This window comes from Lactuca virosa, chromosome 3 (assembly GCF_052849685.1).
Source record: "Lactuca virosa cultivar CGN04683 chromosome 3, Lactuca_virosa_CGN04683_v6, whole genome shotgun sequence".
NCBI classification, from domain to species: domain Eukaryota; kingdom Viridiplantae; phylum Streptophyta; class Magnoliopsida; order Asterales; family Asteraceae; genus Lactuca; species Lactuca virosa.
In genome coordinates this window covers 288963853-289035941 of record NC_136428.1, presented here as the reverse complement: position 1 = coordinate 289035941, position 72089 = coordinate 288963853, and the positions used below count along the sequence as shown (strand labels likewise).

General features: G+C 39.6%; 1 protein-coding gene and 2 long non-coding RNA genes across 4 annotated transcripts; 2 read left to right on the top strand and 1 right to left on the bottom strand.

Annotated features, from left to right (window-relative positions):
- The first annotated feature begins 28341 nt into the window (after positions 1-28341).
- LOC145167251 (uncharacterized) lies at positions 28342-31551 on the top strand. Of its 2 annotated transcripts, none has more exons than XR_013741026.1 (8): positions 28342-28733; positions 28855-28977; positions 29069-29151; positions 29246-29406; positions 29563-29615; positions 30027-30140; positions 30261-30346; positions 31386-31551. It is a non-coding gene; the product is annotated as an uncharacterized LOC145167251 (long non-coding RNA). The 2 variants fall into 2 exon arrangements; XR_013741025.1 differs by having other exon boundaries at positions 28382-28733; positions 30038-30140.
- A 2878-nt stretch (positions 31552-34429) lies between these two features.
- Positions 34430-37170, top strand: LOC145163000 (uncharacterized). The gene is made up of 4 exons (XR_013739498.1): positions 34430-34890; positions 35524-35604; positions 36186-36280; positions 36386-37170. It is a non-coding gene; the product is annotated as an uncharacterized LOC145163000 (long non-coding RNA).
- Positions 37171-53298: 16128 nt separating this feature from the next.
- On the bottom strand, positions 53299-54470 carry LOC145162999 (multiple organellar RNA editing factor 2, chloroplastic-like). Its single transcript, XM_079081940.1, has 4 exons — positions 53996-54470; positions 53770-53867; positions 53614-53679; positions 53299-53540 (listed from the first exon to the last, which is right to left on the bottom strand). Exons 1-4 carry the CDS (start codon positions 54400-54402, stop codon positions 53371-53373), a joined length of 741 nt encoding a protein of 246 aa, XP_078938066.1. The 5' UTR covers positions 54403-54470; the 3' UTR covers positions 53299-53370.
- Between the last annotated feature and the right edge of the window lie 17619 nt (positions 54471-72089).

Genomic DNA, 72089 nt, shown 5'->3' with positions numbered 1-72089 from the left:
TTTGAATCGACTAAATTCCCAAAGCACATGAGAATTGAAGGATTCCCAATCCTTCTAACCTTACAACGATTGACCCGATGACAACTAGCGCTTAACAACTAGTGCTCCATCACTGGCCAATCCCCCAAGGACCACACAACTACAAAAGACAAAATGAACACTTCCCAAATCCCAGCGAAACCGATAGCCCTTAGCAATTAGCCACTTCTCTTGGCGCTTCCATTAGCCAATCAATAGCGGTTACTAAAACCACCGAATCCTAACGATGTTGAATAACCATCCTACGGACATGAAAATGACCTTTTGTTAACCACTAATATTTCACGACATGAAAATGGCATATGACATCACTTGAAGATATAACCCAAACAGAAGCAGGGAACAAACCCAGAGGTACACTTACCCAAACCGTTGGAACGAAAACTCCATCGTGTAGTTTCCCGCAAGTGATGCACTGAATCCGGCCCTGCTGACCTGTTAAAAGCTGATCCGAACTCTTGGGTCTTCTTCCGGGACCTTCCAATGTATGCACCTGATCTGGTCCCCTCTTCCCAATGTGCTCCAAATAAATCTCCCGCTCTCGGGCTCTAGAAATCATATCATTCAGGGTCTCGCACCCTGACGCACTCACCAGCTCAATCGTCTACGGCTGAACTGCAATAGCTGGAGCAGCCTCTGCCCTAAACCGGGCTACAAACTATTCCCAAGAGATAGTCTCCAATCCCAAAAGTGCAAAAGATCTCACAATCTATTCTTGTCGCCCGATACAAGAGATCCAAGGCGAACCGAACCTTAGCTCCTAAGGTGTAGGAACTAGTGTGGAAAACACTTTCCATCTCCTTTATCCAACGTGAAATCAAATCCCTAGCAGTCCTTCCACTAACTGGCTCACCACCGGAGCCGGGACCTAACCCTGGTCCTTCCCCATGTGTGCTCGTCCTCATCTGGCAAAAAAGTTTTCCCCACGATCAGAGCATAACCAAGAATTCTCCTTCCTATAAGCTTCTTAGATTCTCCAAGACTCTCACCGATTCGACTATGGATCCTGTGCTTTCTGTAGTACGGGCCCAATACTACCTTCCACACCTATCCACACTTTCCTCGACAATCCTCACGAATCCTCTAAATCACCTACTCCACCGTTGCACCAAATATTTGCTAAAAACCAGCACGATACCTACCGAAGCAACTCTTAGGTTCCCAGCCTCACCGAACCGCCCCACTAAGTCACTGGAGCATATCCTAGGCTTTCCTAGGTTCCCAACCTCACCCTGTCATTAACTGCTGAAGAAATCCCCATGATGCTAGCCATCCACTTCCTGAATATTGTCATATTTATTTAGTAGCTGACTCCCATCATTCAAGAGTTCCATGAAGCACAAAGCAAGCAGAATTCGTGCAGTAACTCTCCAACCCATGAACTATCATAGAACATCCAGCCCATATACCATGACTCATGCTACCCACATCCATCCTCACTGCTGGCTGCCTTATGCATGAAAATTATACACATAACAGGATCTAATAGACTCTCGAATAATAGACCCTACCCTACGACCACAACCAGACAAGGAACATGAAATAAGGCCAAATCAATTATTCTAAGGCTATAAGATCCTAACCGTATATAATTTTTAAAACACACATTTTGCAATTTCGATACGGATTAGGATTGAACTCACAACGTGAGAAGCCTTTTGTAACACCGGGTTCATGGTATGATTTTATTTAAGTTTTATTCTTATTTTTGCCATGAACTCGGCGAGTCTATGTCTCGACTCGCCGAGTAGCAGCAGGGTGGACACGGGATTTGAGCGGTGAACTCGGCGAGTCGATGCATGGACTCGGCGAGTCCACCTGTCTGAATGAAACTCTATTTCCAGACATTGCACCCGAATTTACCCATTCAAAAACACCCATTTCGTCCCATTTTCCTCCCAGAGAGCAGTAGAGAACAACCCTAGCTCCTTTAGTGTTCTTGGGAGATTTTGATCTTCCAAAGAAGGTTTTGGAGCTTAGAAAAAGAAGGAGGAAGTTGGAGTGTTCCAGAAGTGAAGGTAGACCCGGAATCTTCTCTGGGGAAGGCATCAAACCAGGTAATAAAACCCTCACTTTGCTCATTAGCTCTTAGGTTCGTTTTTGTCCCCAATGGTTGATCTTCAAGCCTTAAAACCCCCCCAGATTTCGTGTGTATATGTGATAACCAGACCCTAGGAACTGAGACTCATGAGTTGGATCAGTTGCATGTCTCAAAATTGGCCAAAATGGGTGAAGAGTCGAAGGGTACTCGGCGAGTGCCAAAGTGCACTCGGCGAGTTTCATGAAGATGGCCTTAGACTCGGCGAGTTGGATAAACAACCCGGCGAGTCCTATGAAGATTGTCTGGTACTCGGCGAGTCGTTCCTCAAGCTCGGAGAGTCCCTTGAATATAGCCTTGAACTCGACGAGTTGTTCTTCCAACTCGGCGAGTCATATGATCAGTCACTAGGATAAGAAGGGTTTAAGTGTAGGAGGTCCAACCCTCCGTAGTCGCACGTGGAATTAGCAATTTAACGTGTAGCTATAGTCCCAAAATCTCCAAATCTCCAGGGTTGATGTTCCGATGGAAGATTGGAGCGAATTGTGAGATCTGTTCGTCGGACTCGGCGAGTCACCCCCTTGGACTCGGCGAGTCCAGTCGCGGGTTTGTTAGTTGACCCCGTCTAGCGAGTCAGGCTGACTCAGTGAGTGGGAACAGGGACCCGATGAGTCAGAGTCGGGCTAGAAAAGAAGGACTCGGTGAGTCGCCATATGGACTCGGCGAGTCCAGTCAATCAGAAGGTTGACTTTGACCAAGGAGTTGACTTTGGCCAGTCATTTGACCTTAGGGGTATTTATGAGTACCTAATCCATGTTTACAGATTTATAGCCGGAGGGATTACCGGTGCGGCAGCCAGGCGTAGTCTGAGCAGGTTTTCGGCAGCTACTCTCGAGGTGAGTTTCCTTCCAGTAGGGACGGGTCTAAGGCACCAAGGTCGGCCCGTATAGACGATATGTTAGTATCGGAGTGTGGGCGGAGCCCGTATCTCATAGTTGCGTTTGATTGTTTTATATTCCAGTATGATAGAGTTGCTTATACTTGTTGTCTGTGTGATACTTGTATGTTATGGTTTAGTAGTAGAGTATGGGCGAGGCCCGTATCTCCATGGATAGCAGAGTGTGGGCGAGGCCCGTACCTCTCAGAAAGTAAAGTGTGGGTGAGGCCCGTATCTCTATGGGTGTGGGCGAGGCCCGTATCCCTTAGTTACTCGTTATATGATTGCATGGTATGTGGCATTATGGGGGAACTCACTAAGCTTCGTGCTTACGTTTTATAGTTTTGTTTTCAGGTACCTCTTCAGCTAGGGGAAAGGAGCCGGCGCGGTAGTGGCATATCACACACTCTCATATTTTCCGCACTATGGATTTTCTGGGATGTACTCTGAATATTTAACTATGATGTTACCGGTTTTCAGTCATAAATTAATATTATGAAAGTTTAGTAACGATGTTTTTATGTATTAACCTAATTTAAAAATGAAATTTTTAGCTGGTATTTTTCGGGATGTTACAAGTTGGTATCAGAGCCCTGGTTTGAGGGATTCGGACACACCTTCGGGGGTGTCTGGACTCAAATCGAGGGATTAAAAGATTTTTATAAAGAAATGATTTTCTAAAGACTAAGTAAAAGGGGTTTCTAAAAAGAAAAAGGTGTGTGATGTGCGCGACCGGCCGAGCTCAAGTAAGTTTTCCCCAAAGTGCCCATACAAGTTTACGTTATGATTATCAGTTCAGTTTCAGTAGAACAGCACGCTAGAATAGGACTAAGGATCTAGGAATGATGCCTTATGTGCCTGCTTTATGTGTTTCGGCTTTTTGAGAATTGCATGCTAGTACAGATCAGTCAGTATGATAGCCAGGGTAGTATGTACTTGATTATGTGTACTCAATGCCCGAATGCAGCTTGCTTTGTGCTATTAGGAGTTCTAGTCGTCTTTCACTAACTAGTGAACGAATATGCTAAATTACATATTGCAAGGATTAAATAATTTCAGAAGGTTGGGTCTAGCCCTATTTCGCAGCTCTCGTTTGAGTCCAACCGTTGTAGGGTAGGACCTCTCATTCGAATAATTATCTAGTCTGAGTAATATGTAATAGTATTCGCGAGCTAGTTAGGGAAAGAAAGCAGGGACCTCTTGTGCAGCTGATGGCGGAGAGTGGGATGGCGATTACTTAGGACGAGAGTAGCATGAGATTTCTCGTTATGAGGATAGATTTGCTTGAGTATTTTACTGTGTCTGAATGTTGCTTGCTTCGTACTTGTAGGGCTCGGAGTGATGGGAGTTAGCCACTAGGTGAATACGTCACGTCACATGCGATCAGGGTTGAATAATCTAAGAGTGCTGGATTTGGACCTATTGCGCAGCTCTCGTTTGAGTCTAACCGTTATAGGGACGAGTCTCTTACTCGAAGGATTATCTGAGCCTCGTCACATGTGATGGTATTCAGGTGATGGCTAATTGGCATTACAAGGAGGCCTTCAGCAGCTGAGGACTGGTTTGGGTAGAGTCAGAGATTTCCCTAGAGCAAGCCTAGGGCGAGAGTAGCACGAGAACCGCAGTATTAGTAGAGAGGACTTGGTTGAGTTGAGGCAATTCTTGAGGAAAGTACGGATAGACGTGGAAGGTAGTATGGGCCCGTACTACTGAAAGCGGAGGATCCGTACCCGACTCAAGAGGGGCCAAGACGAAACCAAGGAAATTGTGGAGTATGTGTGAGAACCCTCAACGGCAATGAGTATTCTGACAGTTATTGTGATATGTTTTCAGCATGGTGACGTTGCGCGAGATATCAGTTGGCAGTTCAGGTGCCGGGGAGGGATCTGGCTCTGACTCTGGAGCCGGGCAGCTTGATGGTCGGATGAGAGAGTTTATTTCAACAGAAATTATGCGCAACATCATCGATCAGACTCCTGTGATCTTCAGTTCGATCAAGGAGGCCGTCGTGGAGCTTTTGGACAGTCGTCTTAAGGCCTTTAGGACCGGATTAGTTTCAGGGCAGTTTGGGGCTCGTCAAGAGCCCAATTCTTGTGGATCCCAAGGATCCATCAGGGAGGGGGATCCCATTCTTAGCTCTTTCCATTAGGGGTCGGGAGTGAGTGGGGCACCCTGTCCCCAGGAGAGTCAATTACAGGATTGGATTGCTGCAGAGGTTTCATGGGCCCTCCGCGAAGAGCTACCAGACACCATTGGGCGTGTCACTGATAGAGTGGTCATCGGGATGGAAAGGCGGGCCTCAGCTATCCAGGCGATAGGTGAAAGGGTCACTGTGACACGGGAACAGGAGATTGGTTCAGATAGCCAGCTGAGGAAGAGGAGGCGGTCTTCCGGCCTAGTTCAGCAAGATGGGCAGATAGACACTGCCGTAGCTGGTGTCAGGGACCCACAGGGTCGAGATGGTTGCACGAGGAAGGAAGGAGCACGGGATGACGTGCGCAACAAGTCTAAGTGCGGCAGATGCGGATGGAGGGGTCATAGACGCCAAGAATGCACAATAGAAGTAGAGTTATGCCATCGTTGCCATCAGCCTGGTCATGTCAGGGCAAATTGCCCCGCTCAGCGGATGGGACAGCCTCAGTATCATCATAGGCCTCGGAAGGAAGGAGGATTCGGGGGTTCTTTAGAGAAGGTTGCGGGTATGAATCTTCCTCTCCCTATCAGCTTATGTTATGATTTTATTGTTATAGTTCTGCATCCGTAAGGATAATAATATTTCAGAATTTTATGGCCTGCTTATGATTGAGTTATATGCCATCTGCATACCTTGGATACTAGAACAATAGTTGAGGACATTCCCTGTAGAGTAGGTTACTTCAGATGCAGTATTAGTAGCAAGTATGAATAGGACTCGGTAGTGTCTCACTATTTTTAGGAAGGTGTTATTTGTATTTAGATCGGTTATATTCTCAGCAGTGGTAAGCTTGAGTTCCCAGTAGGGTAACCAGAGGACGATAGGATAGTAGTTCGAAGATGTTTCCCCTTAAGCGCAGGTTCTCAGGATGTAGTCAATGAAGCAGGAACAATCGGGGATTGAAAGGTGCTCGACTAGTTGACAAGGCTGGTTTAGGTCTGATGATGGGTTATTTAAAGAGCCAGCAGAGATAAATGTTGATTGTCAGCGGATCAAGCCTTTAAATGATAGGAGGGATGGGGAATCCTTTCCAAGACTGAGGAGCATCACGAGAAGCACCTGAGGGAGGTGCTAGAGACTTTGAGGAGGGAGAGAATTTTTGCAAGGTTCTTCAATTGTGAGTTCTGGTTGCGCGGGGTGCAATTTCTTGGGCACCTTGTCAATCAGAAGGATATTCAAGTCGATCCGGCCAAGTTAGAGGCCGTAATGCAGTGGGAGATTCCGAGGTCTCCAATTGAGATTCGGAACTTCCTGGGTCTAGCGGGTTATTACCGGAGATTTATTCGGAATTTTAGAAGTTGTGTGATCTTTTGGATTAGCTGGTATTGCAACCCTAGCAATGGTAAGCTTGGGTTCTAGGAGATTGGTCATGGGGGATCGGAAGGATTGAGAATCCTTCCAGTATTGTGTGTTGTGGAACGTTAGTTGAATCAAAGTGGGGGAGAATCATCCAAAGATTCAGAAGTAGGAACAGTCTTGAAACTGGGATGAGTTTCGCGTGCTTGTGTGGAAGGAAGACAGCCCAAGCGGCTGTATGGTTAGAGGATAGTGCAAGAAGGAAGTTCGGAAAAACTTGCCAAAAAGGAGATCGTTTTCCCGTAATATTTGCTAGCAGCCAGATAGTGTTAGAGTGTTGTAAGTCTGTGGGTGTAGCCGTAGCATTCACTAACAGCCAGATAATGTTAGAGTGTTGTAAGTCTGCGGGTGTAGCCGTAGCATTCGCTGGCAGCAGATAGTGCTTGAGTGATGTAAGTTTGTGGGTGTAGCCGCAGCCTTTACTTGGTTGGTAGATAGCGTGAGCGCATTGTTAGGACGCGGAAGGAACATTAGTACCCACCAGTTCGGGTGTAGCAGTAAGTATATGGAAATCCACGGATTGGATTTCGGAATTACCCCGAAGGATTAGATCGAGTTGAGTCAGTGATACGACTGCAGGAATGCCACTGCAGTTGTGGCGTCAGGGAAGCAATGGACTATATAAGATTGCTTGTGATATAGGGCTACCATCGGTTAGGAGGCAATCACTTTTAGCCTGTATTTGGTGACGTCAGGATTCGACGTACGAACCCGATCGGTTGGATCGGGAGGTTGTTAGAGTCTCAGTGGCATGGAAACTAGTGGCAACTAGTTCTAGAGAAGGAATTTGTTCAGAAGTCGTGTGAGGCGACTAAGTGGGAGTCCTTTGGGTCCGCAACCGGGCCGGAACCCGGTATTTCAGATAATTGGTGAACGAACTGAGACCAGGGAGGTCTCGTTAGATTTTGGAAAGCAACCATGTGGCAGCATACTACTTCAGGCAGTTCAGTGTTCGGGCAGTTTCAGCGTTTAGGCGATGTTAGTAATTGTGCCCTAAGTGCAAGTTCGGGCAGGATAGCTGGTTTATTAGAAAGTAACAAGTCACTCACAGCGGAACTAGCTGAGCATTGGCCAAGTATAAGTGATCTATAGGGATGTTCGGTTCACTTCCAGGTTTTGGAAGAAATTCCATGACGAGCTGGGTACTCGTCTGCATTTTAGTACAGCCTTTCACCCGCAGACGGATGGCCAGAGCGAGCGGACCATCCAGACTCTGGAGGACATGCTGCGGGCGTGTGTTTTAGACTTCGGTGGTAGCTGGGATACCTATCTTCCTTTAGCCGAGTTTTCATATAACAACAGCTATCACGCGAGTATTGACCGTTCTCCCTTCGAGATGTTGTACGGGAGGAAGTGCAGGACCCCGATATGTTGGGGCGAGGTTGGACAGAGGGTCATGGGGAGCACTGAAGTAGTGCTCAAGACGACAGAGAAGATTCAGCAGGTCCGGAGCAGGCTTCAGACTGCTCAGAGTCGGCAGAAGAGTTATGCGGATAGGCGCCGATCAGACCTGGAGTTCCAGGTCGGGGATATGGTTCTCCTGAAAGTGTCGCCGTGGAAGGGCGTCATCCGATTCAGGAAACGGGGCAAGTTGGGTCCTAGGTATATTGGACCGTTTAGGGTTGCAGCCCGAGTGGGCAAGGTGGCATATCGGCTGGATCTGCCAGCCGAACTCAGTCAGATCCACAGCACTTTCCACGTCTCCCAGCTGCGGAAGTGCCTGGTGGACGATTCAGCAGTGGTACCTTTGGAGGACATCCAGATTGATGACAGCCTGAATTATATCGAGCGGCCTGTGGCTATCCTAGACCGGAAGACGAAGGAACTGAGGAACAAAAGGGTGGAGCTGGTGAAGGTGCAATGGCAGCATCGGAAGGGCTCGGAATGGACTTGGGAGCCCGCGGACGAGATGACGGAGCATTATCCGGAGATGTTCTGAAAGGGAGCGGCAGACTTCGAGGACGAAGTCTAAAATAAGTGGGGGAGAATTGTAACACCGGGTTCATGGTATGATTTTATTTAAGTTTTATTCTTATTTTTGCCACGAACTCGGCGAGTCTACGTCCCGACTCGCCGAGTAGCAGCAGGGTGGACACGGGATTTGAGCGGTGAACTCGGCGAGTCGATGCATGGACTCGGCGAGTCCACCTGTCTGAATGAAACTCTATTTCCAGACATTGCACCCGAATTTACCCATTCAAAAACACCCATTTCGTCCCATTTTCCTCCCAGAGAGCAGTAGAGAACAACCCTAGCTCCTTTAGTGTTCTTGAGAGATTTTGATCTTCTAAAGAAGGTTTTGGAGCTTAGAAGAAGAAGGAGGAAGTTGGAGTGTTCCAGAAGTGAAGGTAGAACCGGAATCTTCTCTGGGGAAGGCATCAAACCAGGTAATAAAACCCTCACTTTGCTCATTAGCTCTTAGGTTCGTTTTTGTCTCCAATGGTTGATCTTCAAGCCTTAAAACCCCCCAGATTTCGTGTGTATATGTGATAACTAGACCCTAGGAACTGAGACTCATGAGTTGGATCAGTTGCATGTCTCAAAATTGGCCAAAATGGGTGAAGAGTCGAAGGGTACTCGGCGAGTGCCAAAGTGCACTCGGCGAGTTTCATGAAGATGGCCTTAGACTCGGCGAGTTGGATAAACAACTCGGCGAGTCCTATGAAGATTGTCTGGTACTCGGCGAGTCGTTCCTCAAGCTCGGCGAGTCCCTTGAATATAGCCTTGAACTCGACGAGTTGTTCTTCCAACTCGGCGAGTCATATGATCAGTCACTAGGATAAGAAGGTTTTAAGTGTAGGAGGTCCAACCCTCCGTAGTCGCACGTGGAATTAGCAATTTAACATGTAGCTATAGTCCCAGAATCTCCAAATCTCCAGGGTTGATGATCCGATGGAAGATTGGAGCGAATTGTGAGATCTGTTCGTCGGACTCGGCGAGTCACCCCCTTGGACTCGGCGAGTCCAGTCGCGGGTTTGTTAGTTGACCCCGTCTAGCGAGTCAGGCTGACTCAGTGAGTGGGAACAGGGACCCGATGAGTCAGAGTCGGGCTAGATAAAGAATGACTCGGCGAGTCGCCATATGGACTCGGCGAGTCCAGTCAATCAGAAGGTTGACTTTGACCAAGGAGTTGACTTTGACCAGTCATTTGACCTTAGGGGTATTTATGAGTACCTAATCCATGTTTACGGATTTATAGCCGAAGGGATTACCGGTGCGGCAGCCAGGCGTAGTCTGAGCAGGTTTTCGGCAGCTACTCTCGAGGTGAGTTTCCTTCCAGTAGGGACGGGTCTAAGGCACCAAGGTCGGCCCGTATAGACGATATGTTAGTATCGGAGTGTGGGCGGAGCCCGTATCTCATAGTTGAGTTTGATTGTGTTATATGCCAGTATGATAGAATTGCTTATACTTGTTGTCTGTGTGATACTTGTATGTTATGGTTTAGTAGTAGAGTGTGGGCGAGGCCCGTATCTCCATGGATAGCAGAGTGTGGGCGAGGCCCGTACCTCTCAGAAAGTAAAGTGTGGGTGAGGCCCGTATCTCTATGGGTGTGGGCGAGGCCCGTATCCCTTAGTTACTCGTTATATGATTGCATGGTATGTGGCATTATGGGGGAACTCACTAAGCTTCGTGCTTACGTTTTATAGTTTTGTTTTCAGGTACCTCTTCAGCTAGGGGAAAGGAGCCGGCGCGGTAGTGGCATATCACACACTCTCATATTTTCCGCACTATGGATTTTCTGGGATGTACTCTGAATATTTAACTATGATGTTACCGGTTTTCAGTCATAAATTAATATTATGAAAGTTTAGTAACGATGTTTTTATGTATTAACCTAATTTAAAAATGAAATTTTTAGCTGGTATTTTTCGGGATGTTACACCTTTTCTCACCACGTGAGGAGGGTAATTTCAAAAAATATATATGTAACACCGGGTTCATGGTATGATTTTATTTAAGTTTTATTCATATTTTGCCACGAACTCGGCGAGTCCACGTCCCGACTCGCCGAGTAGCAGCAAGGTGGACACGGGATTTGAGCGGTGAACTCGACGAGTCGATGCATGGACTCGGCGAGTCCACCCGTCTGAATGAAACTCTATTTCCAGACATTGCACCCTATCTTACCCATTCTAAAACACCCATTTTGTCCCATTTTCTTCCCAGAGAGCAGTAGAGAACAACCCTAGCTCCTTTAGTGTTCTTGAGTGATTTTGATCTTCCAAAGAAGGTTTTGGAGCTTAGAAGAAGAAGGAGGAAGTTGGAGTGTTCCAGAAGTGAAGGTAGAACCGAAATCTACTCTGGGGAAGGCATCAAATCAGGTAATAAAACCCTCACTTTGCTCATTAGCTCTAAGGTTCGTTTTTGTCCCCAATGGTTGATCTTCAAGCCTTAAAACCCCCAGATTTCGTGTGTATATGTGATAACCAGACCCTAGGAACTGAGACCCATGAGTTGGATCGGTTGCATGTCTCAAAATTGGCCAGAATGGGTGAAGAGTCGAAGGGTACTCGGCGAGTGCCAAAGTGCACTCGGCGAGTTTCATGAAGATGGCCTTAGACTCGGCGAGTTGGATAAACAACTCGGCGAGTCCTATGAAGATTCCCTGGTACTCGGCGAGTCGTTCTCCAAACTTGGCGAGTCCCTTGAATATAGCCTTGAACTCGACGAGTCATATGAACTGTCACTAGGATAAGAAGGGTTTAAGTGTAGGAGGTCCAACCCTTTCGTAGTCGCACGTGGAATCAACAATTTAACGTGTAGCTATAGTCCCAGAATCTCCAAATCTCCAAAGTTGATGTTCTGATGGAAGATTGGAGCGAATTGTGAGATCTGTTCGTCGGACTCGGCGAGTTTCCCCCTTGGACTCGGCGAGTCCAGTCGCGGGTTTGTTAGTTGAAACCGTCTAGCGAGTCAGGCTGACTCAGTGAGTGAGAACAGGGACCCGATGAGTCAGAGTCGGGCTAGATAAAGAAGGACTCGGCGAGTCGCCATATGGACTCGGCGAGTCCAGTCAATCAGAAGGTTGACTTTGACCAAGGAGTTGACTTTGACCAGTCATTTGACCTTAGGGGTATTTATGAGTACCTAATCCATGTTTACGGATTTATAGCCGGAGGGATTACCGGTGCGGCAGCCAGGCGTAGTCTGAGCAGGTTTTTCAGCAGCTACTCTCGAGGTGAGTTTCCTTCCAGTAGGGACGGGTCTAAGGCACCAAGGCCGGCCCGTATAGACGATATGTTAGTATCGGAGTGTGGGCGGAGCCCGTATCTCATAGTTGAGTTTGATTGTGTTATATGCCAGTAAGATAGAATTGCTTATACTTGTTGTCTGTGTGATACTTGTATATTATGGTTTAGTAGCGGAGTGTGGGCGAGGCCTGTATCTCCATGGATAGCAGAGCGTGGGCGAGGCCCGTACCTCTCAGAAAGTAAAGTGTGGGCGAGGCCCGTATCTCTATGGGTGTGGGCGAGGCCCGTATCCCTTAGTTACTCGTTATATGATTGTATGGTATGTGGCATTATGGGGGAACTCACTAAGCTTCGTGCTTACGTTTTTATAGTTTTGTTTTCAGGTACCTCTTCAGCTAGGGGAAAGGAGTCGGCGCGGTAGCGGCATATCACACACTCTCATGTTTTCCGCACTATGGATTTCCTGGGATGTACTCTGAATATTTTACTATGATGTTACCGGTTCTCAGACATAAATTAATACTATGAATGTTTTGTAACGATGTTTTTATGAATTAACCTAATTTAAAAATGAAATTTTTAGCTGGTATTTTCGGGATGTTACAATATATATCCTTGGTGCTCATGATTTTTAGAGGTTGGCTGGAGATTAGAAGTTCCAGAAGTCGGATTTCAGAGGAGAATTAGGAGAGAAATCAATCATTGGCATCAAAGGAAGAAGGATTGGAAGATCATTACTTTACTTTTAGTTTCGTACAATTACTATGTCTTATTTAGTTGAGATTATGTGTTTGATTTTAGCTTTGAGTAGACGAATCTAGCTGCTTCTGTTTAGCTAGATGAAGCTAGAACTCATGGTTTGGTTATTTGATTATGGATTTTACTAGTTGGATATATGCTTGTGTTTGATTGTTTATACCTAGCACGCTAAACTTGATACTAGATTGCTTTAATTCATATTCTGTGTAGTTTAGTGAACATTACCTGCATGAATTTGATTACCTAGGAATTTAGTAACAATTAGATTATTGAAGCTAAGATCGAACCAATCTTAGATAAGTAATTAAAATGTTTGAATTTGGCTGTGCTGGAGAACATATATTGTGAACATAATTATGTTTGTTAACTCAATCTTACATAGCTCCAATCATAATTAATAATTGATTTTGTGTTAAACTATGTGTGGCCAAATATAGTTCTACATGAATTAGTTAAACATTAGTATATTTGGACTTGAATTGCTAATAACTTACTAACTCGTAGCCAACTTGAATTATCCATAATTAATAGCTAACCATTGAGGGAAAGTGGATTCGAACTAAGCAGAAGTGTTTTTAATAATTAATTGAATTTGAATAGTTGAGTATATAGTTTGTCTGAACTAGTAAAATCAGATAACAACCAAATTACTTTGTTTTTGTTAGATTAATTTTTAGTAGATAAGTTAATTAGCTAATCCGTTCCCTGTGATCGATACCCAACTGTTTGCGAAAAGGTACAATGCCTTTGGTCGAATAGCTAGTAGGATAGTAGGTAAGATTAGGTGTAGCATTTCGTCCGCATCAAAGACTAGTTGGACTTAGTCAAACTACTTACTTGGATAAGGCGCTAAAACATTTTTGCATGGAGAATTCCAAGAAGGAAGAATTACCCATCCAGAGTAATACCAAACTGAGTAAGACTCGGAGTCCGAGTACTGATGCAGAGATAGCGGAAATGAGTCGAGTATCATATGCTTTCGTAGTTGGCTCGATTATGTATGCTATGACATGTAATCGCCCTGATGTGGCTTTTTCCTTGAGCATGGTCAGTCGATATCAAGGAAACCCGGGTAAAGCTCACTGGATAGCAGTCAAGAATATTCTTAAGTATATGTGAAGAACCAAGGACTGGGTCCTTGTACTTGGTGCTAGTGATGACTTGTGAGTTACTGGTTATAGTGATGCCAATCTTCAGACAGACTGAGACAACTTCCGTTCTTAGTTTGGTTGGGTGTTTACACTCAATGGAGGAGCAGTGACTTGGAAAAGTTCCAAGCAGGAAACCGTGGCTGATTCAACATGTGAATCATAGTATATAGCTGCGATCGAAGCGTCAAAGGAGGCTATATGGTTGAGGAACTTCATTGGAGACCTTGGAGTTGTGCCAGCCATAAAGGAGCCCATGGAGATTTTCTGCGATAATGAAGGAGCGGTTGCTTTGACCAAGGAACCAAGAGATCATGGAAGATCTAGGCATATCGACATAAAATATCATTTTATTAGACATCGAGTAGAAGAAGGACTCCTCGTCGTTAAGAGGGCATCGTCAGAAGAGAATCCTGCAGATCCCCTCACAAAGGGTGTGAGTAGGATTAAGCACGTTCAGCATGCGAGGAGCATTGGTCTGAATGGTGATATAAGTTTTAGTGATTAGATAGATATTCAGAAACTTGTAACAATATAAATATAATTGACATTTGATGATTAAGTAATGGAGATTTATTTATGAGTATTGTTTACTATCTTTTGTCAATTGTTTATCATTGTGTTTCACTTTTGCATGTTTTACTTCCTGAATAATTGGATTATTCAAATTATCCACAGTTGATCATACTTTGGAAGTAAGTAATTAATTAAGATTGTCATGAATTGGCTTGTAGATTGTCTAAGTGTTTAGACATAGCAAATGTTTGCTGCAACGTTCATGAGTACTCCTGAAATGGGGATTTGAGTAATAGATTAAACCCACGCTCTTTGAGTTACTTCATGGAATATATCACGAGTAATTATGAGACAATAATATCGTATAATATTTAAACGGAGATATATGAGTTGTTGTTTACGAGTTGGTTGTGCATTGATAATGGGTAAACGCATCAGTAACTTGATGTTATAAAACGTATTGTTGTGTACGATTTGATGAGTAAATAGTACAAGCATATAAGTCAAAGTTTATATGTTCTTTTTATCCCAAGGAGTAAAAGCGATATCTTGGGCCCCTCGATGATTTTGTGTTGACTTATGTGTCGGGCCCAGTCACGACTGAATTGATGTGTTCAATTAAGTTCATTTTCAAACAAATCAGAATTTGGGAAACAAACTGTTGGACAATCAGAATGGTTCTATTCCATGTCATTTGCCCACATGATATCTTGCAGAATGGAGGATTATATGATCCCTTATCTAAGGACTTGTAACTGACTAGGTCAGAGTTCGACAGCGGCTTTTGAAAACTACGATTCCTAGTCAAATTTTGATGTCATACTTGCAATTATAGTTATTAGACTTATCCAAGTGGGAGACTTTTGGATTAGGTGTCTAAGCCCATAACTATAATTGGTATGTACTTGATTTGGTAGTAGCATGGTCCTTTTGGGTTGCCTTCACTCTAGCAACTTGACAGGATGACCTTTGGAGAGAGAGGTTGAATTTATTATTTGGAATAATAAATTGATTTATTAATGTATTATGAAAATAATATATTAATTAGAAATCATGTTATTTAATTATTATTTAATCAAAAATTAATTTGGAATTAATTTTGGGATTAAAGGAACTGATTAAAGGAACAGTGGTTGTTTTGAAAATCACTGATAGTTCTGAAACTGGGCTACTGGAATCCTTAGAATGGAGTGGACGAAAATTATAGGAGGCCCTATAAGATTTTCGTCCAAGGCTCCCTAATAAGGGTCCATGGGTTGCTTAAGCCTTAAGCATGAAATTAGGGTTTCCTCCAGCAAACCCTAGTAGCCATTAGCTATATAAAGACCCCACCACCTATGATTTTCGGCCTATGCTTGCTACTCTAAACCCTACCCGAAATTCTAAGTGCATTCCATCCTCTCTCCTCTCATCCTTTTGCTAGTGGTGTTTGTAAGTCATTAGAGGTGCAACATTTGAGGCACTTGCTTTCAAGAGTCAAGGATCTACAAGGTGTTCTTGTTATTACTACATAACAAGTAAGGTAAACATCAAAACCCTTTTATTATGTAATTTTTGAAATTATATGCTAGATCTAGGGTTTTTCTTTGGTATTCAATTTGCATGTTCAACTAGTGAAAAACTTAGATCCAAAGCAATTAGGGTTGCATGAACACATAGGTTGTAGTTATGCACAAAACCCATCACGCACTACATCCCCTAAAGATTTATTCTACACCGAATGTTTACGAATTACTCTAATGTTTTGAGAAAACTTTTATTCAGCTTGTCTTTGAGTTAATGAATGAATGGTTTAACTTATATAAAAATGAAAATTTTACTCGATATTTTTGGGACGTTACAAGTTGGTATCAGAGCCTTGTTTTGAGGGATTCGGACACACTCTCAGGTGTTTCTAAACTCAAACGGAGGATTTAATAATTTTTTTTTAAAGAAGATGAGTTTTCCAAAAAGGTTTTTAAGAAAAAAGGGTGCAATGCATGCAATCACCCGATCTCAAATAAGTATTTCCCAAAATACCCATACATGTGTTATGTTTATTGTATTGGTTATGATAATTACATGCTAGATTAGGGCTAAGGATCTGCTCAGGATTTACATGATAGTATGCTAGGAGAGATGCCTTTATATTCCTGTTGATTGAGCTTTTGGAACTACATGCTAGTATGGATTTCAAATGTTGGATAGAATGACATGATTTGTGATGCATTGTAGCCTAGGAGGAATTGGATTCTATGCCATATTTGGAATCTATGTTGGTGGAATTGATTGGTAAGTGTATGCTTTAAAAACTGTATACGATTAGGATCATATAGCCCTAGAATGACTTATTTGGCTTGATTTCCTATTCCTTGTCTGGTTGTGGGCTTAGGGTAGAATCATTCATTCGATAGTCAATGTGACCCCATTTTGTGTATAATTTTCATTCATAAGGCAACCGAAAGTGTTAGTGGAAGTTCCTAGCATCATAGTAGCAACTGAGTTGGAGGATGCCTTTATGTTTTAGGGTGTTACTGCCTGAATGTTGCTTCCTTTGTGCTTTGTGGGTCCCATATTGATGTGAGCTAACTATTAGGTGAATATGATAAGTTACATGCAGTAAAGGTTAAAAAAATTTAGAGTGATTTACTTGCCCATATTGCGCAGCTCTTGTTTGAGTCCAACCGTTGTAGGGTTGGGTCTTTTATTCGAAAGATTGTTTAAGGTTTTTTGCATGTAACTGTATTCATGAAGTAGTTAGCTAATATTAGTAAGGGTTCTTCAGTAGAAAATGGTAAGGTGAGGTTAAAATCCTAGGATGTGTCTTAGAGGAACTGATACGTTGTTGGTATTCATTTAAGAACGAGTATACGTGGTTGGATTGAACGGTAATGAACATGAGTAGTTACTTAGAGGATCTGGAACGATCTTTGAGGAAAGCATGGATAATTGTGGAAGGTAGTATTGCGACCATACTACTGAAAGCACAGGATCTGTACTCGAATCGAGGAAAACTTTTGGGGATTTTAAGGAGCTGGTTGAGGGTAGATTGTATGGTTTGGCACCATGATTCATTGCAATGTGTTTCCGTCTTATTCGGTTTATCGGTTATGGTTGTTCAGGCTGAGGATGGTCCTGGTGATTGTTTGGGCCTTAGTGGCCATGTCAGTTTAGGTTTGAATGGTGCATACCTAGGTGAGTTAGTTGATTCTAAGGTCTCAAAGGCCTTGCTCGAAGTAGTGAAAGTTTGAGTCGTGGGACTCAAGAAGGAAGCGATTATTATGCTCGGATCGAGGATTGCAACTGGAGGTTAAGTGATTGGCTGATGGATTAGGATGTCACTATTTTCAATAGAGGTTATGTTCTTCCAGCTTTCCATGTTTGAAGGAAAGAGAGAAAAGAGATATGATTTTCAGAGTTGGGGTGTAGACCTAGCATGGGGCTAGATAATACGGTTTTTGGTGGCAAGTGTGGCAGTGTGCGAATGCACAATAGGAATCTTGTGGTATTGTTTCCTTGAGATGAGATCAAGGGTCTGCTTTATTCATATATAGTTAGGTCAGGTGCTAGTCGATTGTTCATGGAGCACGAGAAGTAAATCGGTAACGACAACTTTTGTTGTCTTTGATGTATCCCGACCATGAGGATGATGCCTCTTGTATTTATGAATGGTTCTCGCAATAAATTGATGGATGGGGATTTGTAGGCAAGGTGTATGGTAGTCCATTCGTTTTCATATCAAGGATCAGTGCTATGAATGGATTGTCCAAATTATTTCTTGTACACATGCGTGGGATCCTCGATGTTAGAAGCGGATTTGTTTGGGAAGTTTTTGAGGTCTCCATATGAGATTCATAATACCTTTGAGTTTGTTTCGTCTTTATCTGGAAGTCCATCTTGCGTTGTGTCATACATTCCAAGGGTCAGGGATGCTATGAATATGGTTGAGCCTGTTTGGGATTTGGTCTGTTTGCAATGCCATTTGGTGGAAGTTTGAACCCTAAGTAGAGGAGGATTGGGTATTCGGCTGGGAGGATCATCGATATGTTTGAGTTTATGGTTCCGACATAATAGGTTGCAGATATCTTTGGTTCAGGTATGTGAGATTCTGGTTCAAGATTTGGTGAAAATGAGGTGCATGGTAAGTTGCAATCAGATATATATGCTTAGGAATGCATAAGTTTTCTCTGCGACAAGAAGTTGTTGGGCAAGGAGCTCATTCTATCCAGTGGTTCTTTCGGGGTCGTTGATGATTAGGTCAGGAGTCGTATCGGCAACTTGTGTTGAGTATCTGTTTTGGGCATGTTATTGAAGCATGTAGGATTCAAATGTCAAGTCAAGCCTAATTTTATATCCAAGATAATCTACTTTGAGTTTTTATGCCATTTTTCTCTGATTGTACCTACCGTCGACTTGTTTCAATATTTCTTCTAGATTTGTAGCATTGGTGCTTCTTTTTACTTCTGTTCTCGGGGGAGAAGTTTCATAGAGGGTCTTCCCGAGTCCATTAAGAAGTGGAAAAACGAATTTATTTGGCTCAATGCTTCTCATTTTCTTTATCGTAATGTTCTCCACCTTCCTGGTACTATTGATAACCAGAAACTTATTAGGACATGTGACCTTGCACAAGACATATCGAGGTTTTTGTGATTAAATGTGTCTAGGAAAAAGTTTCATGAAGTAGTGTTAGAGCAAGCTGGTATGAGTCCATACTAGATCTAGATGGGTGTTGTGTCTGCCTTATACATTCGAGGACCAGGTCTTTTGATGTGCACAAAAGTACCCACTAATTTTAATATTTATAACCTAACAAACTTAGACTAACTATGCACTTATAGGCAGTGTACCTAGTCAGATTACAGTATAGCTTAGGTAAGTCGGGTGTCGATCACAGGGAACGGTGGTGAATTAATTTAAAATATTTGATTATAGGTTACAGGTCACACGAAAAGAATGAAGAAGTAATTTAATAATTCTCAAACGAATAATTAATTAACAACTCTCGATAAACTAACAGGAAAGCAAATCTCTTCAGGTACTTTGGTTTAGATAAATTACACCTTAAAAACATAGACACTTTCATACACAAATTCATTTATTCATGTTCACCGATTCCTAAAATGATTAGATTCGCGTTCACTATAACTAATCCTTTAGCAAACAAGTCAATTCAAACAATGATCAGTTGGTTAAACTAACATGCTTCCTAGTGTTCAGTTCGTATCAAGCAAGACTTGTAAATATAGTTAATCAAATTGGTCGTTCAATTAACCTCTTGTTGATGGTCATCAAACAAGGCTTACACATTAACTTACTTATTATCAAGTTAATCCTAGTTTCACATTCGTTATTCCTAGACTTATAATCTCGATGGTCATCAAAATCATAAGAAACAAGCAATCAAGCAGATGTTCATACAACTCAATTTACTTAATAATTAACAGCAAATAATTATCATTAACACGTAAGGATCTTTTAACAAGCTTGGCAAGATAAATTAAACATAAATAAACAATTCAATATAGCAATTAGTCTAATATTTAAAGCTTCATTCAATCATAAACGCAAAGTAAAAGGTTTTTACACCTAAATCATAAACTAAACACATAATAGTAACACAATGGAATGCTAAACATGGTCACGTTAACAACCCATATGATTACCAACATGTATCTGCTTTCCAATCCTTCCGATCTCCGCTCCCGTTAGCTTAACGGCCTTCCGGCCGCCTTCTAGACCCTCAAAACGGCTTAACAGAAGTTAATTATCGACTAAATTAAGTTGGAAGTCGAATCCCCCTTCTGGTTAGCTAATAATCGACTTTTATAACCCTTGGAACCGACTTACGTACGCTGGGCGTAACTTGGTTTACGCTGGGCGTAGCAAGAGTTGTATCGCGATTGGGAAGTCTGGATAAACACCCAGTACGCTGGGCGTAACCATAAACTACGCTGGGCGTAACTCTAATTTAGCCATTACGCTTGGCGTACAAGTTCATTACGCGGGGCGTAAATGGCTCCTCCAGCATTTTTCCTTTCTTTTAGCTTCTAAGCCCGATTTCCACTTCAGTATTTTCTTTTCCGCTCTAACGACAACTAATTGCTGCAAATCATAATTCAAAGCAATATAAGTACCTTTTAGTTCTAAAAGAGAATAATAAAGGCCAAAATATTAAGATATAATGCATAAAAATATATATAAAAATACACATATCAAAATACCCCACACTTAGCCTTTGCTTGCCCCCAAGCAAATTTTACTTTTATTTTACCAATATCGTACTAAACAATCCATTTAAAACTCAGCCATTATGTCAAGACCTCAACGCATGCATTTGTGTCTAAAATTTTCCTAAAGTACCCCCCCCCCATACTTTAAATACTCACAATCTTCATAAACACTTACCCACTTTTTCCGAACAATGCTCATTTTATGCAACCCTCCGAATCCATCCGCAGAAAACCTCCTAACCTCAAGGTATTTTTAGTTGAGCAACCTAAGCATACATAATCTAGAATTACAATTTATGATACCACTATGGAGCTCTTTTGGAATTCTTCACTTTCTTGATAATTTGATCTTTGATTTCTTTGAATTCACCACCTTATTTAATTTGATTTCTTGGTATCTTCAACTTTTTTGAATTTCTTGGAATTTTGATCTTTTGATCTTCACTTTATTTGCTCCAAAATTCTTCAAACTTTTCTTGCAATTCTCTCTCTCTTTTTTTTTATTATTACATGTACCTCGCTTTTTTCACTCCAAACCTACATGCTTAAGCAGAGGCGCTCAACCTCAACCTTTATTGGTTAATGATAATAATTTCCCTGGATACATTTCAGGTTTAGGCTGCTAAACATATTGCATCCCTCAAACCAAGTGGGGTTATGTTTTTGTTCCATGATTTCACTAAAATAAGGGAGGCCACAAATGCACTATAACGTGTATTGGCTCAACTAAACATTTGAGTTCTCATCGGATCATCTCATACAATATTAGCAAAAATTTTAAATTATCACTAGATTTTTCTAAATTAAACTATTATTTCAAGTGTTTAAATTTTCAAATTTACCTAATCTAGCAATTTTTAATTTTCCAATTTAAATTCCTTTTTCGACCCCCTACCCCACACTTATTTCATACAATGCCCTCATTGTATGCTAAAACGAATTAAGCACATAAAAAGGGAAAAAAAGGAACAGACTCCCCTGGGTAGTTGTGGTGAGATCGAATGGGGCTGCTACAAGTTGCTCCAAACATTACTGAAAGACTAGAAACTGGAACTGCTACTTCTGAATTTTCAAGAACGCCGACTTTTAAGATGTGGTGCAAAGATTGCAAATAAATACAATATGTAGTAACCATGACGTGGGAAAGTGTCAACCACGTCGTCTCGTCGAGATATGTGAAATCTAAACATGGCCACAATGTGAAAATCGTTGGTCACATCGTCATATCAAGAATGGCAGCCTCTTCTCGCGATGAAAACTCCCCCACGACATAGAAAAGTGTCAACCATATCGTGGCAGTCGGGATGATACTTCTACCTCGCGTCAAAAGAAAACACTATGGTGTGGGAACAGCTCATCCATACCATAAGATTCAAAATATAGTAAAAATGCCACTCTTCTAAATAATCTCTCACGAAATCAACACGCACCCCACACTTATGTAAAATCGTGGGTCTTGACCATAATCTTCGAACTCTCACACGTCTCTCTCTAGCAACAGTCGGACCTAGCTGCTGAACTTACTGCCAGCTTTCTAAGGGCGAAAATTCTGCAAAGATCTAAACAACCAAGGAGCATCAACATGGAAAACAAAAGTAAAACAACCTAAATTAAACTAATTACATACCAAATAAAAATACTAATACTAAACTAAAAATAACACAAAAAATAAAAATAAAAAAAAGATACTAAATCACTCATCATCTCCGTCATCATGCTGCTGCGTCCCAGATGTACCGGCTCCATCAGAGCGTGACTGGAATGGCGGAGGAAAAGGAACCGGGTACTGAAATCCCTGGTGGGCAAAAAATGCGGTCAGCGCATCCCCATACCATTGCTGCCGTCTCTCTACGTGTGCAACACGCTCACCCAGACTCTGAAATCCCTCGTCAATGCGTTGAAATCCCTCGTCCACGCGTTGGGCCAGGTAACGTATATCAATCTCTGGTTCAGGTCCCTGCTGCGCTCCTCGAGGAGCAGGTCTACGCCGCTGGGCTCGTCGCGGCTGTGGCTCGACTGCACCCTCCTCGTCGGCCACGTCATCTGGTCTTACCCGTAAGACACCATCCTCGCCCCGCTCAAATACACGCATCGACTCCAACAACTTAAGGCTCATCGGCCTTATATCATGAAACACCATCGATCTCGTAATCTCGCGCGTCAACAACTGATAGGATCAAGCTAATCGTGTGATAAAATGCCCCCCCCCCCCGCAAATCGGGCTATCCTCCCGAAGTCCCCTGGCCCTCCTACCCAAATAAGCAGCTAAAGCAATTGGAAGGTTTAGGTGCTTCCCTGGAGTAACAAGCGCCCATAAGAAATACAAGTCTGTAGAAGGCACTCTCTCACTATTCTTATGGTGCGTGAGAGACATGGAAATCAGACGGTGGAGCAATCTATATGTGGTAGACCGAATCATCCTCCCCCGTGCAGTAGATGGTGTGTACACTCCCTCAGTAATCTCTGCCCAGAAAGTGTTTTCATTGTAGTCATCTGGCCGGCCCGTGAGGCAATCAGCAAGGAATACCGGGAAGTGGACATTCCTCGTCTCGTCTACTGTATATATCCCAACTCGAGTGGCAAGCTCAATCACACTGCACTCCCGACTCACACCACCCAGTCTAAAAGAAAAGGCTGTCCTATCATCGGGTGTCTTCCTAGGGTCATAGGAAACTGTAGCATAAAACTCCAGCAAAAATTCCCGATACACAGGCTCCTGGATCCTGAACAATCTTGCCCAACCCTGACATACGAACAAAGGCACGCCACTCGCGTCCGAGTGGGTGTATTGCAAAAAATTCTGGATCAGCGCATCAAGTCCAGTCTGGGTCGCCAATTCCCAATCAAATGAAGGTGCTATGTCAATCTCCTTAGTAAGCAGAAGACTCCGATTTCTCACATATTTGGCTCAGGTTTCATTGTTTAGAGTTTGCGGGAATTGCAAGAAACGGTGATCGGTCACGTCCTCGGGTGGGTTGGTTCTTTGAGTTCTACGGGCCATAATCTGCAAAAATACAAACAACACAAAACCAAAACAAAATACCCAGTAGCATTAACAGATTTAAATGAAAAATGAGGGTGCTGGTCTGGCCTTACGCTGGGCGTAGGTCCAGCATACGCTGGGCGTACGTCCAGGAACGCATTTCAGTCCCCTGTTTGGTCTAAATTCATAACCCATACAATGCCTTCAGATTACGAACACATGTAGGGTCGAACACATGGGGGTCGTACACTCGAACTCTATGCGTTCGTTCAAATGCCCAAATCGAAGGTTAATACACGAGTTTAAGGACAAATTAAGTCCCAATCAAGTGAAGTCGGTCTATTTGAGCCGTAAACACACATACATTCAACTGAAATCGGTCCTATTTCAAGATATGCAGAAACCCTAGATTTCTAAATAGTTCAATGTAACCAATTTCTAGAAATTAAACATAAAATTAAGCCAAAGGGTAACCAAAGAACATACCTCGGTGTCGATTCTACAAGAAAAGAAGGAAAAACGGAATTTTCGGGGGAAATTCGTCCGTCACAGCGTAGCGTAGGGTTGGAGTAACAAAATGGTGGAAGAACAAAAAGTCAAAGGGTTTAAAAGATTACCTGACGCCGACTTACGCTGGGCGTAAATTCCATTGTACGCGGGGCGTACCTCCAATTCCCTGGCTAGTCTGGTCGCGACCATCCGCTTAGTACGCTAGGCGTAATTATGGTTACGCTGGGCGTACTTTTACTGTATTTATTTTCTTTTCTTTTTTTCTTTTTCCTTATTTGAAATCCCTTTTTCCATCTAATATATTTGGGAACTTCTCAATATTATTTTTTAATTGCTTCAACAACAGCCATGACTTTCCGATGAGTGACACAAAAAAAATGAGACATCATGATCATTTCTTTGTCGAGATCAAACAACAATGGTTGATTAAAACCCTTGCACGCAAGAGATGGTTTGTGAAGACAACAACTTTCGGGACCCGTTAGAATATTTCCATTGTTTTCTTCGCACCTTTAACTAAAAGTAGAACAAGAGGTTACCTAACTAGTCAAGAACAGCAAGAGCTCGGTCTTCTACTTAACCACCACAATACGCCTTGCTATACTGCGTCCCATGGATTGAGTTGGACAAATCAACAAACTAGTAGGCTAAGCAGGTCAAGAATTCCCTAATCGCTTGCAATCTCGAAACCCATGCAAAAGATAAAGCCAATCAATGTGTATGATCACAAATTCCTACAAATAACAACAAAAACCTTCCCGACAAGTGAAATGATATCAACGAAAATAAAACTAACTAAAAATAAAAAAAAAAAACGAATAATCAAATAAACTAAATTAATTAAACGCCGTTCCCCGGCAACGGCGCCAAAAACTTGATGTGCACAAAAGTACCCACTAATTTTAATATTTATAACCTAACAAACTTAGACTAACTATGCACTTATAGGCAGTGTACCTAGTCAGATTACAATATAGCTTAGGTAAGTTGGGTGTCGATCACAGGGAACGGTGGTGAATTAATTTAAAATATTTGATTATAGGTTACAGGTCACACGAAAAGAATGAAGAAGTAATTTAATAATTCTCAAACGAATAATTAATTAACAACTCTCGATAAACTAACAGGAAAGCAAATCTCTTCAGGTACTTTGGTTTAGATAAATTACACCTTAAAAACATAGACACTTTCATACACAAATTCATTTATTCATGTTCACCGATTCCTAAAATGATTAGATTCGCGTTCACTATAACTAATCCTTTAGCAAACAAGTCAATTCAAACAGTGATCAGTTGGTTAAACTAACATGCTTCCTAGTGTTCAGTTCGTATCAAGCAAGACTTGTAAATATAGTTAATCAAATTGGTCGTTCAATTAACCTCTTGTTGATGGTCATCAAACAAGGCTTACACATTAACTTACTTATTATCAAGTTAATCCTAGTTTCACATTCGTTATTCCTAGACTTATAATCTCGATGGTCATCAAAATCATAAGAAACAAGCAATCAAGCAGATGTTCATACAACTCAATTTACTTAATAATTAACAGCAAATAATTATCATTAACACGTAAGGATCTTTTAACAAGCTTGGCAAGATAAATTAAACATAAATAAACAATTCAATATAGCAATTAGTCTAATATTTAAAGCTTCATTCAATCATAAACGCAAAGTAAAAGGTTTTTACACTTAAATCAGAAACTAAACACATAATAGTAACACAATGGAATGCTAAACATGGTCACGTTAACAACCCATATGATTACCAACATGTATCCGCTTTCCAATCCTTCCGATCTCCGCTCCCGTTAGCTTAACGGCCTTCCGGCCGCCTTCTAGACCCTCAAAACGGCTTAACAGAAGTTAATTATCGACTAAATTAAGTTGGAAGTCGAATCCCCCTTCTGGTTAGCTAATAATCGACTTTTATAACCCTTGGAACCGACTTACGTACGCTGGGCGTAACTTGGTTTACGCTGGGCGTAGCAAGAGTTGTATCGCGATTGGGAAGTCTGGATAAACACCCAGTACGCTGGGCGTAACCATAAACTACGCTGGGCGTAACTCTAATTTAGCCATTACTCTTGGCGTACAAGTTCATTACGCGGGGCGTAAATGGCTCCTCCAGCATTTTTCCTTTCTTTTAGCTTCTAAGCCCGATTTCCACTTCAGTCTTTTCTTTTCCGCTCTAACAACAACTAATTGCTGCAAATCATAATTCAAAGCAATATAAGTACCTTTTAGTTCTAAAAGAGAATAATAAAGGCCAAAATATTAAGATATAATGCATAAAAATATATATAAAAATACACATATCATCTTTTCACTTTCATATTGGTATCCTTTGGTTGTTTTCTTCATGATGTCATCCTTCTAATTATCATGTTTTTATTTTTATTGTCAAATGGTAGTCATCTTCCCTTTCTCTTGTATTACTTCGTTGAATGTCCAGTTGCTTCTAGGGACATATGTTATGATGATTTTGAGTTTTCTTTGTTGGATGACAGTATGAGCAATGACGAATAATAAGATAACAATTAATGGAATAGCAAAGAGGACGAGGATGAATCTTCTATTCATGTTCATGACTCATATGCTTCTGATGTTTGTGGTCATGATCGAACTCCAGTTGGCATGGTTTCAAGAATTGTTATTGATGATGATGATGATGAGGGTAAAGGTGTAGGTACTGGTTTGGTTCCCTGAAAGAGAGATAAATGGGTGGTTGCTTCAGCTGATTTTCCAGCGGCATTATCTAGTGGAGAGAGAAGTAGTAGTGGTAGGCCAATAAAGCAATCCCGTTCTCTATATCCGACATCTTTTCGGTCATTTACTAGTACTCTTGGTGTTAACATGCCTACCGTGTACTTTGAGCAACTGAATGTTGTAAGCCCTCCACGAGATACGAGTGCTCCTCATCACTCTGGACCTATCTATGTTCCCAAATGGGAATATTGGTGGGAAACTTGTAGAGAACCTATCTGAGACATGTTCATGGTGAAACTTGTGGAGAACCCAACTTAAGGTAATGAAATAATGACATGGTGTGACAAAACTGAGGATTTATATCAAGAGAATCATGAATTACGTTGTGAGTTTAAAAAAATATCAGAGCTTGTGAAGCCTTTTATTACTCCTTCTACAAGTTTGTCCTGAAACGTTCAACTATTGTGCGATTAGTATGTGGAGATGTGAAAAAATGTCGTTGAATTGGAAATGGTTGGTTCTAACGCTCTTATGGTCCCTGAGTCGGAGCTAGAGAATGTGAGAGGTAAGGTGAGATTATTGCAAGAAGAAAATTTTATCTTAGAGGGTAAGTTGGCCAATAACTAGCATTTAAAAAAGGAAGTTTCTCTATTGAAGGGTAAGGTAGCCTTATTGAAGTTGGATAAGATTGGGAATGTGGATAAGATTGCAATGTTGGAGCAGGGTGTAAAAAAATTGAAGAGTGATCTTAGAGGGTGTGCGTTGAGGAATATGAACATTCACGCAAGTTTGGTCGACTAGACTGAGCAAGTTCGAATATTGGAGGAGGATATGAGGTGGATATTGTTTGACGGTATATGCAAGGTAGTGGACAAGGTGTTTGCTGATTTGTCCTTCTATGATGTTGTGACATCTCAGAATTTAAGTCAAAAACTCTGGACGGTCAATTCATAGTAAATATCTTTGTAATTTAACCTATTGAGTTTTTGTGAATCTTTTGTTAAATAAATGAGTTCATTTCAACTATTACAAGATACCAGATCGAATCTTACCTCCAAATGTGTAAACTAATAAACAAATCAGACAGTTCAAAATGCAACTCTAGTTAATGCGTCTGAAAAACTGAAATTTTTTATTAAGTAGTTGTGAGTGAAAAAACACTCTAATCTCGCCGTACATGTTCCCCTATTTCCGAAAAGATAAAGAACGTCCAAAATGGAGTTCGTATGCAAAAAATACGCCCATTTTAAGAATTCAAACCAGTATAATACTGATTTTCTTAAAATTGCTTAAACGGTTTCTATCCGTTGAGGGATTTGCACACCTCAGATGGAAATTCCAAGAGTGTTTTTTTGACTCACACTATGATCCAGTATTTAATTTCATAAACGAAATATTTTCAGCAAAAATATTTGCAAAAGTCGAAAAAAGGACGTTTGGGTCCAATTAAACGCGATTTTTCGGAGTTCTACAACTCGGAAAATTAATTCGCCTGAGTTTTTGGAATCCTTGTAACCGATACTATCATTCTTCATTTTTTAGAAAAATTACTTGATATCGAGATCGATGGGAGACAAATTGAGAAAGTTAGAAAATATTTACACATGTATCTATACATAATCTATTCATGAATTCTAAAGACTAATAGTCAATCATGTAATCACAATGTATATATGTGTGATGTAATTAATAGTTAATAGATGTATATTAAAGAAATGAAAGTTAGGAACAGTACCTGACCAGGGTACTGTTCATCCGGTTACTCTTCTCTCTACCATTGTTGCGCTTCCAGATCCTTCCCACCGATTGTTCTCCACCGCCTTATCTCATGTATTTGTTTTTTTTTCCTCACTGCCTCCATCGGATGTTGATACGCTCTCCACCGGTCATCCTATTACCTACATGCTGTTTCTTTCACCATTCCAGACATCCGATCACCACCGTTCTACCTATCCCTTTCTCGACTTCGATCAGAAGCAACCACCCACCCACCCTCGATGAATAGTAGATGGTTTGGACCCACGCCATCACCGGTTTAGCTGCCGGCTCCAATACCGCCTGTTTGGAGCCGGAGTTGCTTGAGACTCGCCGCCGATCCCTTTCTCGACTTCCACCTATCCCTTTCTCGACTTCGATCAGGTACGTCACTCTTCAAATTCTGATTTAGGTTTCTTCCGATTTTGGGATTTCCACGATCGTTATCAGTCGATTAAAATTGTTTACATGTATGTGGTTTGACTAGCTTTCTAATTTTCTGCAGAGGCAATTTTAGACAGCGATTATGTCAAATTTCAGCATACAGTGGTGTTTATGGAACATTTATTTATACCTCGATGACCCGACCTACTTCGTCGCCCTCGCGGTCCCCAACGCTACAACTTTGGTCAGCTTTGATTTCATTTGGTTTTGATACCAAACCGATACTATGTTTCTTGATTTGAATCAATTTTTTTTTTGTTATTTTTGTGTTTTAGGTTCTAAAATTTCTCCATGGTCGATAGAAATCTTTATGTAAACCTTTCTCATGGTATTGTTCATGTGAATGGCATAAATGAAAGTAAGATGCTCAGGGTCCTTCAGGCACATTTTTTGTTTTTACATTTTCTCTTTTGACCTAAAAGAAATGCTTTCTGAGATGATGTAATTTACAGGAAATAACACTATCCTCTCGGAATCAGCTCCATGTTGATTTTCAGAATGCTCTTTGAAACAAGGTTGTAACTGTCCTTTGGTGAGCTGGTGAAACTTTACTTACTGTGACTGAATCTATGGCAAATGGATCACTTACAAATGTCCTAATAAACAAAGAGAGGTAAACTCTGTCAGATAATTATTTAAATCCTTTTAATTATTAATTAAGAGGTAGAAAACAGAAAATTACAGGTTGAACGAATTCACACTCTAGATTAGAACAACGAATCATGTATATGGGCACACAATTTTGTTGTGGTGACATGTGTTTATGCAGGCATTCTTTTGTCATGAGAAGATTAAGAGGCAAATTGATGATATCCAAACAAGGTAAGTCTTCATTTTTTTTAGTTTTCATTTATTGGTTTTAGTAGACTCAATTTGTTGGCATATCATCTCATATATATCTTATTCCACAAATTTTCATAATTGGCACTTGACCAATTTTTGAGAAGTCATAAATTATATTGAATTTGGATTTCCAAATTTAGACTTAATAGACAATATGTTAGAGAAATCGGAAAAACATTATGAGAAATGGTATTAGTTTTTGAAACAGGTTGGAGATTAGATGATTTTTATGACCTTTGACTCTTTTTAAGCGTCTTGACTTGTACAATTTCTTAAGATATGCAATTAGGTGATGTTAATATGTAATTACATGTATAACAATTGAGTGGAGTTTTCTCAAGAAAGAAGAAACTTGAAAGCAAAATTCTGAAATATTTTCATTCATGCAAGTTTGGTTTCAGGTATAGCTAATTAGCTACATGTAAGGGCAGATTAGTAAAGAAAGTCAACCTACTAAAGTATCTAATCTGATGCCATAAGAAACTTTTTGCAGTATTCTTTCAGGTAATTTTGTTTCGCGGATATGAATAACAGGTTAAGCTTTTAAATATATGAAAACATTCCAAGTATATTATATAAATTCATGTATTATAAAAAATATTGACGGTTATATCTAATTCACAGGTCAGGGATGAAAGGAGATGACAGAAAAGGAATGGATAGGATTCACTTGATTTAATTGGTTACTTCTACCTCCATTGGTTTCCCAGGTTCGTAACTTCATATGTGATCTTTTTTTTTTTTTTTTTTTTTAGATATACACCTTTTGGTGGCATAAAATGGCAGCCATAATATATATGCTAATTTTATTTTGTTGTTTCTCACTTTTTAAACAGGGAAGGAAAGTATGGTTATATTTTTATATTATTATTACATTAATTCTTTCTTTAATTAATTAATGGTTTTACTTGAACATTTGAAAAATTAAAGTTTTAAAATAATATAACTACCTGTAAGAAAATTTGTTACAGGAATGGTGTTCTAACTTTTTACTATATCTTGGTGATAATTTACTCTTAATAGTTTTGATCAATTATCATATATAATTATAAGCATATTTTATTATAATAGTATAATAGTATTAATAAACATTAAGAAATATGCATGAAAAAGTTTTTGTTTGTTTCATGCCAACTAATGAAAAGTAATTAGTCAACTTTTAAGTGGTCAGATCATCACAATCAAAATTATATTATCTAAGACATTAAAACATGATTATTTTGATTTCAATTCGTAATATAGTCATTATTCGGGGACCCATGTCCTAAACAAAATAAGAGGACGTGACTGAACTGTTTGTAGAATTGAATTGAATCAAATCAACTTTTGAAACTTGATCCGATTTTTAAGAATGTGCTACTTTCATTGTTATCACACAGAAATAGTATGTTATTGCCATGTTTATGGAAAATATAACATGCAACTTTCATTTTTTTTTGACAAATAGCATGCGACTTTTGTTTTTATGTCAAAAAAGGATGTCACCTTCATTGTTATGACAAACATAGCATGGTATTTTCATTTATTCTACAAAAATAACTCATACGCAAATAGATGAAAATACTTTGTTGTCTAAGACCATATGATGGTTCACATTCTTTCACTCATTTGGGCCATCTTTACTAAAAGTCTTCAGACTTTGTATTAGAGTTCATTACTTAGATGAAATGGCTTATCAATTTGTATTTGCATTTTTTTTTAAAATGTTATCTACCTTCTTAAACTTTTTTAAGTTGTTCAATTGTGCAGGTTAAGGTGATGAATAATGGATAGGGAGAAACGGCTATTATCCGTTTGTAGATAGGTGAAATGTAGGGAGAATAGAAACATACTTTACTGCAGCTACCAATTGAGGCAAAGTACAATATTTTCACATAAAAAGCGACACGTTCCAATCCCCGCAACGCGGGGGACACTCATCTAGTTAAAATTATATAACACTATATATATATATATATATATATATATATATATATATATATATATATATATATATATGTGTGTGTGTGTGTGTGTGTGTTATATATCATTTCCAAATACCAATTACTAGCATATATGACAATTTGGACACTTATTATATAAAAATCTCCAATTCTTTATATATATATCTTACAAACATATATAGTAAATTTTTAATATGGGAGTGTATAAATATTGTGTATGCATAATAACCTAGACATCTCTTATATGAAAAATTGATTCCTATACATTATACATATCCACATATAGCAAACTAATAATTTATGATACATATGTCTCGTGTATGTATTAATTCTTCATATACTTCACATTACCAACCACATGCATGCCTCTAACAGAAGATATCCCCATGAATGATCAGAACAAGACCCTATATCTTGGTTGAGACTGAACATATTCCACCAATACGCAACCGGCTCATGAAGACTTCCAAGGTGATACTGAATGCTACCAAAACCTGAGTTGGCTATGAACCAAAATTCCACACCACCATCATTGAGGGTAAACATACCCAGAGACCAAAGGAACATAAAACACACTGAACTTAATGATAGGTTGACACATCCATTGAACTTCAACTGTCATAACATGAAACCATCGGAGAACCTTCGATGAATGATGAACGATGCAACCAAAAATCGAGTACGCATTGACATTAAATTAAATGATCTAAACCCCGTGCGGAGCTGATCGCACCCAATTTTTAAACTAATTCCATGATCGACCTATGAACAAGCTAGACTATAATTAGAAATCGATGCAATGAGCTGACAAATTCCCTCCACAGCCAATACTCAACCTGAGTGGTCCCAACGGCTCCTCATCTATTCTTTGGCACCCCCACGAGAAACTAATAGCTGCAACGAGCTCCTTGACCAACCACTTCCTGATGAGGGACAACTCATGTGTCTCCTGAACACATACATCCGATCACCACCTACTATATACCCACACCTTCACCAAATCCTGAACCGAGATCCCACATACTCGCACCGCAGAGCCCTAGGAACCATTCTCTCAATACTACGAACCTGAATAGATCGCTAATCCTCTAAGCAGAATACCTAGTTCTCCCCCACTTAGGGTTCGAACTACCACCTACTGGTGTTGAAACCATACCATAACTCAAATCGGCTTAACCAGGTACAACCATCCCTGAACAAGGAATGAATAACACATGCATGATGATCTTCCAAATAACGATCAAACAAATCCCAAGAGAACTCTTGAATTTTAGTTGAAGATCTCTGAAATTTCCCCAATCATGGCCTTTTTAACATTAAGGATTCCTTGCAAGAGCATAAGCCAACACCGACTTACGATCCAAAACATGCCCTCCTAGCCTACAATCCCAACCATCAATCTGGTACATGACCTTCCTATATCCCAAGAAGATGGACCCTTGATCACATCACAAAGCATCCATAACACATCAATCCACTCGCGCACTCTTGCGCTGCCACACTGTCGCCAAAAACAGCGACCAACAGACCCCATGTTGGGTTTACATACTAACTCTAAAAGTCGCAAGGCTACTCACTCCTCTCCGAACTCGGAGAACGGAAAGGGCATCACCCCTGCCACAGATGGCGGCATTCCAAACCACTAATTAACCACTCATTTCCAGCTGCAGTCCTCTAGCCAATCATAACAACCGTTTCCTTCTTGAGTCCCGCGACTCGAATGCACGACCTCAAGCAACCCTACCACAATATCGACAGATACAAAACTACTGCCATGAATCATGGTATCAAACCATGCTATCTCTCCTGACCAGCCCTTAGAATTCTCAAAACTCTCCTCGATTCGAGTATGAATCATGTGCTTCCAGTAGTATGGGTCCAATACTACCTTCCACACCTATCCATACTTTCCTCAAGTGTGACATCCCGAAATATAGGGCATAGATTTCAGATGACTAAATTACGGTAAATTTGTTTGTAATTTAACTCGTTCAGTTTTAGTGAATCTAATGAAATATAAATGATTTCAATTCAATTACTATATGATATCAGATGATACTTTACTTTCAAACGTGTAAACTGACAGTCAAATCAAACCGCTCAACTACAGCGCTGACTAATGCGTCAGAAAAATTGAAATTTTCCATTAAGCAATTTTGAGAAAAGAAAACATTAAAATATTATAGTACATGTTCCCCTATTTCCGAAAATATAAACCACGTCCAAAACGGAGTTCGTATGCAAAAGATACGACAGTTTTAAGAAAACAGACAGTAAAACACTGTTTCTCTTTAATCGCGTAACACCGAATCGATCCGTTGAGGTACTTACGCTTTGTCGACGGGATTTTCGAGAATGTTTTTGGAATTAGACTATAATCTATTATTTAATTCCGTACTCAAAATATTTTTACTTAAAATATTTACAAAATTCGCGAAAACGGACACCGCGAGCCGTTTAGACTCGAAACTTCAAACGCAATTTCCCAGAGTTCTGTAACTCCAAAAATTAATCCGTTTGATGTTCTGGAATACTTGAATTAACTCTATCTAACAGTACTTTTTATAAAAATTCTTGATGCATGGATCCCGATGCACCCGGTTTAGTGTGTTTTAGACATTTAATGGGGGTAACCCTATATAGGGCCTACATATGACCCAAGAAGTCAAAAATGACCAGATTTCTTTCCCTTCTCACTTATCCCATGTGACCATATTCTCTACATTGCTTGCGTACCTCAACTTAGGGTATAATGCATGGTTGGAGGTATAGCCTCATGTGGGTTGTGTGCGTTGGTTTTTGCTATAAATTGAAGCTTAAGAATGCTTTAATTCCCACTCATCAGCTTCACTTCCCTTCATCCTATCTAAATCTTGATCTTTCCTTCCTCTTTCTATTCTCTAATTGCTTTCTTGAGCACCACAATAAAAATCCACCACAAACCACCAAAGCACCACCCTAAACCCACCATTTCATCACCCTTATAACCCCCTTAATCATCACCACCCTCTCTGCCATTCTCCTTCATTGAATTCCACTCAAAACAGGAGGAGGAACCGGAGGAAACCACTGCCGGAACCACCCACTGCCACCATACCATCACCTATTGCCACCACCGGGAAAAACCCACACCCACTCCTTGTTTGCTGCTGAATTCGATCCCCAAGGGTCTCTCCACCTCCCTTGCATCGAAACTCGCCATTACCAGCAAGAAACAGGCGGCAGAAGACCACTGGAGTGCCCTCCTGCCACCTCCGTCACTTCTCTATTGCAGCTCCGGCCACCACCTCCATTTCACCGCCTCCACCATTGTAAGCCTTCCACACTCTACCTCTTTGCTCGGTTACTACCCTTTCACGCATTAGTGATAATCACAAAACTCTTTACGTATTTTTTTCTTTCTTACGATCGGGGACGAAGAACAGAGAGGTATACCCTCCTGTGTACGTAAATGTGAAAGACATTGTTCAAACTCCCATTCCAATTAAACACAATATATCTAGTTTTTAAAAGTTTTACAAATGTAGTCCAAAGCCATTAAAACTTCAATTAAAAATGGCAAAATCTAGTGTGGAAAAACCCTCGAATGGATCGATAAACTTTAAAAGAAAATTTATAAAATTTATTGATAAATTTTACTAAATAAATTTTAGAATAAATAAATTTTTAGAAGCTATTAATTTAATTTCAATTTAAATAAAATTTTGGATTATTTAAATATTTTGGAAAATAATAAATTAAAATTTTTAATATTTATAATATAATTTATTTAAATTGGTTATGTAATTAAATTTTGGAATAATAAAAATTTGGAAAATTAATAAATCATTATACTTAGTCAAAATGCCCTAATAACGTCCAAATATATATATATATATATATATATATATATATATATATATATATATATATATATATATATATATATATATTGAAATTTCTAGGAAATCGGATTAATCCCGGAGATCATGAGCTCTCGACAATACTTCCTGGGTTTCAGAACTACTCGTTGACCACTCGATAAGGTGCGTGTTACGTCCCCTCTTTTGTATTTACTTATTTTGGGGGAGAATACATGTACTAAGTATTATAAACTATACAAATATATTATTACATTACCTTTTAACTGCTTACGATACGAGTAATCTTGTTTGAAGGGCCGCTTGGGTTGTTGGATTGCAGAACGGCTTAATTGCTAAAATGATTCTGCCCTCTAGTGTTTCATGTCTGGCCTCATTTGTACATAGTAGTTACAAAACCTTGTTTTAATACTTATATATTATAAGTAAACAATATCGTTTTAAACTTTGATATCATAGTATGTTATGTTTATACAACTAATGAAATAACATATGCCTTTTACTATAGAGTTTATAAAAGAAACATACTTTGTTATAAAAGTTAGAGCCTTATACTTTACACATATGTCAAACATACTCGACTTTTATATACTTAATGTCATGAAATTCATTATGTCTAGAACTTACCCATAAGTAAGTTAGGGCTGAGAGTTATTCACAAAATTTTTAGTTAAGTGCTTTTAGTGAGATGATATTCATTAGCTGATTCTAACCACTTAGCATATCCACACTACATGTATTATCAGGAAATCAATAATCAAGCAAATTCAGACGACGGATAATGAGGAATCTCAGGCAATTTAGTTTAGTACTGTTTATTATGTCCGCCTACGTGTTTAAGGTAATTCATATATTATACTATTATATGTAAGAACCATGTATTCAAACATCAAGATGGAATTTAAATGTTGTTTTGTTTACTGTTGTACTTGTGCTATATATTCAGTTTATCTGTGATACATGAACTTAGTCGCCCAGCCCGACATGTTCCGCCGCCTCGGCCGGGGGAGTGACATCAAGAATCATCTCAAGTCCTCTAAGACCTACTAAAAAAATCCTCCCGATACCTACTCAACAGCGTAACAACCACACTAAAATACTTCCTAGGTTCTCCTAGGATTTCCCCACCTCCCCTGCCATCAACTGTTGAAGGGCTCCAATCAATATCAGCCAACCACTTCATGAATACAATTACATGCAACAAAACTTAAATAATTCTTCGATTAAAGGACCCAACCCTACAACGGTTAGACTCAAACGAGAGCTGCTCAATAGGGCCAAATCTTTCACTCTAAGATTACTTAATCCCCATTGCAAGTAACTTAATGTATTCATTTGATAGTTGGCTCATATCAACGTGAGCCCCACAAAGCACAAAGCAAGCAACATTCGAGCAACGGAGACGACTGACACTAAGATACTATAAAATCAGGCAGATCCTCATATGAAATTCTCGATCGCTACCTCCCAGCATCTTGGATGCACCTTCGCCCTAACCACACTCTCTCAAGAGTGGCTAATCATTCCACGCGCTATCCGGCCATGAACTGCAACCACTCATGAAACTTCCACCAACCCTGCAGCACTCGTGTATGCTAATCATACATAACACTGGATCCTATAGATAGTTAAATACTTGATTCCGCCATAATCCCTTCATCAAATACGAACAGGAAATAAGGTCAAACCAAAAATTCTCAAGTTATAGAAACTTAGTTATGTAGAACTATGATGCATACACCAAGCAACTACAATAATGATGTGAATTTCATATAAGAAAGAAACCTAGGCTAACATGCATCATATAATTAGGAAATTCTACCATGCAATTCCTGAAGATCCTTAGCCGATCACTAGCATGCTGTTCTAACATATTACAGTATCAAATAACAGTGTAGTGATTTGGGGTCTACTTACTGGCTCCGGCTGATCGTACACATCGCATCCTTTCTTGATTATTTTGAAAACAATTTTGAAAATCACTTTCAAAACAATTTTATTTCCTTAGTTTGAGATTGTATTCACACGAGTGTTCCTCCAATTCACTCAAACCAAGGCTCTGATACCAAATTTTAACATCCCAAAAACGTCAACAAATTTAAACCTTTCAAAACAACTCATTTACTAATAAAAATGTTTACAAAACCATTGTTTCCAAAACGTGATTTAAAATCAGAGTCTTCCAAGCTCCAGTCAGTTGTAAAACCAAGGGTGTATACGGTCACGCCTTCGCCGTGCCACAACCATCTGAAGCACCTGAAACAATAAACTGAAACTATAAGAACAAAGCTTAGTGATTTCCCCCAAAGTACCACCACATACACATAACAAACAAATCATATGCACAAATACTCATGCCTGGCCCAATCAGCTTCGGGCTGGAATACCAGGCATGTCCACGATGGGCCCAGTCATCCTCGGGATGGAATACCCTTGTATCATAAGCATGTATGGTCCAATTAACCATCGGGTTGGAATACGAAACATGTCGGGTCCAATCAACCGTCAGGTTGGAATACCCCCAGCCTGTTGACTGACGTACAAAGCAGTCCAGTCTCACCATATACCATAACAATCATGTCGGGTCCAATCAACCATCGGGTTGGATACCCCATGCCCATTCAATCATAGGGTCTAGTCATCCTCGAGATGGAATACCCTAGATTGGAATGCCAATATATATATATATATATATATATATATATATATATGTATATATATATATATATATATATATATATATATATATATATATATAACTCGGGTCCAGTCAACCATCGGTTTGGAATACCCTCGGTCTATTGGCTCACGTACAAAGCAGTAAAGCCTCAGCCACCAACCAAATATGTGCACGTATACTAGACCTGGCAAAACATGACACGACATGAAAACCCGACATGAAATTAGCAGGTTAGGGTCATAGATTTCGACACGTTTATGTAAACGGGTTGACACGACAAGACACGACACAATAATTAAACGCGTAGGGTTAGGGTCAAAACTTTCAACTCGAAGATGACTCGAATATGACCCGTTTAATTATATATTATTTATTATAAATTTCATATTTTTATAAATATTATATGTTACAGACTTGTAGTGGGCCAAACTCAATAATTAGAAATAATATTAAAATATTCAAAGTTACTTAATTTTACTCATCCTCACCACTTATCCGCTTTGCTCCCCAACTTTAACTCTTTTCATTTTGCCTTCTAAACTTACTAAAATTTGTATCATTCCATCTCCTAACTCCAATGTTTCACTTTTTCATTTTTGCATCCATAACTCCTACTTTCCAACCTTTAAAATGTTTCAAGCGACATGATACAACATATTTACAAGGTATAAACCTTAACCCGAAACCCGACATGAAACCGACATGGAAATAAACAGGTTGACACGACACGACACGATAATTAAGCAGGTCAGGTTAGGGTCAAGTCCTTTCAACCCGTTTAATGTCCTGACACGACACGAACCCGACACGACCCGACACGTTTACGAGGTCTAACATATACAGATAAACATGTAATCAGTCAGCAAACAATCAGGTAGATCTACATATCACTAAGCATAGCATCATACTATCACATATCAGGATATCTAATCCAATGGGTCGGCCTTGATGCCTTCGACGTGTAAGTACAGTGAGGAAGACTTACCTTAATCTGCTGATAATCAAATAACTGCTCGGACCGCCGAACCGGACAACCTCACGAAAACTAATAGTATATACAATCTTAATCAATAATTAACCCGATAACCTAAAATACCCTTAGGTCAAACTTGGTCAAACCTTGTCAAAGTCAAACTCAAAGGTCAAAGTCCAAAAGACAATATTTCTTCCCAGCGGAGTACGCCCTACGTAGGTACCAAGAGAGTACGCCCAACGTACTCTGATGGTGATCAATAGCAGGGTGCTGACCACATACGCGCAGCGTAGCACCAGGTACGCCCAGCATACTCAGCCCAGTCCCAAAACTCAATTAAGAGCTTATTCCATTAGGTTCTTTCATCCAAAACTCAGATCCAAGCCCAAAATGATGTCCTAAGTCTTAAAGTTTCAAACTTTATGACTTTGCATGGCTATAAAGTGCTTAATATTCAAACCCCTAAGTTCTTAACCCAATAAGACATCACAACTCTTGCATGGAAGGGATAGAGGGCCAAGATCACATTTTTATAGTTCATAATAGCTTTATAAAGGATAAAGTTTCCAACTTTATCCATTAGAATGGTCCCAACAAACAAGATCTAGTCTTTAAGTCTTAAAGGGGCCCAAAAGTTCATCATTTTAACCTTAATCCATTAAGTACAAGTCTCCAACTTTCATATCTGAATCAAAATGATGTTTAGATGGATAAAGTTTCTAACTTTATCCATAACAATGTCACAAACTTTCAAGATCTAAACTTTATGCACTAAAATGACCAAAAGCTCATAACATCAATGTAACATACACGTTATTAACCTTGTTTAATTATCGTGTTTTGTAAGCTTGTTAGCTTAAAAATGAATAATATTATTAAATATTATATGATTTTGAACGTTGAGTTCTAACAAGATAGTTTTTACGAGATTTGAAGTAAAACTATGTTTAGAATTATTCGGAAAATATTGGAAGTCTTATGAGATTCTGATCAAAAGTCAACTATTGAAATTAACGAAAATATAAAGTTAAAAATAAGTAAAAATAATGTTATTAAAAGTTGTAGATTATCTCGTTAGAAACATTTAGACGAAAACCTCATCGAAATTTGAGTTATAACGAAGAAGTTATGACTCATTAAAGTTTCGCGACAGAACCGGCACGACGCTATATGACGTAAAAAGTGAGTTTTCAATAAACTACTTTTTAGTTTTGGTGATCTAAATAAAAGTTGTAGTATTCGTTAAACCGAGTATTTTCATAAAAAGAACGTCCAAATCTGACTTCGTATGAGGAAGTTATGATTTTTCTAATATTGGGTATAGCAGTATACAGCTAAAAATTAGAAATAAAGATCGAGTAATTTTTTAGCCGACACAACCTAAACGAGAATCTAAGGTCTCGTCAATAGTAGTATAAAGGTAAAAAGACAGATGAAAACGGACGTCGGATGAAGAAGTTATGAAATTTAACGGATTTTCCTGTCCCGGTCTGTTAAAAATAATAATATTAAACATAAATTCAAAATTAGCCAATGGCGCCTAAAAGAAAGTTGTAGAGTATGCGAAAGTTATGAATTTTTGAAGTTTTGGGCACAAAATCCGAGAATCTTCGCATACTAGGCTCGGAATCGGCCACGTACAACCCTCGCATGCATGCCGCGTGTCCTACTCGTGGTGCGTCCAAAGAGCGGTCCAACTAAAATCCACCGCGTGTCGCACCGGTGGCATGTCCGAAGCGAGCCACCTCGCCTGCAAGATCCGACGCGTGCCACCTTCGCTCGTCCGACGCGTGCCCTTCTCCTTTCCTCGGGATCTGAAGACCTCGCCCTATATAAAGGGAGGTGCGAACCCTCCCGGTTTTGGTTGGATTTTTGCATAATTTTTCACATTAAACTTCCTTTCAAGCTACTTTTAACCCCCCGAAGCCTCGAGAACATACCCAACACCCGAAGAACGTCCCGAAGCGCCCGAAGACCCCGAGAAAATTATCTTTTCGGTTTGAAACTCAACCCTCGCAAGGCCCGGTTTTCAATAAAGCTTCCGGTTTTCATCGAAGAAAGTCATTTATAGAAACGAAGCGCTGCCTAAATTACCATTTTAACATTCGATTATTTCACGGTGTGTTCAATATAGGGACAATTTTATGTTATGTGTTATATGTGCGATATGCTTTCCTGTGTTATCCTGATATTGGATTTATACCTTTGGTCATGTAGATCATGTCTCGAATCACTTCTGGTATTGGTTTTATACCTTTGGCTATGTAGAGCATGTCTCATATCACTTCTGGTATTGGTATTATACCTCTAGCCATGTAGAGCTTGTCTCGTATAACTTCTGGTATTGGCTTTGTGCCTTTGGCCATGTAGAGCATAACTCGTATCACTTTTGGTATTGGCATTGAGCATAGTCGGTTTGTATCCAAGCCCTTGTAATCAGACTGTCTATGTAAAATATGTTTATGAATATGCATGTAGCATGTTTGGAGTAATATGGTAAGGTTTTAGAGAAGGGGTCTCTCAATCATTGTATCAGAGCAGTAGTTTAAGTGAACTAAATCCCACAGATTGGTATTTAGACTTAAGCTATTGGAAGTTCAACATATGAACTGATTCATTATTAGTATATGGATACAAACCATAGGAAAGACTTAAGTAGAGTGTTAGGTAATGATAAATCCTAATATTCTAAAATACTATGTTACTCCAAATTTTCAGAGCAATGGTTGAACAAGTGAGTAGTCATACACCAGAAATGGGTGGAGATCCTCATCATGATGAAGGAGAAACTCCAGTATCCCCTCGTGAAGAGCGACTCTTCGATAAACTTACTGGTGTTATTCGACAGACTCTCGAAAAACACAAAAAACATAGTGATAAAAGTAAAGAGAAAGCCACTGGAGAATCTTTGGGAGAGAAGGCGAAACGTCCCTCATTTAAAACTTTCAAGAGTAGTGGTGCTACTGAGTTTTCAGGAGTCCTTAATCCTATTGTTGTTCTTACCTGGATCCAGAAAACAGAAAAAGTATTCCGTATCTCTCATGTGGTTAATGAAGACAAGGCTAATTATGCTTCTGCAATGCTGATCGGAGAAGCCTTGGTCTGGTGGGAAGCAACTTTTGAAGCTCTCAATGAGTATGACCAGGAGAATTTCTCCTGGGAGATGTTCAAAACTTGCTTGCTAGGAAAGTATTGTCCTCTAGACATGAGGAGAAGATTGGAGAAAGAATTCTTCGAGCTTAAGCAGGAAGGAATAACCGTGAATGAGTATGAAACTCAATTCAATCAGAGAGCACGGTTTGCTGCAAAGTATATTCCAACTGAAGACGATAAAATTCAGTTATTCATGGAAGGGTTACGGTATGACATCCATGATTTCGTGATCAATCGGGATATTTTGTCATTTGATAAAGCTGTTGAGTATGCCCGAAAGTGCGAGCATGACTTAGAGATACGCGGTGCCACTCTTTCTATTCCGAAGCATCCACGTATTGATTGAATTGTTCCTGTTTCTTCTATTCCATCAACTCGATCTGTTCGATATGATTCTAATGCAAGAATGCAATCTCAGATCGCCTTTCGTGGCCGCGGTAGGTCACAATCTTTTTCTCTTCAGTCACCATCGTGTCGAAATTGTGGAAAGAATCACCAGGGCCAATGCAAAATAGAAAAAGGATCGGTGATTTGCTATGGATGTGGAGAAATAGGCCACATGAAGCCCGTTTTCCCGATGAAGAATGTTACATGCTATGCTAGTGGTGTTACTGGCCACAGGAAGCTTTTCTGTCCTACCCTTATTAGTCAAGTGGCGGGAAGTCAAGCTTCTGTTCAACAACCAAAGGGTACTTTAACTAAAAAGGAGGAGGTGCCAAAAGCTAAGGGTCATGCATTTCAGATTACCACAGAGGAGGCATGCGAGGAACCGAATATTGTGACTGGTACATTTCTCGTCAACTCTAGACCTGCTCACATCTTATTTGATTATGGTGCCTCAGATTCTTTTGTGTCTCATGAATTTTCGCATTCGTTTCAAATTGCTTGATATACACTTGCGCAACCATTTCACGTAGATACCGCTGGAAGTATATCATTACTTGCTGATAAAGTCCATAGAGATTGTGTCATAGAAATTGAAGGCTATAATTTTCTTGCTAATCTGATTCCTATCTCCTTGCCCAACTTTGATATTATTCTCGGCATGGATTGGTTGTCAATGAACCGCGCAGAACTCTTGTGCTATGAAAAATCGTACGCATTCCTATCGAAGGGGAGAATCCTATTTATGTCTACGATGAACAAAGACTTATAATCTTAAAAATAATTTCTTTCCTAAAATCTCGTAAATTTATATCGAAGGGGTGTTTTACCTATCTGGCCTATACAGTTGATATCTCAAAAGAGGAGAAGAAAACTGTAAATGATGTTTTCGTTGTTAATGAATATCCTGATGTTTTCCCCGATGATTTGTCTGGACTTCCTCCGGATAGGCAAATAGAATTCCGAATTGACCTTGTGCCTGATGCTGCTCCGATTGCAAAGACTCCTTATCGTCTTGCACCAGCTGAGATGAAGGAATGATGATTCAACTGCAAGAATTACTTGACAAAGATTTTATTCGACCGAGTACCTCTCCTTAGGGTGCTCTAGTATTGTTTGTCAAGAAGAAGGACGGTTCGATGCGAATGTGTATTGATTACCGTGAGCTAAATAAGGTAACTATAAAAAACAAGTACCCACTACCTCGCATAGATGACTTGTTCGATCAACTTCAGTGTGTTAGCTATTTCTCGAAGATTGATTTGAGATATGGCTATCATCAGTTGAAATTACACGAGCAGGATGTATCAAGACTGCTTTCCGTACTCGATATGGGCATTTTGAATTCCTTGTCATGTCGTTCGGTCTGACGAATGCTCCTGCTGTATTCATGGATATGATGAATCGGATATGTCGTCTAATGCTTGATAAATTTGTAATCGTATTCATTGATGATATTCTAATTTATTCCAAGTCTGAATCTGATCATGCCATTCATATTCGTGAAATTTTAGAACTTCTTCGAAAGGAGAAACTATATGCTAAATTCTCGAAATGTAAATTTTGGCTTCGCCAAGTTCAATTTCTCGGCCATGTGATTTCTGGTGACGGTATATCCGTAGATCCTACCAAAATTGAAGCCATTCAGAATTGGGAAGCACCTCGTAATGCTTCTGAAATTCGCAGTTTCTTGGGTCTCGCGGGGTATTACCGGAGATTCATTCAAGATTTTTCACGTATAGTTGTACCTCTCACAAGTTTTACACGAAAGGAAGCAAAGTTCAAATGGGGTGAAGCCCAAGAAAAAGCTTTCTCAACTTTAAAATATCTTTTGACTCATGCTCCAATCTTATCACTTCCAAAAGGTGATAATGATTTCTCAGTGTATAGAGATGCTTCAAGGTTGGGACTTGGTTGTGTGTTGATGCAACGTGGTAAAGTGATAGTCTATTCCTCAAGACAACTGGAAGATTATGAAAAGAATTATCCCAGTCATGACCTCGAACTCACTGCAGTGGTATTTGCCCTAAAAATTTAGAGACATTATCTTTTTGGTACAAAATGCCAATTGTTTACCAACCACAAACTCTCAAGTATATATTCATTCAGCAAACTTTGAATATGAGACAACAAAGAGCCATGGAGCTGATCAAAGACTATGACTGTGAAATCTTGTATCATCCTGGCAAGGCTAATGTAGTTGCCAATGCACTTAGCAGAAAGGTATATCATAATAGTGTGTGTTATGCTATTACTCACACTACAGTAAAGTTCACTATTCTTGATGAACTAGAGAAATGGCAAGTAGAGGCCTTAAAGCCAGAAAATGTGAAGAATGAAGGGATGATACATTATGTTGATATTTTACTTGATGATCCACGAGGATTGAAGGTATTTAAGAATCGGCTATGGATTCCAAAGATTGGCGGATTAATACAGAAGATTTTAGATGAAGCCCATAAGTCTAAGCTGTCAATACATCCTGGTACGAGTAAAATGTACTATGATGTACGGGCTGCTTATTGGTGGCCTGGATTAAAGAGAGACATTGGAAGATACGTGCAGAAATGTTTAATATGCTTACAAGTCAAACAGAGCACCAAAAGCCTTACGGAATTCCAGAAAGTATTAGTGTTCCCGTGTGGAAATGGGAAGAGCTGTCCATGGATTTTATTACCAAATTGCCAAAGACTGCTAGACAGAATGAGAGATTTTAGGTAATTGTCGACCGGCTGACTAAGAGTGCACATTTTCTTGCCATGTGTGAAACAGCTCCAATGGAGAAATACGCACAAGTATACTTAGATGAAATTGTTGCGAGACATGGTGTGCCACTAAAGATTATTTCCGATCGTGATACTCGTTTCACTTCTCATTTTTGGGCGATTATGCAATGTGAATTGGGATCTCGAGTTGCTCTCAGCACAGCTTATCATCCCCAGATAGATGGCCAGACGGAGAGAACAATCCAAACAGTAGAAGATATGCTTTGTGCATGTGTCTTGGAGTTCGGTGGTAACTGGGATAAGTACTTACCTCTTGTCGAATTTTTGTATAATAACATCTACCACACTTCAATCAAAATGTCGCCATATGAAGCACTATATGGGTGCAAATGTCGTACACCATTATGTTGGCGTGGTGTAGGACAGAAAATCCTTGGACGCCCTGAAATGATTCAAAACACCACTGACAAGATTCAAATTGTACGAGAAAGAATGAAAGCGGCCCAGGATCGACAAATGTCCTATGCAGAAAAGAGGAGACGACCCATAGAATTCCAGGTGGGTGATTTCGTAATACTGAAAGTATCCCCATGGAAAGGCATTATGCGATTTAGGAAGAAAGGAAAACTAAGTCCTATATTTGTTGGTCCTTTTAAAATCATCCAGACAATTGGTAAACAAGCATACCGCTTGGAATTGCCTGAAGATTTGGCAGGTATTCATGATGTGTTTCATGTGAGTTATCTACGTAAATGTTTGAGCATATATGATGAAACGGTTCCGTTATCCGAGGTGAAACTGGATAATAAGTTAAGATATGTAGAAGAGTCTGAAGAGATCATAAACGAAAGAACGGCTAATCTACGTAATAAAGAAATGGAGTTGGTGCTTGTCAAGTGGAAACACCATCGAGGCCCAAATTATACTTGGGAAAATAAGAATGAGATAAGAGCGAAATATCCCCATTTTTTTAAATCGTTGTAATTTCGGAGACGAAATCCTCAAAAGGAGGAGGTATTTGTAACATACACGTTATTAACCTTGTTTAATTATCGTGTTTTGTAAGCTTGTTAGCTTAAAAATGAATAATATTATTAAATATTATATGATTTTGAGCGTTGAATTCTAACAATATAGTTTTTACGAGATTTGAAGTAAAACTATGTTTAAAATCATTCGGAAAATATTGGAAGTCATATGAGATTCCAATCAAAAGTCAACTATTGAAATTAACGAAAATATAAAGTTGAAAATAAGTAAAAATAATGTTATTGAAAGTTTTAGATTATCTCGTTAGAAACATTTAGGAAAAAATGTCATCGAAATCCGAGTTATAACGAAGAAGTTATGACTCATTAAAGTTTCGCGATAGAACCGGCACGACGCTATATGACGTAAAAAGTGAGTTTTCAATAAACTACTTTTTAGCTTTAGTGATCTAAATAAAAGTTGTAGTATTCGTTAAACCGAGTATTTTCATAAAAAGAACGTCCAAATCTGACTTCGTATGAGGAAGTTATGATTTTTCTAAGATTCGGTATAGCAGTATACAACTAAAAATTTGAAATAAAGATCGAGTGATTTTTTAGCCGACACAACCTAAACGAGAATTGAAGGTCTCATCAATAGTAGTACAACGGTAAAAAGACAGACGAAAACGGACGTCGGATGAAGAAGTTATGAATTTGTAACGGATTTTCCTGTCCCGGTCTGTTAAAAATAATAATATTAAAAATAAATTTAAAATTAGCCAATGGCGTCTAAACGAATGTTGTAGAGTATAATCTCGCCTACGCGTGGATATAAAGAACGTTGAAAACGGAGCTCGTATGCGAAAGTTATGAATTTTTGAAGTTTTGGGCACAAAATCCGAAAATCTTCGCATACTAGGCTCGGAATCGGCCACGTACAACCCTCGCATGCATGCCGCGTGTCCGACTCATGGTGCGTCCAAAGAGCGGTCCAACTGAATTCTAGCTTGTGTCGCACCGGTGGCATGTCCGAAGCGAGCCACCTCGCCTGCTAGATCTGACGCGTGCCACCTTCGCTCGTCCGATGCGTGCCCTTCTCCTTCCCTCCGGATCCGAAGACCTCGCTCTATATAAAGGGAGGTGCGAACCCTCCCGGTTTTGGTTGGATTTTTGCATACTTTTTAACATTAAACTTCCTTTCAAGCTACTTTTAACGCCCCGAAGCCTCGAGAACATACCTAACACCCGAAGAACGTCCCGAAGCGCCCGAAGACCCCGAGAAAATTATCTTTTCGGTTTGAAACTCAACCCTCGCAAGGCCCGGTTTTCAATAAAGCTTCTGGTTTTCATCAAAGAAAGTCATTTATAGAAACGAAGTGCTGCCTAAATTACCATTTTAACATTCGATTATTTCACGGTGAGTTCAATATAGGGACAATTGTATGTTATGTGTTATATCTGCGATATGCTTTCCTGTGTTATCCTGATATTGGATTTATACCTTTGGCCATGTAGAGCATGTCTCGTATCACTTCTGGTATTTGTATTATGCCTCTGGCCATGTAGATCATGTCTCGTATAACTTCTGGTATTGGCTTTGTGCATTTGGCCATGTAGAGCATGACTCGTATCACTTTTGGTATTGGCATAGGGATAGGTAGGGCTGAAAGCCTATATATTCTAGCAAAATGATAATCAGAAATTGTTTATTTTCTATGCCACTTGGGTTGAAGCTTTATGATGTATATCATGTTAAAATTATTGTGTCTCATTGATCGTAAATCTTGGAATCAAATCATTGGTTGATATGGAAGGCCTGTTATATGATACAAATATACCGTTGTTATTCTTTGTCTCTCCTTGCTTCTGTCATATTGATATATATATATATATATATATATATATATATATATATATATATATATATATATATGGCATAATGTTATACTGTAACTATTATTGAACTCACTAAGCGTCACCGCTTACCCCTCGCAATGTTTAACTATTTCAGGTGTTAAGCATCCAGTATAGACATATACTGTTGGAAGATTTAGAATAATTAATATTATTACTTTTGCACGTAGTGTTCATATATGTATAAGAATTATAAATTCCTGGGTAGTTATGTATTATATATAAAACTTTGTGAAAATCTTAATAGTCGGTTTGTATCCTGACTCTTGTAATCAGACTATCTATGTAAAATATGTTTATGAATATGCATGTAGCATGTTTGGAGTAATATGGTAAGGTTTTAGAGAAGGGGTCTCTCAATCCAAAACTAGTTAGATCTAACAAATGCATCATCAAGATTCAAACATTATACCTCTAGAAGATAGATCAAGGTCAACAAAGTCTAGATCTACCAGCTCCAATGCAACCAACACTTCTCCAAGAAGTGTCTTCTTCTCTAAAGTGCACCATGCATACTCCAAAGCACTTAAAAACACCTTCTTTTACCACACAAGGCTCAACTAGGGTTAGGGTTTCATGGAAGGGGTGTTGGAGGGGTGGAGGCTGAGAATGGAGTGGGTTTGGGGGAGTTAAGGAGCTTAAATAGGACTCAAACCAAGAAAATAGGGTTTAGGCACTGATTGCATACGACCAACGTACTCAGGGTGCCTATGTACACCTAGCGTGCTTCCCTTTGTATGCCCAACGTACTCAGCATAACCCAAAACCGACCAAACAATAAACAGTCATAATTTCTTCATTCTAACTCCGATTTTGACGTTCTTTATATCCACGGAAAGGTAACGAGAAACTTTACACTTCTATCAACTCATACTTGCCTTAAAACTTTCCGGAAAAATAAAATTCAAAATTCATAAAAGCCCAAACTGACACTTTACCGGAATACCCCTTGGCGCCAAAACACAGAATGAACTCCCGGATCATCCAAATTACATTACCCACACCCAAATGGGTCTAAATCTCTTTTCCTCAAAGGCCCTTAACCTGATGATACTTGGTCTTCGGGTCACCACCCCCACATAGGAAACGATTCGGAACAGGGCATTACAGATATGCTCTTAGTTCTTGTTATGGTTAAGTTTCATGCATTTTGGTCCCTTTTGCTTGGTATTCTTGAGTATGGTCTACTCTAGACTTCATGAGTTGTCCTTTTAAAGGTTTTGGGGTAGCTTGAATCATAAAAACGGGTTCTTGGTCGTTAATATCCTTTCATGTATGAGCTAGGAAGTTTTAATGGGTTAAGGAGTTAGGGTTTTTGGTATTGGAGACTTTATAGCCATGCAAAGTCATAAAGTTGGAAACTTTATGACGTAGGACATAATCTTGGGGTTGGATCTAAGTTTTGGACGGAAGAGCTTAATGGAATAAGCTCTTAATGAAGTTTTAGAACTTGGCAGCGTACGTTGGGCATATGCGGTCAACGCCCTGCTTTTGGTCAACATCAGAGTACGTCGGGCGTACTCTTTTGGTACGTAGGGCATACTCCGCTAGGAAGGGATTTTGACTTTTGGACATTGACCGTTCACTTTGACTTTGACCAGGGTTGACCAAGTTTGACTTAAGGGTATTTTAGGTATTTTGAGCTGATTAATTGAGATTAATTCCTTGATTTTGGTTAGGTAATCGTAGATCCAATTTTCGAGACTGAGATTTATTCAACTTGCATTCAGAATGGGATGTGAGTTTTCCTCACTGTACTTGTGGGTCAAGTCACCAATGTCGGCCAGGTAGATTTTGTACCCTGTTATAGGATATTGTTATGCTGTAGTGATCCGTTAAGATCTGCACGTTTATCTGTTTACTGTTATATGTTCATCTGTTATACATATGTCAACATATTGTGATGGGTTGAGGTTGTACTGCTTTGTGTTATAGCCAACAACCCTCGGGAGCATTCTAGATATGAGCTGAGGGCCTATTAGGCATGACAGACCCGTACTGAGGGATCAGGGGTATTCCAGACTTATATTGAGGACCTTGCAGGGGTATTCCAGACATAGGCTGAGGACCTAGTATATGTTGTTATATGCTGTGTGTTTGGTACTTTGGGGGAAGTCACTAAGCTTTGGCTTACAGTTTTCAGTTTATAGTTTCAGGTACTTCCGAGGATCGTGGACAAACGAAGACATGATCGTACACAACTTCATGTTTTTATGTCTTTGGGTCTTGGGATAAACTCTTATTTGAGATAATGTTTTTGAAACAATGACTATTTTTGTAAACCATATTGATTCATGGTTCTCGGGAGCATTCTAGATATGAGCTGAGGGCCTATTAGGCATGACAGACCCGTACTGAGGGATCAGGGGTATTCCAGACTTATATTGAGGACCTTGCAGGGGTATTCCAGACATAGGCTGAGGACCTAGTATATGTTGTTATATGTTGTGTGTTTGGTACTTTGGGGGAAGTTACTAAGCTTTGGCTTACAGTTTTCAGTTTATAGTTTCAGGTACTTCCGAGGATCGTGGACAGACGAAGACATGATCGTACACAACTTCATGTTTTTATGTCTTTGGGTCTTGGGATAAACTCTTATTTGAGATAATGTTTTTGAAACAATGACTATTTTTGTAAATCATATTGATTCATGGTTGGTTTTGAAAGTTTTAAATTTATGGTGACCATGTTAATTTTGTGAGACCGTGATACGCAATCTAAAAATAAATTGAAAATGTAAAATAAAAAGAAAAATCCAAAAATTCTTTTTTTAATTTTTAATTTTGTCATTTTATTTACCTAAAAAATAAATAAATAAATAAATAAAAATTATCGTTTTTTTTAAATTACATGAAATATTCTAATAGAATATTACATTGTAAATATTCTAATGTGAATTTTAGAATGTTAGAATATTCTAGTATTCTACTGATTTGTCAGAATGTAAAATATTCTAATATTGTATTACAATATATATATATATATATATATATATATATATATATATATATATATATATATATATATATATATATAATAAAATTACTAAGGTTAATGTCATTTTAACTCAACGAAAACTTTTTTCATTTGTTTTAAACTGTCACTAATATTTTTTTAGTAGTTTAGGAGCTCAAAGTCCTTTTTACCTATTACTAAGGTAATTTAACCCATTATAGCATGTTATAATGCTATTGTAGCCTCCACCTCACCTCCTCCTCTCAAAGTGTGATGCTTGCATGTTCAGGCTTTTACGCTGCTTTTTCGGTGGAAATTAAATGGGATAAAGAAACAAAAGAAATACAAGAACACCCAAAACCCTTCTTCTTCTTCTTCTTCTTCTTCTTCTTCTTCTTCTTCTTCTTCTTTTCAATCTTCTTTATTCTTATTGATTCACCACCATCCGTGCATATTTCACTATGGAAACGATCATATCCCACAGTTCTTTTTTTATTTCCGAGAAAAAGAATAGAAAAAAAGATGGTACCCATGAAGAAATCAACAAAAACCCATCAGTTCTTCGAAAATTACAAGAAAAAAACTTAGAGAGTATGCTTTGGAACAAGCATATGAAGATGGTTGTCTCATTAGATCCCAAAATATTGATTCTTCCGACTCCATCAACATTGAAGACAAGAATTTAGGAAGATCAAGATCGTTAGCAAGACTACAAGCTCAAAAAGAGTTCTTGAAAGCTACATCTCTTGTCGCCGAAAGAACATTTGAAATTCATGACTCGATTCTCGGTTTCAACAAAGCTTTCTCAAAGTTCTATTGATCATATGGAAGATTTTTGACGCTTCTATTCAACAATTCCAATTGAAGCCGAAGGAAGTGATGTTCCACTTGGCGCCTGTTGTTGTGGACCTATATGTTCGCGACAAAAGGAACACCACTACAAGAGCGTGATTAACACTCGAAATTCTGGTTTCCAGGAGGGGCACACCGATAACCATCAATATCAAATTTCAAGGGCTTCCGTTACAGGCGTAGCAAAGCCTAAATCAATCTTTTAGAAATTAAAAACAAACATAAAGTAGAAAGGGGTTTGTTACACCATTATCTGAAGGGGTCTGTTACACCATTATCTGAACCAGGAGGAGTTGATTGATGGTGGTGGGGAAATGCAGCGGAAATGTGAAATCCTTATTTTTGGGGCGATGCCCCCTTTTGGCTCATCGGTTCATGTTTGGCACAGTCACACACCTACGTGGACAAATAATAACATTCGTGTATACTCACCAACACAAATGTACATGGCTATTTAATGAGGCGATGAATGGGTAACCAGTTTACCCTTTCATAATAACAAAAGTAACCAGTTTACCCTTTCATAATAACAAAAGTAACCTTTTAAAACCAACCAAAACCACCTTATTCGTTTAGAGTACAAAAAAAATAATAAATAAAAATAAAAATAAAAATAAAAAAGTAAAAGAAAAAGAAAAAGTCAGAAGACCTTTTAAAATTAATATGAAAAGTTCGTACGGCTAAATGTCAATTTAGCCAAGTTCCTATTGTTGAATTTACTATTTTGCCCTTATTTTTGGAATACAAATTACAGATACCACTTAGCTGAAAGATGACACCACTTAGGTACAAACTAGAACAATTTATATTCCAAGATGTTGATTTAAGTTAGGCAATCTCATAGGTCAACAAGATGCTTGAATCTGTCAAGTATATAGTTAAGTATATAGACCTTATACGCAGGTAACTACTATCAATCCATTTTGTTATTTCCTATGTAATATTTCAATGAATAAATATCATCTTTATCAATGTTTCAAAGTATAAATATATGCTTTAGAAATTATAGTTAGTAACTATAAGTAAATTTTCCATTTATAAAGTAGTTATATTATATCCATTACATCTAAGATTTTAAAAAGTTCGTCAGACGTGTCATGACTCTAAAGCTTGTACTTGACGTCTTTAATAAAATACCGACTTAAGTCATATATGTATACCAAAATTAATAATAGTAGAAAAAATATATAAAAATATTAATTATATATAAAATTATCGCGTTAAACCACGTCTTACAAACGATGTGATTCGTAAAAAATTAAGATTTGACATTTTATGTTAAGTTAACCTTGATTACACCAATAATACCACTAGCAACTATTTTTACGAGCCATGATATGTCTGGTTAGATCTTTGCATCTGTTCATGTCTAGTCCTGTCTAGATCTTTGTATATGTTCCTGTCTAGCACTCTTTGTGGAACCGGTTCCACTCTCCTTTGCCTTTCAGGTGGAGGTGGTCTCTCAAGAATCTCTCCATTCACATACAGCTCACCTGATAAATATCATAAATTATTTAAGTTCAATATCAAACCCTAATTCACTTATAACATGATATATTAGCATACCTCCATAATCTTTGTTTTCAGCATCCAAATATGAATCAGGTGACACCAACATCACACCAGGCTGTCCTGTACAAGTACAACATAGCTACAAGTTGTGACTTACTTCTTCAAAACCAAATAAAAAACAAATGCAATAGATAAAAAAAGAAGACAAACTTTGAAGCTTGTTTGATGTCTCTTCATCAATCTCGCACCCAAATCCAAAGAGAGGTTCGAAATAAACGCTATATATCTTCTTCTTTGCTTCATCCTCACTAGCAAAATTAACAAATTATCATAAGAAAATTTCTCACACACATAAACTCGATCCCATCATTATACTCGAAAACCTAAAAGATGATGACGATAACTAAATTTAATTTGAAGTAAATTAGAGTTTTACCTTCCTAGAACTTTAGATAGGGTTTCAACATAGCAGTCAATCATCTGCTGCTTAGTGGCGTCTTTGTAGGCAGGATCACCCATCAGGATTAACCAATGCTCGTAATCACATCCAGGGGACAGCGTCTCTGTCGGCGGTTGATCACTAGAGTTCGAACAGGAGTTGAGAGGTGAATAACCACTTCCGGCACAGTTTACATGGCGCCGTATAGTGTTCAAAAGAACCGCGCATGGTGCGAACACTCGGAGGGAGTGTGAAAGAGAAGCCGTCGACTGGACGGGTCCAGAAAATCCGGGTAGAGACGGAGCCGATGAAGAAAAAAGACGCTTGTACATGACAAGGTATGAAGAGGACGATCGGAAGTTTAGGAGTGACCGGCCGATGGCGGCTGCCTTTGTCGCCACCATGTCTTACGGATACGATGGTTTGGAATAGTGCTGTAGAAGGGTTTATGGATAGGGGACCCATTTAATTCAAATTAGCCGAATCAATTCTATTTGTATTTTCCGATAACTTTAACTTGTATATAAGTAAGACTAAAATACTACGTCTAATTATAATTGTATATAATCTCGACTAAGAGCAGAGGTATTGTCCTTCTTATTTTAGGTTTAGAGTATTAGAAGTAGTTTATTAGGAATATATATACTTTAGATTTGTTAAAAAAAAAAAAAAAAAAAAAGAAAAAAACATGGGTTATGTTTGGTTAAAAAAAATGAAATGATAAAAAGGAGTTTGATACAAATTGTCTATGTTAGATATAAATGAAACAAATTTGATTGCGATATTTTATTGTAATTTCATAGTATGTATATATTAGAACAATATAAATCTTAGTAATTATCTGAATAATTTTTAATAATAGCATGAAAATAACATCTAACATTCGTATAGTCCACATAGTTAAAATTGCACATTTGGTCTCTAATATTTTTTTTGCTTTAGTATTTCTTTTGCATTCACACCGTTCATAAAATATATTTTTATTACATTTTTCGTCCCTAACTAACATGAAAGAACTCTTTTACCATTTTTAATTTCTGTTTTACCTGTTTTATATTTCTTTTGCTATTATTCTTATTTATTCTACATTTTTTTAATTAAAAAACTGAAATGGCTCACCCACACATAGAGGTGGCAATCGTGTCGTGTCGTGTCAGGTTCGTTTCGTGTCGAAACACTATACGGGTTGAAAGTGTTTAACCCTAACCCAACCCTTTTAATTAACGTGTTGTGTCGTGTCAACCCGTTTATTTTCGTGTCGAGTTTCGGGTTAGAGGTATACCTTGAAATATGTCGTGTCATGTGAGGTTAAAAGATTGAGCATGTTGAAAAAGTAGGAGTTTGGTAGGCGGAAAGGAAAAACAAAAAGTATGGAGGCAGAATAGATGAAGTCATAGCAAGTTCAAACGACAATATTGAAAGAGTATAAGTTGGGGAGGTGGAGGACAAGATCATGAGGGTGAGAGAGTGATTAAAGGGACTATATAGTTTGGGAGAGAATGAAAAAACTGAAATGGAAGTCTTGATCTACATGACTAAGTCATTTCAACATTACAAAATAACTCAATCCAAAAGTTTTCTTTTACTTATTGTTTTGGTTTTGTATCTTTGTAGTTTATTTAAAGAATTCTAAAAACTTGCATATAAATAAACGGGTTATTTTTTAGTCATATTCGAGTTGAAATTTTCAACCCTAACCTTACCCGTTTAGTTTTCGTGTCGTGTCGTGTCAAGCCGTTTATTTAAACGAGTTGAAATATCTTACCCAAACCAGTTTATTTCGTGTCGGGTTTGGTGTCGTGTCAATTTTTGCCACGTTTACCCACACACCCCCTTCTTCTCCAACAGAACGGTTGCATCTTTCATATCTATTGACACCCTCCCATCCTCTCCTTTATTATCCTTCTTCTCCAACGAGATCACCGCCAACCCTCACTAATCTTTATCCAAATGAAAAACGAAGACAATAAAATGATGAAAAAGATAGACAAAAAAATCGATGAAAAGCATAGACATACCAATCAAAGACATGAACAAAATATCAGATGGTGTTCATCTACATTCAAGCATTTTAAATGAAGATATCAAAAAAATCAAATGATGAAAAATGCAATACCAAACATATAAGAAATCCCAGGTGTTTATCTGGATCTGTTCTCGACTTGTTTCTAAAAGAAATCAAACGAAAACAAGTATCTTCTGTAAAATCATTATGCTATTGGTCTTCGATTTTTAATGGCTTCTTTAGTTTCTCGATTCTAATTTAACCCAAAATTAGGGTTTCACTCTCGATTCCAATGATTTCTCTAGTTTCTGGGTTTTGAAAAAGGAAGCATAAAAAATGGGTCTCTGATTCAGAAGTTCATGGAAAAAGAATAATAAAACCGTGCTTCTGGTTTCATTTCAAGTTGGACGCCGGTAGCAGGTTTTTACGTGGGATGCCCATTTTACATGTTGTTTGTCTGATATGATTAATAAGTTTAATCGATGGGTTAACACAGGGAACAAATGTTTGTCGATGGGTTGCAGGTTTGGCGATTGTAAATAAAAGGATCTTACTTGTCTCGTATCTATCGGGGAGGGAATGTCGGTGGTAGTTAAGGGGGAGATTTCCGGTGAGGTGTCAATGCAAAGCTTCCAAGGAGAGAACATGGGTGTTAGGGTTAGGGTAACTTGGGTAAGGGTTAAGTGTATGGGGGTGGGGGTCTGGGGGTATTTTAATTTATTTAATTGAAAGTTCTAAAACTAATAAGAAAAATAAGTAAAAAATAAATTAAAGAGGGAAAAATAGTCATTTCAAGTTGGTCATGGACGGAAAATGCAACAAAATAATACCATGAGGATGGTCCGGATGCAAAACAAAAGTTATGGACCAAATTGTCCAAACCACAAGGACAATTTCAATAATTACTCTAACATAAATTAACTTGTAATATACTATATTAATGTTAATAACTAGTTAACAATAATCTTTAATAATTCATTTCACCTAAATTGGATACCAAACGATTATGATTTAATCATTTTATTTATCGGCCGAATCGGTGAATTATTTAAGGCGGTAGAAGCCTATTTCTATTTTTTTTTGGAACGGCTACACCCACCCACGATACTACTCATATTGTACACGTTTCTTCTCAAGCGAGACTTGAACCTTCACCCTTTGGTTGAAGGACACCGACCCATCAACTTCGGATACAGCTAGGCGCTAGGCCAAATACCATGTGGTGCCTATTTCTAATTAATAAGAGAAAACAATGACCTACTAACACAAATGTGATTCCGTCAATTTATTGAGGATAAAAGCCTTTTTTCAAGGGCAAATAGCAAGAAAGACACTATATTACCATAAAATTTTGATTTTGACACCGGGTTTTTTTTTTCTAAATTATGTCACTATATTTATAATTTTGTTTTGTAATATCAATCAAATGAACAATTCTCCCCATTCTCGGTAACCACTTTTCCCGAATGGTAATAAAGTCACTAAGTTTACAAAAATTTTAAATTTGATACTGTGTTTTGTTTTTCTCAATTATAAATTGTGTTTTGTTTTTCTCAATTATGTCATTACATTTAGAGTTTTGTTGCAATTTCAACAAGTTAATTGGTTATCATCAATCTAGCAAGTTACCAAATAAATGACATAAAGATTATGATGTAGAAGCCACGTCGAATCTTATGTGGTAGGTTTGGGTTTCAAGAATAGGGTTTGCATCAAACCTAATTTTACATATCTACTTCTCTTCTTCTACTCTTCTCTTCAGAGTATTTCTTCATAAATGGCGTCTTAAACTCTATTATAAGTCAACGAAAATGGTATAGTCACCCTTTCAAGAGATGTTATTTTGGTTTAAAAGATTGATTTGTACAAAAAATTAATGAAGACCTCTACAAGGTTGACTTAGTGGTTCAAACTCACTAAGCATCTTCTAGATCGAGCTTGTAGGGGTCCTCATTTATTTTTTGTATAACTTGAGCTTTTAAACCATAGTAGCATCTCCTAAAATGGTGAGTATGCCTTTTTCCCTGACTTTTTAGTTAGTTTGAACCACTGGATTGACCTTCACACACCATTTGTGAAGAAATACTCTGAATAGAATTAAACATTAAACATTATAACAAAAAAAAGTCACCTAAAAGGGTAAGTATGCACTTTTTGTTGTCTTTTAAATGAGTTTGAACCACTAAATCGACCTAAAAATATACATACATGATACATGATACATTAATAGATATAAATATACATGATACATATATACATATACATTCTAGCATATATATGTATATTATATATGTATGCTAGCATACATATGTATTTTTGTTATACTGCTAGCATAGATATATAAACTACATTTTTATGCTAGATAATAGATGTATATATGTATCATGTATATGTATATCTATTAATGTATCTTGTATCATGTATATGTATATGGTATATTGTGAGAACAAGATCTATGCGCAGGGACAAGGTTTGAAAACTCAAACCTTGAGTGAATGCTTGAGATCAATGTCTGCTTGATAATGGATATTCAAGTCTAGACTGGAAAGACCAGTCAAGTCTTAGATGATCAGTTTAACAAATGATCAAGACATTAATTGAGAAAAAGTAGATAATGATCAAGGTAAAGTTAATAAATGGAGAACAAGAAGAATGTTTTTAATGTGATAAGAGTAAATGCCAAAAGTAAGTGAAAGATCCGTAGTTGACTTGTATTGAAAGCTCCTATTTATAGGAGAGAATGTTACAACGAATTAACCCAGATGTTTACATAGGACCGGACAAAAGATATAAGTCTGACATTCTGATTGTCCTAAAGCAACTTTAGACTAAGTACTATGAAACGTTACATCACATACAAGACAAAAGTAATAAATGCACTAAAGACAGAAATACTTCATTCCGGACAAGTAATATTCCGGAGATGAAAGTTTGATCCGGATCAGCATACATTCCAGACTTCAGGATTAGCTCAGGAATGTGTTCCTCTTCAAAATACTTCTCCTCTTCTTTTCTCCAGCTCCGGACAGGTTCCAGATTACATTTTCCTTCGGAACCAACACACTTCGGAATATGTACTTAGGATTGCTAGAGGTTCACTTTCAGGTTCCAATAATCTCCCCTAAGTGAACTTAGCAATCCAGCAAGCTTAGTTCATTTCTTCCTTGATGAAGGTATATGCTCGGAACAGCCATTCACACACCGCAATGTACCACGTCAGTTGACTTACAAACTTTTCCTTAACCTGTTCCGAAGCATCAGACTTGGACGCCCGGGATATGAACTTCTTCAGAGCCTTGGTAGGTACTAGGTGTTTGTCAAGGACTCGGAAGAAGTCTTTCTTGTTTGTTCTTCTGGTGGTGTAGACAAACCCTAGAACCGGTTCTTCAATCGGACCATCTGCAAGAATTTCAGCTTCCGGAAGAACAAAGTCGATCTTTGCAACGAATTGTTCGGTTCCATAGAGGTGAGCAAGTTCGTAATCACAGTGGCAGAACTCAACAACATAATCTTTGAGAAAGCTGAGAGTTGCATGATAGGCACCCATACTGATGTCATCCTTTTGATTTTCTCTAAAGTAAGCATATAGGGTAAGGATGTCGTTCGGATTCATTGAAGGAAAATCCGCATCAGTAATGGTCCGGGGAGTTGGCTTGTTCCGGAGGAGATGGAAATGGAATAGAGGACAGTTCAGCTCAAGTTTTACTAAAATTTTTCTTCCAAAGCCATGAACTTTGGTGATCCTCTTTCTTGTCCATACTTCCTTGAAGGGTTGAGCATTCTTTGCACAGAAGGTTTTGAGCCTTTCACGCTCTGTTCGGATGATCACTTCCGGATTATCGTTTGGGTGGAGCGGAGCAAACTTCGTGTAGAATTTGCTGAAAGGAGAGAAAGGGAGATCCAGTTGATCAGTGTCATTTGTGGCAAGGTCATAGTAGAGTGTTGGGATGATTTCCTGTGCTTGAAGGATGCCTTCACGACAAAGAGGAGAGATGCCACACATCGGATCGGGATTGTCTTTTAATGCTTGAATCCGGATGCTGTCCTCTAGTGCCTTATGAATTTCTTCCTCAGACCATCCATATTTTTGTTTGAGAGGAGGTCCGGAGTGGAAGGCTTGATGTTCGGAAGTCATCGGTTTCTTCCCTTTGTCTTTCTGAAGTGCATCAATGACCATCTTCATGTTCTCATCAATGATGAATTCCGGAGTGGGAGTTGGAAGCGGTTGTTCCGGAATTTCATACGGGGTCCGAAGAGGAGAGCCTTGGTCGATTGGGGCTATTTTTGGTTCTGGAATGGGAGTGGGAGACAACACAGAGGGAGTGGCTCGGAACGCTTGAGCTGTAAGGAATGATTTTGCCTTATCCATTTTGACGGCCATTTCAAAAGCGTCCGGAAGAGAGGATGGCCAGGAAACTGCGGACCAGATCCTCTTTTGTTCCTCAGTTAACTCCTTCAGAGTGGTTAGCTTTGGAGCTTGAAGACCAAGAACTCCTTTGGGAGCTTCATCCGGAATGTATACTTCATTATCTTCATCGCCTTCGCTTCCTTTAGTGATTCCCAGGGTTCTGGAGACAAATTGAACATCTTTATCTTCAGAATCGAGGTCCTCATCCCTAAGTGTGAATATCGAGGCTGGTTCCCATCTTCTACTTGGGCCTTCTCCCCCTCTTGCATCGGTGAACCTTGAGACCGGTGCAAGCGTCAAGTCTTCCTTGATATCATCAAGTTTGGAGAAAACCTTCTGAAGACCTGTGGAGAGTTGAAGAGTAAGAATGTCATAGACTTTGGCAGTGGGAGCTTGTTCGGAGATATGCTTGAATGTGCTGCTGAGGATGGCAATCATCTCATCAAACTTCCTGTTCGGAACATCAACAATGTTCCAAGTTGATCGCAGGAGTTTGATGAGGACTTGTTGAATAATGAGGTTTATCTCATCCTTCTTCCGGATCTCCTTCTCCAGTTGTTGAATTTGTTTCTCATCATGAACATGAGTCTGCTTGATTAGGTCGTTGGTGGCAGACACCAGATCCTCATGAACCTTGAGCATTGAGGAGATGGTGTTGAGATAATTTTCAACAAGAACGTCATACTTGGAGTCAAGTTGCTCAACGGTGTGCTTCAGCCGGATGGAAATCAGCTGATCAAGGTGGGCTTCTCTTTCTGCCACTGATGGTCCGGACTGATGGGAGAGAGACTGGAGAATGGCATCAAGTTTCGAATCAAGTTCGGAGACTTTTTGATCCAATTTAGAATTCAGCTCTATTACAGATGCCTCTACAGATGACACTTTATCCATAGTGTCCGAGACATTGTTGCGGATCTCCAGAAGGGCAAAAGGGTCAATGTGATCACTAGCTGAGGATTCTGTATCAGAATCAGAGTGATTCGGAGGAGGTTGGTGTGTGTTCGGATTTGAGGAGGGACCTGGTTTGGTTGCATCATCATCTTCTTGAAGGTTTGAATTGGAGCCGTCGTCCGGAGTGGTAGTGGAAGAGGATCCGAAGTCAAAGGCAGATTTGGATACGGATGCTTTGGATTGGTAGTGAACAGAGGTCATGAGATGTGCATCCGGAATGGTTGTTGCCTCTTCTTCCAACATGACTTCTTCATAGATTTCTTCTTCCGGATCGGTGTGGAATATGCTTTGATGGTAGGTGATTGCGGGTAGCTCCGTAGTGCGTTCATTGATGGCGTCATCGTCGGTGGGAGGAACATAGGGCAAATTGCTTTGGATTGCACTGTTCCTCATGGAGATGAGAGTGGACTCCACTTGAGCTCGAGAAAGGTCCGGACGTCGAGATGAGGCCCTGTTCACATAATCTTCCCACAGAGGATCATTAGTGTCTGGTCGTCCTGTACGCCTTCCGGGTATCAGACCAGTTGTGGCATCGGAAGTTGGAGAGACTGCTCCTCCTTCCGGATGCTTAGGTTCCGGAACAATGGTTCTGGAGTGTGTGCGTGTGGAAGAGATAATGGGAATATCAAATTTGACACGTGGGTGTGTTCCAGGGGGTTGCAAGGAACTTTGTTCAACACCGGCATCACCATTTTGGGAGGGTGAGGGTGGAATATATGAAGACTCCCCGTGAGTGTGTGCTTGTGATGATGAAACATTGAGGGGTACCTCAGATGAGTGGGAAGGAGGGGTGTGCGGACGGCCAGAATCAGTCGGAATGTCATGGGTGCCCTCCTGTTGAGAGGGGGCACTGACTTTGGATTTCTTTTTGGCCTTAGGCTTGGTAGGAGAAGCCTTTCATTTGGCTGGTTGCTTGACTTTGGGTCCGGACATAGCATGAATGGCCTCTTCCGGAGTAGGCTCAACAGAGACCGGGGCAGGTTGTGTTGGGTCGAACACAACCGAAGTCTCAATATGTTGTTTTAAATAGGGAGAGTCGGAAGGAATGATGGCCAACATGTTGTCCGGAAGACGTCTGACCGGACCAAAAGATGATTGGTCCGGAATTCTATATGCCTTAACAATTTTAAAAGAGACACATAGCTCCGGAGGAATTGTGCTAACCAGAATGGGTACGTTGAGTTCCTTGAAGATTTGTTCAATCTTCAGAGCCCAAAATCTAGGGCTCGAAATCTCGTTCGGCTTCCTTTTAATGGCGAACTTGCAGAAGTCTTGCCACAAGACTTCCGGAAGATCTACATCATTGTTGCGTCCGGAGTAGATGCTGAAGACTACATTCAGCCAATCTTTGCTCAAAGTATCAGTACCGCCATGTTTGCCAGATAACCCACGGATGATGAGATGCATAAGAACGGTCCAGAGCCCAGAAACAACGGTTTTCTTGAAATCCTTTTCTCTAAAGTCTTGCGTGTACCCAATGAAGTTTAGAAACGTCTGAAACTCTTCAGCCGTTGGTTTAACAACTTCGAAACCAGTAGGATTTGGTGTGATTCCAATCGCCTTGAGGAATGTCAATGTGTAGACAGGAATGGTGCGATCACCAATAATGGTGGTTAACAGAACACCATCTTCGAGTTTGATGTTGGTGAATGCACGATGAAGATGAGAGAGTGGGAGTGGAGGATTAGGGGTTTTGGTAAGTGGAATGGAGAGAGGATGATTTGCTAGGAACTCAATCATTATCCTGATTGATTCATCGTAGTCAAGAGGGTTTAAGGAGAACAGTTGAGTTGTGTCCCTAAGAAAGGGTTCTTGATCGGCAGATGAGGATGAGCCCTTTGATCCTTTAGATGATTTCTTTCTGGCGATTGATTTCTTGGGAGGTGGTGTAGATTGAGTTGGGTTCTTTGAAGACTCCATTGATGAAGAATGAAGGAAGCTTGATGAACACGAAGAACAGTGAGGGATGTTTGGAGGTTTGAGAGTCAAGAGAGCGTAAAGAGGGAAAAGGGAATGTGAAAGAGTATTTATAGGTAGGGAAAGATGGGTCGGGTTGAAAAAGGTAATGATGAGGGTCCGAGATCCATCGGGTCGCATTTAATGTTTGGGAGTGAGATTAGACAGGTGAGGTGAAAGGGCAAGGAAAATTGGGCTAAAAAAGGAGAATGTAACCGTCAATTCGATTTCTAGTTTAGTGGGCGTGCAATCGTGTCACGCAAATCGAGGAAGATCGAATAAGGATCTCCCTGAAAAGTAACCGTTGAAAAAACCGTTTTGCCTTATTACCTTTTGGTATTTCGGAAGAGTTGTTCCGGACAGTGCATGATCCGGAGGGTAAAAGTTGTATTCCGGAACATATATGATTGACAAAAAAAAGGTTCCAGAGCAAATTTTGAGAATTCCGGAGCATTTTTGAAATTCCAGAGCAAATTTGAAAATTCCGGAGCACTTTTGAAATTCCGGAGCAAATTTTGAAATTCCGGAGCACTTTGAAAATTCCGGAGCACTTTTGAAATTCCGGAGCAAATTTTGAAATTCCGGAGCATTTTGAAAATTCCGGAGCACTTTTGAAATTCCGGAGAAAATTTTGAAATTCCGGAGCATTTTGAAAATTCCGGAGCACTTTTGAAATTCTGGAGCAAATTTTGAAATTCCGGAGCAAATTTTGAAATTCCGGAGCACTTTTGAAAATTCCGGAGCACTAAGAAGATTACCTTTCTGGAGTGGAATTCCGGAATTCCTTTATGAAGTGAGTTCCGAAATAAAGATTCGGATGATGGTTGATCTTGATAGTTGTGAGAACCCGAAATTTCTATCCTGTACAACTTTCCAAATTCAATAGAAGTCAGAACAGTTTCTGCTAACTTTCAAGCTTTTTGGAATAAGTTTGAGTATTTAAGGATTAGCACTTTAGGAGATATCAGGAGAGAGGATGCTCTAGGGTTTATTGTGCAACAATAATACCCCAAAGCTCCAAGAGTTGGAGTTTATGGCCTAAACAAAGGTGCTTACGGCCGTAAACCCTAAAACGGGGGTATATATATGACACTTAGTCATTTATTACCATTTTTCACAAAACTCAAGATCCAAAACTCAATTCTCTCTCAAGTATCTTCGACTTGTCTTCTTGATCTTCAACATTGTAAGTGTTTCTAACCCTTTTAAGTTGAGATATTACTTAATCTAGTGTTTTAACACACTTCCATCCGTGAAATCATTCCAAAAGGTTAGATCTTCAAATTTCACCAAGAACACACACTAGTGTTCTTGGACTTTTAGCACCTTTTCAAGCCTCTATCTTGTAAGTAATTCTATCCTAGAGTATATTAAGGCTTGTTACACTTCCATATATCAAGAAATCAACCAAGAAACACAAGAAGGTGTTTACGGTCCAAGGTGTTCTTGGACCGTAAACCCTAATTAGGGTGCCAAAGTGTGCCCTAGTCCCTCCTAAGCCTTGGAAACTTGCATAGATCCCTTCCTTGATGAGTTAAGGGCATGAAAACATCAAAAGACCACACACCATATGGGTTTACGGCCGTAAACCCAAAGGAAAATGGTCTAAGGACCGTAAACTCCATTTAGGAGTGAAATGGTGCCCTAATCCCTTCCATAGGCTTATACTTCAAGTGGAAACGCTTCTAAGGACTTGTAGAGCTTCAAAACAACACATGGTCAAAGAAGCATGAGTTTACGACCGTAAACTCAATGAGTTATGGTCACAAAACTGAAAACTCATATAAGGGGTTCCCTTGAACCCTAAACTCAATAGCAATGTCCTACAACACTTAGATGAAATTCTGGGGACTTATAACACTTATATAAGGTGTTTAACATGTCCTAGGATGTCTTAAATTTGTTAATTAGTTGTTTAAAGACTAATTGGATACATATATGTGTTATTATATGTTAACTAGGGTCCTTGTGTGTGTTCAAGTCTTCACTTGACACTTAGCATCCTATATAGTCCGTTCATCCAAACCACTCACTACAGGTGAGTTCATACCCCTTAATTAACCTTTTAAATGTTTTTAAATGCTTTTATTGGGGGGGGGGGAATACAAGTTGAACAATTATAGTTATTATATCAATCACATGTGATTAATAACTACCAAACAAGTGGTTTTCTTACTTTTCAAACTGTGTTATCAAACTGTTTTACTTCAAACTGTCTTACAAACTCTTCTACATATCAAATGCTTTTATCAACTCTTTTACATGTCAATTACTGTTACTTAAACTCTTTTAAACTTATATTCTGTTAAATGTGTATCTATATAGATATAGTTATATAAGTAGGACTGAAAGGACTTAGGACTGATGGCTCACCTTACTTCCTGTTCCTTGTTTGGTTGTGGACTTAGGGTATCAGGGTTATCTGTCTGAAGGTCGTTTGAATCCTAGTTATATATTATGTATATATGTATAGATATAAAAGGTTACTTCATTCAGTACAATGCCTTTGGGTAGCAAGGGTATACACACAAGCTCATATACACAAACAACATTACTAGTAAACTATAATAGGTATAGTTATAGAGATTCTAATACTATTACTAGAACAATGAAACATACAAAGAGTCAGTTCATACATGAGTCAATAACAAACAAAGAGATACTATAATGAGAAACAAACAATAGATACTATGATGAGAAACTAACAAGAGATACTATAACGAGAAATAAACAATAGATACTATGATGAGAAACAAAACATACATGCTAGACAGAGAAAGAACACACAATACAGCTAGCACATACATTACATATACATTAATACAGTTACGTGAGCCACTAAACGGGGCATGACACTACCTACCATGACCGTTTTTGTATCTAGAATCTCCTTAATTGGGGAGCGTATGAGTTTGCGTATAGATCTATACTGGATTGACTATCCTACACCTTGCTGCTCGCTACAGTGGGACTTGCAAGTCTACGGGTGCCAAATGTCATTTCTTACGGCGTCTTACATCGTCGTTTTACTATTGAGTCGGTAGCAGGGTACAGGCCGATCACATGGTACTTTAAATAACATTTGGTTTAAGGTAGTTAGTACATCAGTAGTTACTTAATACAAAACTACAGTACTATATTATTTTCCCATTACATTCACTTCATGAACATTCACACGATGCACGGTAATGTAAAAAAACTATATATTTGGTTAATGATAGTCAGATTTGGGAAAGTAGACACTCTTACAAGAGACACACACACAGACACTAGATGTCTTGGTAGAAGACTACTTTTAGTAGGAAAAATAGGGTTTTCTAGGAGAGTTCAAACAAATACAAACTTTACAAAACTTATACATTACATCATACAAACATCTTACAAATGCTTTCATACAAACGCAGACACTAATATACTTATGATCTCACCAGCTTTAAAGCTGATAAACTCTTTCAAAATAACTTGTATTCTCAGGTCACTAGTAGACATGTACCGGTGCCAGGTTTTGAGAAGATGGAGCTCGTTCAAGACTCCTCTTTTATTTTGATGTATATTTTTGGTGTCTATATAACTTGACAGAACACACTTGTATGAAATTATATTATTAATGCAATGGATGATGTTGTTGCATGTTTACTACTTTGCATTGTTGTGATACTATACATGACGTCCTCCACCTCCGAACGATTCCGCCGTTCCGGTTTTGGGGTGTGACAGATTGGTATCAGAGCTTTGTTTATAGTGAATTAAGTGTATCAACCCATAAAAGATATACGAACTATAAACACAAGCGGGATTAAAATACTCTGATAAGGAGTTTATACTTTTAAATAATAAAATATTTAACCAAGTATACATACCTGCATTCATACTAAAATCAGTGTCACTAGGACAGAACAAAAGTATTACGATTGTTGGGCAACACAAATAGACTTAGAGACATATAGTCAAAGCTGGGAAGATATAGCCTGATCAACTATATTATCCGAGAGTTGACTAGCATGTGCCTAAGTGTAGTTGTGAGGTTGCAACAAGTCTAAAAACTTACCAACGCTACTACAATGAGAACAGTAGAACAGAACATAAACTTAAAATACTATAGGAGTATTTTGTGTTACTATAATTACTTACCTGAGAACTAAAGGTCTTTATTAGTATGTAAATAGTTGTTTAGTGGATACGCTAAGGTTATATGTAACTAGGATGTCATAGACTTAGAATCTGCGATCTTTGCTTTACTTCCTGTTCCTTGTTTGGTTGTGGGCTTAGAGTTAGGATCACTTATTTGAAGGTCTATCATGTACCGGAATACATATAACTGGTATGCTCTAAACAAATATTGGAGTAACTGATAAAGATCATCTTATAATTATCTAGTTAGTTCGTCTATTAATTATTTCCTTATCCCTTTTCTCGCATAGATTTAATGGCTGGATTCCATCTTCCCGGAGACCCGTACTACCCCAACCACGGCAATGCAGGATGGCTGGAAGAAGAACCAAAAGATGATCACCCAATCCCTTTGGATGATCATGAAGCTGAAGGCTTTTCTGATGGTTCTGACTCGGAGCCAGAAGTCAACAACCAACCCCCAGCTGTTCAAATCCCAAACCCTCGTCCAGCATTTCAAGGACCCACACCTCTGTGGGCCACAAACTTGAATAAGTGGAGTCAGGAACAGGGGCAGCCCATGTCCTACAATGGAGACAAAAGCTTCTACAACCTCATTGAGGGAGGTTCCGCTGACAGAGTCCTACCCATCATGGTTCGTAGGATTTCTCGGAACACGGAGCAGGGTCAAGCAGCTATCGACCGAGTCATGGAGATTGACGCCAACTCTGGCGTTAACACAGTCCGTATTCGCCAGCTAGAGTCTGCTCATGAAAGGACTCTGGTCCACAATGCAGCTCTTCAGAGGGAACTCACTGAAACCCAAGCTGAAGTCAGAGAACTTCGAGCACAGCAAGCAAGATCCGATAGGCGCGTGAGGGACATTGAACGCCTTCTGTCGGAGTCAAGAACTCACTCTAGTAGTTCTCGTCGCCGATAGATTCCCATCAAATTCTCTTTTGGATATAATCTAGTTTGTGTAAAAACACTAGTCTAATTTCCTATCTTCGTAAATCTTAGACCTGTAAGGTCTTGATTAGGTCGTAAGTTCTGTCAAAATTTTCCCATCTTGGTTGATGTAAGGCCTACTTCAAGGCCATTTTTCCCGAACTTGTTTCATCTGTAACTCCAGTATTTTCGAAAGATATCTAAATCTCATGGAAATTATATCCAAATGCTTTCATTTACAATCAATCGTGTTATTCATTTGTGCTGTTGGACTATGGAGAGTTAGTCCATGAGTCATTCTCATCAATTCTTCTATTAAATTCTTATCAATATCTTCATCCTTGTAAACTTATAGTTGAAAGATGCCTCCGCGTAAATCAACAAGACGCAATCCTCCTGCACCAACACCACCTGCTCCTCAATTCGATACGGCAACTCTAAATGTTGCTGTAGCTGCGGCTGTGGCTACAGCCATGGCTCAATATCATTCATCTGGTTCCACTGGAGGAGGAACCCCTGTCCTATCTACTCATGGTGACATCCCTGTGCGCTTGAAAGAGTGCTCCTACAAGGACTTCACCAACTGCAATCCATTGTCCTTCAAAGGGACTGGCGGAGTCATTGCCCTCTCACAATGGTTCGAGAAAACCGAATCGGTTTTCGAAATCTGCTCCTGTCCAGAGGAGAGCAAGGTCAAGTTTGCTGCTTGCACCTTTGAAACAAAAGCCATAACATGGTGGAATAGCCATGTTAAGTCACTATCTCTCATAGTGGAAAATGCTAATGGCTGGGAAACTTTGAAAGACCTCATGATTGAGGAGTACTGCCCGAGGGGCGAGATCCAGAAGCTGGAGGAAGAACTGTGGAGCCTAACCATGAAGGGCTCCAACGAAGTCGCCTACACCGCCAGATTCTGTGAACTGGTGACCCTCTGTCCCAACGTGGTTCATACTGAGGGAAAGAAAATCGAGAGATATATATGGGGGCTGATGCCACCATACCAGGGAAATGTTTTGGCATCACACCCCACTACATTTAATAGTGCCAAACGATTGGCACAGTGGCTCATAGACCATGGGGTTCGTACCCCGGCCGCAACAACAACCCTGGCCATCTTAGAACCCGCCAAAACCACTGATTCCAAGCGAAAGTTTTGGGATGACAGAAAGAAGACGAAGGCTGCCAAAAAGCAGCAGGTCGTGGCAGTACATGCTGCGATAGCAACTGCCACTGCTGCTCCGGTAAAGCAGTACGCTGGAAGTTTGCCTAAGTGCAACAAATGCAACTTCCATCACGTCGGTGCCTGCCGGGAAATGCAGTGTGTGAACTGCAATAGGAAGGGGCACACTGCCCGTTTCTGCAAAGCACCGGCGAGGCCAATTACCCAAGTCTCCGGTGCAGGAGTGGGCCAAGCTTGCTACGGATGTGGTGAGGTAGGCCACTTCAAAAGGAACTGCCCGAAGGTAGGGTTTGCCGGAGGAGTGGCAAGAGTTCTGGCCATAGGCCATGAGGAAGCGGTTGTCGACCCCACAGTGGTCACTGGTACGTTTCTCCTCGATAACTCTTACGCATGCATTCTATTCGATAGTGGAGCGGAGAGGAGTTTCGTGAACCAAAAATTTGCTCATTTACTTAAGCAAAAATCACGAGCACTTAAAGAACCGTTCACTGTAGAAATGGCTAATGGAAAGACAGAGAGCACTAGCAGTATATACATAGGGTGTACCCTCACTTTAGATAGCCATTCGTTTTCGATCGATCTCATGCCGGTCTCAATTAAAAGTTTCAACGTCATTATCGGCATGGATTGGTTGAGTCTTCATCGTGCCGACATCATGTGTTACGAAAAGGCTGTTCGCCTTAATCTGCCGTCTGGCGAAACCCTAGTAGTTTATGGCGACAAACCCGGCACGAACCTTCGTATCATCTCGAGCATTCAAGCTCAGAAATTCTTGCGAAAGGAATGTTGCGCATTCCTTGCTTATGTGGTCGATGTGAGCCAAGAAACGAAAGACATTCAGAACAGTCCAGTGGTACGCGACTTTCCCGACATCTTTCCAGAAGAACTCCCAGGATTACCTCCGCAACGTCAAGTCGAGTTCAGAATCGACTTAGTTCCAGGGGCTACTCCCGTAGCCAAATCGCCCTATCGTCTAGAACCTACATAGATGCAAGAACTGTCCGGTCAACTTAACGAACTGCTCAGCAAGGGCTTTATAAGACTAAGCTTCTCACCCTGGGGAGCTCCAGTCTTGTTCGTCAAGAAGAAAGACGAATCGTTTCGTATGTGCATCGACTACAGGGAGCTCAACATACTGACCGTCAAAAAGCGTTATCCTTTGCCTTGGATCGACGATTTATTTGACCAACTTCAAGGGGCGAACTTCTTTTCAAAAATCGACTTAAGATCCGGATATCACAAATTACGAGTGCTAGGGGAGGATGTTCCGAAGACAACCTTCCGAACTCGTTATGGGCACTACGAATTCGTAGTGATGCCGTTCGGATTAACAAACGTGCCCGCTGTATTCATGGACTTAATGAATAGGGTGTGTCGTCCTTACTTGGATCAGTTCGTCATCGTCTTCATCGATGACATACTTATCTACTCTCGTAGTAAGGAGGAGCATAGTCAACATCTGCGACAAGTCCTAGAAACATTACGTTCGGAGAAGCTCTATGCGAAGTTCTCGAAATGTGAATTTTGGATCCGACGAATCGAATTCTTTGGGCACGTGGTTAGCGAAGAGGGAATACACGTGGACCCTTCCAAAATTAAAGCCATTGAGAGCTGGTCAGCACCGAAGATGCCTACAGAAATTCGTCAATTTATAGGCCTCGCTGGCTACTATCGCAGGTTCATTCAGAACTTCTCCCGCATTGTGAAGCCTCTTACAACACTGACCCAGAAAGGCGTGGCCTTTGACTGGGAAGAGAAACAGGAGAGAGCGTTCCAAACGCTCAAACGAGCCTTGTGCACCGCACCAATACTATCCCTCCCCGAAGGGATAGAAGACTTCGTTGTCTATTGCGACGCGTCAAATTAAGGACTCGGATGTGTTCTGATGCAGCGAGGAAAGGTCATCGCCTATGCCTCGAGACAACTGAAGACACATGAGGTTAACTACACGACGCACGATCTTGAGCTAGGAGCAGTTGTGTTTGCTCTGAAGATCTGGAGACTACCTGTATGGTACAAAAAGCACGATCTTTACAGACCACAAAAGCCTACAACACATATTCGACCAGAAGGAGCTCAACATGAGACAACGACGGTGGGTCGAGCTACTCAGTGATTACGAATGCGAAATTCGTTATCATCCGGGTAAAGCCAATGTAGTAGCTGTTGCCCTAAGTCGGAAAGAATATTCTGGTCGTAGAGTCAAGTATTTGACTATGACTATCCATTCACACTTGTCCACACAAATTAAGGCGGCTCAGCTCGACGCTTTGAAACCTGAAAATATGGCGGGTGAATCCCTGAGAGGGATGGATAAGAACTTGGAGGTTAAGGGTGGCGGAGCTTATTATTTCATGGATCAGATCTGGACCCCGAAACTCGGTGGTTTCAGAGACTTGGTCATGAACGAGGCGCACAACACTCGTTATTCTGTCCACCCAGGTTCAGATAAGATGTATCTGGATCTTAAAAAGTTATACTGGTAGCCTAACATGAAAGCAGAGATTGCTACATTCATGAGTAAATACCTTAC

Coding starts and splice junctions, on each gene's coding strand:
- LOC145162999 (XM_079081940.1), bottom strand. CDS start 54,402: ATGGTGGCGACAAAGGCAGCCGCCATCGGCCGGTCACTCCTAAACTTC. Junction 53,868..53,995: donor CTATCTAAAGTTCTAGGAAG/GTAAAACTCTAA, acceptor TAATTTTGCTAG/TGAGGATGAAGCAAAGAAGA. Junction 53,680..53,769: donor GACATCAAACAAGCTTCAAA/GTTTGTCTTCTT, acceptor GTACTTGTACAG/GACAGCCTGGTGTGATGTTG.